General features: G+C 31.1%; 2 protein-coding genes, 2 long non-coding RNA genes and 1 pseudogene across 7 annotated transcripts; 4 read left to right on the top strand and 1 right to left on the bottom strand.

Annotated features, from left to right (window-relative positions):
• The first annotated feature begins 12,444 nt into the window (after positions 1–12,444).
• On the top strand, positions 12,445–14,474 carry LOC111317804 (3-ketoacyl-CoA synthase 6 pseudogene; annotated as a pseudogene). The gene has a single exon (XR_016331689.1). The product of XR_016331689.1 is annotated as a 3-ketoacyl-CoA synthase 6 pseudogene (transcript).
• An 8,133-nt stretch (positions 14,475–22,607) lies between these two features.
• On the bottom strand, positions 22,608–24,524 carry LOC111317387 (uncharacterized). 3 transcript variants are annotated; one of them, XR_016331690.1, is made up of 3 exons: positions 23,312–24,524; positions 22,998–23,228; positions 22,608–22,883 (listed from the first exon to the last, which is right to left on the bottom strand). It is a non-coding gene; the product is annotated as an uncharacterized LOC111317387 (long non-coding RNA). The 3 variants fall into 3 exon arrangements; XR_016331692.1 differs by having other exon boundaries at positions 24,301–24,524; XR_002693493.2 differs by having other exon boundaries at positions 22,998–23,232; positions 24,301–24,523.
• Positions 24,525–35,460: 10,936 nt separating this feature from the next.
• LOC149520113 (uncharacterized) lies at positions 35,461–40,877 on the top strand. The gene is made up of 2 exons (XR_016331688.1): positions 35,461–35,862; positions 35,986–40,877. It is a non-coding gene; the product is annotated as an uncharacterized LOC149520113 (long non-coding RNA).
• Positions 40,878–44,450: 3,573 nt separating this feature from the next.
• On the top strand, positions 44,451–48,008 carry HMT-1 (Homocysteine S-methyltransferase family protein). Its single transcript, XM_022920242.2, has 7 exons — positions 44,451–44,851; positions 45,008–45,064; positions 45,921–46,126; positions 46,239–46,368; positions 47,142–47,345; positions 47,465–47,536; positions 47,622–48,008. Exons 1-7 carry the CDS (start codon positions 44,681–44,683, stop codon positions 47,793–47,795), a joined length of 1,014 nt encoding a protein of 337 aa, XP_022775977.2. The 5' UTR covers positions 44,451–44,680; the 3' UTR covers positions 47,796–48,008.
• A 1,164-nt stretch (positions 48,009–49,172) lies between these two features.
• Positions 49,173–52,230, top strand: LOC111317801 (zinc finger protein CONSTANS-LIKE 16-like). The gene is made up of 3 exons (XM_022920240.2): positions 49,173–51,114; positions 51,358–51,730; positions 51,899–52,230. Exons 1-2 carry the CDS (start codon positions 50,038–50,040, stop codon positions 51,604–51,606), a joined length of 1,326 nt encoding a protein of 441 aa, XP_022775975.2. The 5' UTR covers positions 49,173–50,037; the 3' UTR covers positions 51,607–51,730; positions 51,899–52,230.
• The last annotated feature ends 19,859 nt before the right edge of the window (positions 52,231–72,089 follow it).

Raw genomic sequence — 72,089 nt, 5'->3', positions numbered from 1 at the left:
CTTACGCATCAAAGTGAAAATGTAAGGAACACTCCTTACCTTTTCCTTTAACTGTTCTCTTCCAATTCTTATCCTTTAAGGAATGTCCTTAGGTTGAAGCTCTACACAAACATTTGGTGCACCAGTTAGGGGAGTTTTTTCATTCATCAACTGAGCTTAGAGTTATGCCTTCTAGGAAGAGAGTTGTAGAGGAAGGAAATACAGCCATCCCATCCAAAATGAAAATGCATAAAGCTAACACATAGACTGACCCACTCTAACTAAGCTGGTTTAACCATGGAGTAATTCCAAGCTCTAACTAAGCAAATACAACCTCTTAAGCAAATACTACAAACCATAATCCACCCCAAGCCTTCAAGGTGCTTGATCTAGTCACCTTCGAATGACAAGCTATAAAAAGGCAATCAAGTTATGAAAAGGTAAAAGCTTCATTTACCTCTAAAGAAGAAGATTATGATGTTTTAACCACTCACCATCACCCTAGCCACAACTTGACACATGTCATGGCCTAAAAATCAAAGCAAACAAACTTGGAACCCCAATCAAACAAAGATTTGAAAGCTTGAATGCAAGCCATGAAAAAAGAGCTAAAATGCAAGGGGGTTGCTTGTGATGATGAGCTCAAGTTCTTAAAGATCTTGCCTTCACTGAAGAAATTGACAAACCTATGCTTCTGAAAGGGTTTTAAATGCTGACCTTAGAAACTTACAATAATACATCTTATCTCTTTGATCAATTAGAGCTTTATAGAACTAATATGATGATGTAAAGTGCAAATGAAGCTCCGACGTGTAAGGGCTTGACTACTACCCTTAAGGGTATAACTCAATCTTAGTATAGCAGTTTAAAGCCAAGGTTAATCACAACATTCAAAGAGCTCAACCGCTCCTTTCTGTCCCAATTTGTAAGTAGCCAAAGAATAAAAAAAATGACTTTGAGCTTGATATCAATTCATCAAGGTATAAATGAATTTTTGAAAAATTATGTTACGTGTTTTAACATGAAAGCTCTGTAAGTGAAAGACTTAGTGTAAACAACCATTGTAGCTGCCCTAACAAGTGGACTTAGTGATAAAAAATACCACTTTAAGCGGACCTTGTTTTTAGAGCCACCCAAGACGTTGGTCGAAGTCATGCTCGTGGCAAAAAAATATATTTAAATGTCAAAGCTACCATGAGAAACAATCAAGGTGAAAGAGGCTCATCCCCTCTCTTTAACGGCTGAGGTGAAGCGGGCTCATCCCTTCTAATCAACCGTAAAAGAGGTAAAAATTTCTATGATCCTCTTCCAAAAGAGAGATAACGTAAAGTTAAGAGCCCCAATGGAGAAAGAAACTACACAATACTAAATACCTCTCAATAAAGGATTCTGATGTAAATTGAAAGAAACTCAAAGCTTATATGGTTGAAGCCACTAAAGTAAAACATAAGGAAGATCCGACCAAAATATATGCCTTTCATAAAGACATAGGTTACAATATCGAAGATAATGTTGACCTGAAAAATAAGATTGAAGCTCTAATTAGAAGAGGTCAACTATGAAGGTTTATGGATAAACAAAAGTAGGGTAGAATAGGCAAAACTACAAAAGAAACTAAAAAGAACATGCAAGGGACAGAAAAAGTAGGCTAAAAGAAAACAAAAGAGGTAAAGTTCAAAAGGATGATCAAAAATAGGATGAACGTAGAGCTATGAATAATAGACCAATTACCAGGGTAATTAAAATGGTCATTAGGGAAAACTCCATTTCGGCCAAAAAAAAATTTGACTAAGGTATAGTCATGGTTATAGGTTCTTCAGCAAAGAAAGAGAAAAATTAAAAGGACAAACCAACCTTATTTAGCTCAAAGGACTTGGAAAGAATCAAATACCTTTATGATGATTCTATAGTGATCATGGCAATGGTGCACAATTACATGATCAAAAAGATCTTGTTAAATAATAGAACCTTAATCGATGTCATGTACCAAGCCACCATGAAAAAGATGGGAATAAAGAAAGACTAGCTGCAGCCAATCACCATGACTTTGATTAAACTTGAAAATAAATAAGTACTAGTTAAAGGGACTATCAAACCATCAATCTTTTTAAGGATGGAATCAAGGACGATCACATCAGTCATAGAATTTATGGCTGTAAACATCTCATCTGCTAATAATATGATACTGGGCTGACCTAGCCAGTCTAGTATATGACTTATTGGCTTAGCTCTCCATCTGAAAGTAAAGTTTCCAATGCCTTATAGGGTTAGAAAAGTAAGGAAAGACCAATCCATAGCATGACAATGCTATGTTACAATAATGAAAATAAGGATTGGGAAATATATTGGCAGCTCGACTGAGGCTGAAAAGGTTGAAAAATAAAAGCACACATTGTACTTATAAGCTCCACTTTAAAATAAGATAATAATTTTTTGCAATCTTTAAATAGATTTTGAAAGTGATCGAGCTCTCTTAAGCTAGCATGAACATTTACATGTTAATAGGACCAAGCAAACACGTCAACTAAAAAAATTGAAATGAAATATACACACATTTTGTTTAGTTTTACATTTTGATTATTTTATCAATATTATACTAACTATCAAATCGGGATCTGTCTCCACAGAAATCAATCCCTACCTAACTAAATAGAAAAAAACAATTGATCAAAAACTCGAGGCAAATGAGAACCAACTTGAGCCAGCAAAAAACCTTGTATCCATTTCATTCCAGGAGAACACCTTTGAAAAATGTATACAGATTAGAATTAAACTTGAACATAAAGAGTAGTTAATCCAACTTTTGAAAAATAATACTAACCTATTTACTTGAACATTATTCGACATGCCTGATATTGATACCGAGGTAATGGTCCATAGGTTACACACTAACACGAACATAAAACCAGTTCGATAAAAAAAAAAAAGATCTTTGTCTTTAAAAGGCAAAACTATTGGTGAGGATGTTAGCAAACTACTACAAGCAGGCTTCATTAGAGAGGTTTACTACCCTAAATGGATAACCAATATGGCCATGGTTAAGAAACACAACAAAAAATAAAGAATGTAAGTTGACTTTATCAACCTCAATAAAGCATGCCCAAAAGATAGTTTTCTTTTCCCTAGCAGAGATCAACTAGTGGATGATAGTACAGAGCATGGCTTTTTCAATTTTATGGATACCTACTCTAGCTATAATCAAATTAAAATGTTAAAGGAAAATGAGAAAAAAATAGCTTTCATTACTAAGAATGGCCTCTATTGTTACAAGGTAATGCTATTTGGCTTAAAAAATGCAAGAGCGACCTACCAAATACTAGTCAACAAGGTTTTTAAGAGCCAAATTGATCGAAACATGGAAGTATACGTGGACGACATGATAGTAAAAAATAAGAGCCCCACCGAGCACTTGAAAGACCAAGAGAAACCTTTGACACCTTGGGAAAATACAACATAAGGCTTAACCCAAGCAAGTGCGAGAAAGTTCTTCAGTTATATGATTAACAAAAGAGAAATAAATGTGAACCTAAGGAAAGTTTAGGCAATCTTTGATATGAAAGCATTGATCTCAATCAAAAAGTGTAAAAGTTAATCAAAAGAATGGTTGCCCTGAGCAAATTTATGTCCAAGTCATCAAAGCGATGCTTGCCACTTTTTAAAATCTTTGAAAACATCTAACTTCAAATGGACCTCTCAGTGTTTGAAAGCATTTGATAAGCTTAAAGAGTTCTTGGCCTCTCCACCAATTCTTTTCTAGTCGAGGCTCGATGAGATATTGTAATTATATTTGGCCAATATTGACTAAGTGATCAACTTAGTCTTAATTTGAGAATAAAAGGGGAAGTAGAGGTCGGTCTACTTTATGAGCAAAGTATTGACAGTATTAGAGATAAACTATACTAAGATAGAAAAGCTAGCCCATATGGCTATCACATCAGCTAGAAAACTTGAACCATACTTCCAAGCTCACACAATTCATGTATTAACTAACCAACCAACCACTCAGGTAGGTTTCATAAAAGTCAGAGCTATCAAGAAGACTAATCAAATGGGCAATAAAGCTTAATGAATTTGACCTACATATACTGTTTAAGTTGGCCTTTAAATCCCAAGTATTGGTGGACTTAATAGTAGAACTTACATTAGCTCATTTTGACAAAAAACTAAGAAGATAAAATAAGTTAAAAAAGAGAATATGTGAAAACTTTTTGTTGACAGAATGGTCACTAGCTATAACAGTAAAGCCAACCTCATATTGATCAACCCTAAAGGCCTAAGATATCAATACGCCCTAAAATTCAAATTTAAGGCATCAATAATAAGACTGAGTATGAAGCATTGATAGTCAACCTAAGCCTAGCAGTCAAACTACACATTAAAAGCATAACTATATACAGTAATTCTCAATTAGTGATCAATCAAATAAATGATGAGTTCAAAACTTGAAAAGAAAGAATTTGAAAATACTTAGACAAAGCACTAGCCCTTGTCACCATTTTTCACAAAGCTAAAATGAGAAAAATATGAGATAAAAAAACTCACTAGCTAATTCCCTATCCAAGCTGGCCTTAGGAATGATAACGAAAAACTCAAGCCAAGTCCTAGTGGAAAAATTGGCATAAAAGAGTATCAATGAGAAATTAGTTGGACAAATCAAGGAAAAAAAACTTGGATGATCCTGATCAAGGTATACCTGACCACCAGAGTAATATCTAAGACAAGGTCCAAGCTAAGGCATTGATGAAGAAGATTTTTCGATATGTTATGATCAATAAAAGTTATACAAGAGATCTTTTAATCTATTCTACATGAGATGTGTAGATGAAGAAGAAATAACTATTTCTATAGGGAAATCCATGAAAAGATCTATGAAAATCACTTTGGACCTTAGTCGCTTACTTATAAAATACTTGGGCAAGGTTACTATTGACCCACCATCTAATGGGATACAACCAATCTAGTGAAAAGATGCAATAAATGCTAGAGATTTACCCATATACAAACCCTTTCATCAACTGAGCTCACTCTTATCATTAGCCCTTGATCTTTCATGCAATAGACGATGGCTGTCCTCGAACTATTCACCTTAGCCACTAGGCATAGAAGATTTTTTTATAGCAATAAACTATTTCACAAAATGGCTTAAAGTCAAGGCCTTCGCTACTACACCAAAGGCCAAGTCAAGAAATTTGTGTGAAAAAATATAGCCTGTAGGTTTGGCTTACTTCGGTCTATAATAACAAATAATGGTAAATAATTTAAAATTTTAAAGTTTAAAGAATGGTGTCTGAACCTCTACCTTGATCTAAGATTCTCATTAGTTACCCACACTTAATCTAATGGACAAGCAGAGGCTACAAATAAGATAATATTAGAGGTCCTAAAAAAAAGGTTAGACAAGGCTAAGGGAAATTGGGCTGACGAACTCCTTAGGGTAGTATGGGCCTTAGGGATAACCACAAAGGTCCCTACAAAAGAAACCTTTTTTCACCTAACATTTGGAACAAAAGTTGTGGTGCCCATTTAGATTGGCCTGCCAAGCTTGAGAGTCGAGCTAAGGTCAGAAGAAAGAAATGAAAAAGCCCTAAAGGCCGACCTAGATTTAGTTAAAGAATAAAGAGACGTGACCCTAACCTGAATAGTAGCTTACCAGTAGAAGGTATCCAACTATTATAATAAGAGGGTCTGATGTAAAAATATTAAAAATGATGACCTAATACTTAAAAAGATTAAACCCTTAAGAATTGATAGCTAAGATAGCAAACTAGCTACAACCTAAGAAAGGACTGATATGGTTAAAGAGGTCATCCATGATGTGACTTAATAATTAAGGACATGAACAATAGTATTATCACAAGGATATAGAACACAGATAACTTAAAAATATACTATCAATAGCTTGAACTTAGCCAAGTTCATACTTGTAATCTAAAAATCAATTAACTCATAATGATTTTGTTCACTTGACAATGATCATGTTCATTATCAATCCTAAAATAGTGTCTTTGACCTGATATGTCCAACCTAAAACTTAAAGTCAAAATATAATAATGTTTATTTTAATCCCTAAGCTCAAAATTTAATTAACCTAAGACTTGTATCAAGATGGATTCTCAAGTTAATTTGAGATATTCTTGAACATTTAGGTGAATTTTAAGCTCACTTAAACTAAGCTAAAACTGTAGACTATTTTAGATCAAATTAACTATTGGCTAAGTTATTTGGAATTTTTTGAGCTAAGTCCACCAAACTTAAGTCACGAGGTCATCTTGTGAACAACTATCTAAGCTTAAATTTGAAATTTAAATTAAATAAGCAAAGAGAGAGCAAAATCGATCTAAAATTTGAAATAAACAATTTAACCTTTCATTAGTGTCAATAAGTCAGTACAAAAATTATCAATTGATAGAAGTTTTGTAAAGTGATTTAAACTGAGGTCACAATAAAAAAATCTAACCTCATTCTTAAGTAAAAATTTACAAAATTAACAAAAAGAAAGAAAAAAAAAGGTTTCAAGCATTAATAGTAGCAGTAACATCCTAGTTAGCCTCAACAATAGCAACAACAGTAGTAAGTCTCTTCTTAGCCTAGGGGGCAAGGGCAGCCTTGAACTCAATGTCCATAGCTACATCTTCGTCTTCTTTCTCTTCCTCATAAGGTGATGTAGAGCAAGCTTTTACCTAATGTTGTTCAGGCTAATGTTAAAAAAGTTGAAGTCAAAGAACTTGAATAGCACTTTATCTTTCATGAGCTCGAAGGCACCAAAAAATATTCTCCTTCGAGAACTTTACCTAAAGCTGAGTGAATTCTCTGAAGGCCTTAAAGTCCTAGATGACCTCGTCCTTATAGGCTTTTTTAACCTTCTACTTAATTTTTTCTTTCTTCCTCACCTTAGCCTCTAGTTAAAACTTCAACTGCACTATTTTAACCTAAGTTTACTAAGCTTTAGCTTGGCCTAATCTTTCATAAACTCTGTTGAAGCTTTCTCTATATGTATGCTTTCCTATTTTATCATTAGCTATCTATTTTTTTTTCTTTGCTCAACCTTTTTTTAATGGGAAGCATTAAGATTGGACCTCAAATTGCCTAGGGCTTCTATGTTTTTTTTATGCTTTTCACCTTAGGTAGTCAAGTTCTTCTCAACCTTGAGCACGTAGGCCATAGTCTAATAAATATGGTGTAAAGCTTGACTAGCATTATTAGAAGGTTGAGGAGAGAGTTTCTAGTAAACTATAAAAAATGAGCTTAGACTTAGCAAAATAATAAAGCAAATATTAAGGGAAGAGTTGAGCTAAAGTGAAATAATACTTGCTATTATAAGGGACTATGACCTTGCAAAACCTCTTTATTCCATTGGAGTTCTCCAATGGATTCTCACTAAAAGTGTATTTCAGTCTTATATAAACCTTTTTTGAGCCAGGTGTTAGAACCCTGGACTTAGGATTTTTTAGGGTGAAGGAAGAGGCCTCGGTCCTTGATTTTTTTGTAGGAATAAAAGCTACTGAAGAGAACTCTTAGTGTACCATCATTTTATGTTTTTTAGTGGCAAGAAATGGTTGAGCTGAGGAGCTCGATTACTTATTAACCATGGGATTTATAACATTATTCCTACATCGATAGGGGGCACTGAGATAGATCTTCTTATTTTGGCTCTTCTTAGGCCTTAGCTTATGTTAGAAAAGGGAAAAGTTGAACTACTTGTTAAAAGACATCTCTATAAAATTAAGCTAAGAGTTAAAGAAAAATAAATTAAAATAAAGATCCTACGAGGTTACATCACACCTACCATAGTATTTTGATTTGTTTCTCACTTCAGGGAAGGTTAACTTGTAGGCATCTATGACGAGCTCCCCCTTTCAGGCGTATTCTATTATTTTGTCCCACTCTATTAAGTCTAGAATAGAAAGACCAACGAAAACATCAACAAAATTATTAGACTCATTTATTATCCCTAAGACCTCAATCTCAGGCTTATTGTATTTTTTTTCCTTTTATAGGCAGAAGAAAAATAGCTTTTAATTCTTAATAAAGCTTAGGTAGTCAACATATAGCTTTTTATTAAGCCGAGCTATTACATAGAACCACCTTTTGTCATTAGTATATTTTTCTATAGAAAAGAATTCTTTGAATAGATGGAGGTCTAGAAGAATATCTAAATGTTGATAAAAAATTATAAATCCTACTATGTATCGTATAAAGTTAGGGGTGAGCTAAGTGATTTTCAAATTATAAGAATTAAAAATTAAAACAAATAAAGAATGAAGAGAAAACTTCAGATCGACCACTAGTGAATCCCAGTAAACCCAAAGCCAATAAGGCTTTAACTTATCTATGACCCAATTTAAGGAGTTCGACATTAATATGTGATACCCCTCCTCTAGAAAGCAAAAGTTTACTTCCAAAGAACGGACGTGATGAGCTGAAACATATTTGGGCAATCTTCAAGATTAGCTTTGCCTTGAAGTATCATCACATCCTTGAGGATCATACCTAAAAAGAAAAGGGGATATAAAAAAACCTTAACCAACTCATCTGGTTCTAAAGAGCTCTCATCTTGACTATCGTCTTTCCCAACTGAGGCATTCATTTTCTCTTGTTCCTCTTCAGAACCCTTCTCATAGTTAGAGTCTTTACCATAAAAAGATTCACACTCCTAAGTAAGAGCAAGATTCAGAGTTAAAGCAATAAAAAAGAATACCACGACCTAAGGGGAAGAAAAATGACGAAGAGACTCTTAGAAGAAAAAGAGACATCAATAAGATTTGGTCGAGAAAGAATAGAAGAAATAATAAGAGCATTTATAGGATGGAGAGTAAAAGAAGAATAAGGCTAAAGAGACTAGTCCCCAAAAAGAGAAAAAGGGAAAGATAAATGAAAATTGATCATAGAAGATAGATTGACTTGAAAGATAGAAAAAAAGATGTGGATTTTTCGAGTTAAAATTTATCTGAGCACACAACTTGTTCATACACAAGACTCATTCTTCTCTTACCTAAGCATTCTTATCAATCTATCGTTACCCTTCCTTAGACATAAAGTTGAGCTAGTAGAACATCTTACTATAGTCTTAACCTCCAATGATTGGTGGGAATAGATAATCATCATTTTGCTCGAGCCAACCCTCCCTTAGCTCTACCCTGAAACTCCCCGCTTCCTTAGAACTAACACTAGAAAACATGATGGAAAAAATACGTATTGAGATTGAGTGGAAAAAATGGTTGAAAGAAAGAAGACTGTAAGGTCGGGAAAGACTAGAAAGCTTTTTAAGATCGAAAAGCTTAGGTCAAATAGAGAGCAAGAAAGCAGAAAGGTGAAAAATGAAAGCCTCAATAGCCATTTATATAGCCGTGTCTCAAATCAAATGAACAGCCCAGATTGCACTGTGTGTCAGAACGCCATTGGAGAGCATCTTTTCCTCTTCCCCACTATGAAATTTATCTCCCAAACAACCTTTTTCCTTATTTAATGTAACCTCAACCACCTAGATCGATCAAATCGGTTAGATTGAATAGGTCCCTATGTTGAACCAAACTGGTGAATCGACGATCGAACCACCACTAGAGTTTAAACAATGATTCAATTCCTAAAAAATGTCTAAGTCTCACATTGGCTAGACAAACTCCTCAACCCCTCCAAACCTTTCATCCCCACCTCGAATCACCTCATATAAGAGACATTTCGACAACTTTCAAATGAGCCATACATTTAACTTAAGGCACAAGTGCAAAATCACTCATGTAAAGTCAACACACACTAGGACAGCCTAGATCAAAGTAAACAACAAATACTACCCTTTGATGCTAGCCTCTACATCAACCCCACTGATTTACAACCTTAACCCAAAGGAGATCAGACCCTTGGTGATCCTTTTTTGAGCTAACTAGCGTAGGCAGAGTAAATTAACCACACACCCAATAGTCTGATACTCAGACTACTCATCGAAAAGATAGAATGTTGGGAGCATTTAGTGGTCAAAAGGATATTGTGGTTTTTTTTTCCTATTAAAGGCTGTAAACAAACAACCATTGGCATTTTAAACATTTTAGCCAACCTGACATGTCAGGTTGGCTTGACATATTTAGTGCCACATCAACTCGGCCACATCATTCTTGTCTTTGCCTCTCACCTATAAATATAGACATTTAGGTATTATCATTCCAGGTTTCATCTTATCCAAAGACCCTTAATATTTCTCTTCTTCTGACCTCCTTTATTCTGATTTATGACTTTGCGTTAGAGTGCAAACGCAAGGAATACTCTTTACATTTACATCTAATCGCTTTATTCCCTCTCTTATCCTTCAAGAATACCTTCAGATCGAAACTCAACACAAACAAATGTGAATAATTTTTAAAGCCAATTTAATTTTTAATTTAAATTTTAAATAATGTAGATTTGAATAACCCATGTTAAAACTAAAAAATGATTCAAATTCTCGTTAAGTTGGAGTTTAGAGATTGGAAAAGAAGAATGATGAAATTTTTCTGTCAAATTAAAAAATTAATTTAATAATTAAAATTCATAATAAAATAAATTATTTTGTAAATCAGTAGTTAGATCAAAACTTTATTTTTCTATCAAAAGGAAACGCTAGAAAATTCTCTCTACCCTTTCTGCCTCTCCCTCTCCTAATTCCTAAGAAAATAAAATATTTCAGATTAATTACTTTGACTTTTGTTTCTCCGTTTCAAGTCATTAATGGATTCCCCAAAGTTGTTAAGAAGCAGTTGTGAAAGTCAAATACATCTATTTTCTGCCATTGATTTAGGCTGCAAGTTTTACTTCTTAATTTAATTTTTAGTTAATAGAATTCCTGTCTGTCGGTCACGGGTCAAGTTATTGTATTTCCATGCCTTCCGATGGAGGATTGGAACATAAGTGCTACTTAGAACATACAAGACAATTAAAAAACCATAGTAAAAACTGAAAAGATTTAAGAAAAAAAAAAAAAAAGAGCCCTTACACTTTTTAAATACGTGACTTAATTTAGATTTATTGTGAATATGCACATTTTAAAATCTTCTTTTAATAAATACACTTGATGAAATCTATATAGATGGTATTCATATACATTTACCTTGATTTCAAAATCTATACAAGTACATTTATAAGTTTGTGATATGTTCTTCAACTATTAAATATTTCTGGTTTTTATAATTTCATGCTACCCTTTCAATCCATCCCGCTTTCTTTGTTCATTTGCACTAATTCTAAATTTTATCATCGCTGATTGTATATCTACCATATTCAATCATATTATATAAAATTTATATATCATACATCAAGATGTCTTCAAAAACATATCTTAACAGTTTAAGAATGTAAAACTCCAATTTAAGTTAAAATTTGAAATATATTATAAGAATAAAGATTATGAAAAAATCAATTTTCATTTTGAAATTGGAAATCATATAAAAAGATAATATTATAATGAAAATATTAATCGCTATCTATAAACATCAGTTATGATGGTGTATGTATGTATATATAATGAAAAAAATAATTAATATATATATTTGAATTTAGTGAGAAAAATATATTAAGGTAGTATGTGGCATGGAGTGATCATTCAAAAAATCATAATAATTTATGCATGATGATTAAATTATCATGTATGGTACTACTTAGTGATACTACATGACAATAATCTTAAATCACCGAAGGTGATTGGATCACTACATTGGAGAGTGATTTAATTCCTATCTAAAGGATGAAAAACTTTTATTATCAGGATAAAGTGATATATAAAATTAATAATAATCAATATTACTAATTTAATATATGAATTGAAAATTTTTTTGTTCTTAAAATTATTTTTTTATTTTATTATTATAATTTTAATATTTTCAAACTAATATTTATTATAATAAGTTTAAAAACATTTTGTGTGATTTTTTTTAAATTTATTTATAATATAATCTTTTGATTTTAATATATTAGTTTTATTTTTTAATTCAAATATTTTTTTACATAATTTATATTATAAAAACTAATTTATTATCAATAATTTTTTTATAATTTAATTATATTTATTATGAAGTACATAAAATATTAGTATTATATTTATTATGAAGTACATAAAATATTACTAATATTTTATATATAAATTATTATATTTAACTACATTGAAATCATTAACTTATGTAACAATTATAATGTACATGGTTATTTTGATAATTTTAAATATAATAATGTCTAATTTTTAGTAATATCAAATATAATGATCTTTAATTATTAAGAATTAATGATTCTTAACTAAATAAATAATTTTAAATCATAAATGATAAATTATCTTAATAGTAAAATTACTTTAATAATTAAATTATTATAATAATTTTAAAAACAATACCTAACGTTACTTAAATGAAAAACATTTTCTTAAAATAAAGTTTTAATCAACTAATGGTAACCTATGGTTATAAGTACAAGTCCATATAATAATTAATGGAGATGGAGTGTAAAGGAGCAAAGGGGGGATCCATCATTACTTAATTAATGAAAAAAGAGCTACGCACGAAATTGAAGGCGATGGATACACCGAAAGAGAGCTTATTGGTGAAACGAAGGATTTTGTTACAACTCGGATATAGAAAAATTAATCGGAGTTCAGTGGGCGTTGAGTCCTTCATTTAATCCTCTTATCTGCCCCCTTCATTGCTATTGGTACCGTTGCCTTTAAATCCCCCCCTCCCACCTAATATACCCTACTTCCTCTCCTCTCTCGCTCGCTCACCCACAAACGACAGTTTTTCTCTTTTTAATTCATTTCGCGTCTCTTTTCTTCCTCTGCTTCCCAAATATGCCTCCGGTCTTGCCAGATTTCTCCAACTCAGTTAAGCTTAAGTATGTTAAGCTTGGCTACCAATACCTTGTTAATCACGTTCTTATGCTTATGCTAATCCCTGTGATGGCTGCAATTCTTATTGAAGTTCTTCGTTTAGGCCCCGAAGAGATTAACTTATTGAATTCGCTCCACTTTGATCTTGTTCAAATCTTGTGCTCTTGTTTCTTTATCATCTTCATCGCCACTGTTTACTTCATGTCCAAGCCAAGAAGCATCTACCTTGTGGATTATGCATGCTACAAGCCTCCGGTCACTTGCCGGGTTCCTTTCGCTACCTTCATGGAGCACTCCAGGCTGAACTTGAGCAGTAATCCTAGGAGTGTCGAGTTTCAGATGAGGATTCTAGAAAGGTCTGGTCTCGGAGAGGAGACTTGTTTGCCTCCTGCTATTCATTACATCCCTCCAACTCAAACCATGGAGACAGCAAGAGTTGAGGCTGAGATTGTTATTTTCTCAGCTATGGATTCTTTGTTCAAGAAAACGGGACTGAAACCTACGGACATAGATATCCTTATTGTCAATTGCAGTCTCTTTTCTCCAACTCCATCTTTGTCTGCGATGGTGATCAACAAATACAAGCTGAGGAGTAACGTAAAGAGCTTTAATCTTTCCGGAATGGGGTGCAGTGCAGGGCTTATCTCCATTGATTTAGCTCGTGATCTTCTCCAAGTACACCCAAATTCTAATGCAGTTGTTGTCAGTACGGAAATCATCACTCCAAATTACTATAAAGGAAATGAAAGAGCCATGCTCCTTTCCAACTGTCTCTTCCGCATGGGTGGTGCAGCAATCCTCTTGTCTAACCACCGTTCTGAGAGGTGGCGTGCCAAGTACCACCTTGTGCACGTTGTTCGAACCCACAAAGGCGCTGATGACAAGGCCTACCGATGCGTGTTTGAAGAAGAGGACAAAGAGGGCAAAGTTGGGATATCTTTATCTAAAGATCTCATGGCTATTGCTGGGGAGGCTTTAAAATCTAACATTACCACTATTGGGCCTTTGGTTCTTCCAGCATCTGAGCAACTCCTATTTCTTCTCACTCTGATTGGCCGTAAAATCTTTAACCCCAAGTGGAAGCCTTATATTCCAGACTTTAAGCAGGCGTTTGAGCACTTTTGCATCCATGCTGGTGGGCGAGCAGTCATAGACGAATTGCAAAAGAACCTGCAGCTTTCTGCAGAGCACGTTGAGGCTTCGAGGATGACATTGCATAGATTCGGAAACACCTCGTCGTCATCTTTGTGGTACGAGATGAGCTACATTGAGGCAAAGGGGAGGATGAAAAGGGGAGATAGGATTTGGCAGATAGCTTTTGGGAGTGGATTCAAGTGCAACAGTGCAGTATGGAAGTGCAACAGAACCATCAAAACACCAACAGACGGGCCTTGGGCAGATTGCATTGATAGATACCCAGTTCATATCCCTGAAATTGTCAAGCTCTAGGCTACAAGAAGTGGGGTTGATTGAAGGGTTTGCTTCTTTGGTTTCAGTAATTTGCTAAAATCATGGAGTTCTGATCCTTCCGGATCTCTGCATTTATATTTCTCCTGTGTATTTTTCATAAGCTCTACTCATTTGTTTCTGCCATACTGTATCCTTTACCATTTTCTTTTCTTCTCTTCTCTTTTCAAATTATGAATTTGCATTGATACCCGATGTGATGCTATTTTATGCGTTAGTTAGTGTACCCCTAGCAAGGGAAAAAAACAGTTTGGAAAAAACAGGTTGGATTAGCCCTGGAAATAAACCTGGAATATTAACAGAGAATGCTATACATGTTCTGAATGTACACGCGAAAAAAGACATTGGTACAGCTAAATTCATTACTTATCATAACGCAATTTGGTCTGATTTCCAGGGTTTTCAATTTTCAATCCTTTTTATTGTTTTGTGTTTGTCCCTGTAGGGTCTCTTTATCAATGCCTGTTATACTATATGTTTAGTTGTCAACCAGTCCATCGTCCGACTCTTAATTTCTGAGAGCATCTAGCTGTAAGTTGATCCCACTGAAATTCATCAATGGAAGAGGACAATTGGCATCAAAGCAAAGCATGAAAAAAAAAAAAAAAAAAAAAAAACTAATGTCAACATAAAACACACAGAAAAATCACCTATTACAAGCTTTAGACAACGAGCTTCTAAGAGATAATGAAGCGATGTGTTTGGTGTTCTTGTAGCTAGAGCACCTAACTTTTTAATCTTTGTGAGATAATTATTTACCCGAAATGTTAGGTGAAAATGGCAATCTGATGCACTTGTTAATTTTTTAGAGTGCATTTTCCATGATCAACAGAAAAGGAAAGGATTCAATTCAAGTCAACCACTGTTTTTGCTGACAAAAGCCTGATACAGTTTTGAATAGACACTGCCATTTTTTAACTACACATAGAGTTGTATGTGTTGAGGATTCAACTCAAATCTTGTACGAAATCTTTTTAAAAAAGTGAGTGAATTGTATGAATTAAACCGTTCAAGTTTCTATTGATCACCAAATTTTTTATTTTATGATTTCGTGCGTTCATCGACAAACCATGTGTCATAATATTTGCATGATAAATAAATTTTTTTCTTTAATAGCGAAGAAGCGTTAAAATCAATATAAGCGAAAATGAGTACGATACGTATTTATCTCACTGTTATTAGTTAGAATTTGTTACGGATGACAAATATCATGGTGACTAGTATATCAGAATCAGAAAGTACATATCATAATGACCATGAATGACTAAAACTTGTTAAATTAGATCAACTTATGTTTGTGCGCTTTGAGAAAGTCCTGAGAACTACCAAATTCGTGCAACAATTTAAAAGGGTAGGCTTACATAATGAGAGTAACCGTAGCAAATTTCAACAATTAAAGAGGAACCTCATTAAAATTTTGTGGTTGCATCCATCCCAAGCGTGAACCCAACTTTTGAACCTAGGAGCCGTTTAGAGTAATATTTTGCACTAGAAAATGCTTGTCCAATTTTATTTTTTTTTTGGTCTTTGATAAAAAAACATCTTAAAATCCTAATGTTTTACGTTTAAATTTGATGGGTTTAGTTCAATTTCATATTGAATCTTTATAGTTATGATCTAATTAATTAGTTGATTTATTTATTTAATTATTCCGTATTTTTATGTAATATTTTATTATGATTGTAAATTATTCTTGTAGGTTCATTGTCTTTAAAATCGATTTTTACTGACGTCTCAAGTGCAAGCATAGTCACAGTGGTGTCGGGCTTCAAGGGTTCAACAGCCAATGATTTCTGTAATTTTGCACATGAACTACGTAAATAGAGCGAAACTTCTTTGATCTCATCACCAGCTTGTTGTTTAAGTGACTACTTTTATTTGTTTAACACGATAAGAGGACAAAACGATGTGATATTATTTATAGATCGAAGCCGTAGTTACAAAAGAGGATAGATTTAGAAAGTCACTATTACATTCACCAAAAGATAACAAAGGTGAGAGAGAAAGTCTGGGCCTAAAGTGTAGAGCTTTGTGGACTCGTTAGTCGCTGCTCTCACTGCAAGGCAATCAGCTGATTGGTTAGCTTCACGGTACACAAACTGCAAACTGATTTTAGTAAATCCTGTAGGCGTGTGTTATAGGCAAGTGCAAATATAAGTTTTCTATATCCACTTACCTAATCTCTTGCGTTTCCTTTACGTTACAGGAGAATAAATGGACCAGCCAGTGTCTGCTTCAATTTGTAGAAAATTTTATTTATTTGTAAAAATAGAAGTTGGGCATTTGTCTCTCAAAATTTTTAAAATTTTAATCTATACGAAAAGCAGTTTTCAGTTTTTAATAGAAATTATAAATGAAAACTTTTTTAAGAAATGATAATTTTAATAACAAATATTTAATTTAATTTTTTACATTTTTACTTTACTTTTCAATAATTTGTAAAATTATAAAAAATATATTATTTCAAATTATTTTTTTATTTTGTTCATTTTTCTAATGAATTCATTTTTTATTTTAATTAATAAAAATATCACTTTATTTTATTTATTTTTATCTAAAAAATTATGATTTAATTTAATAAAATTAATTATTTTATTTTTATTTATTACAAATATACAAAAATATTATTAAACAATTTTTTCAACATTTTACTATATTTTTGTATTAAATTTGCCAAATATTTTTTTAGTTTTTTTTTTTACCGCACCCTTAAAACAGTTCTACTCCAACAGTTCTTTTTGTAAAAATTCCGATTGCATCAATAGTCTCATCTTCCTTTATTAAATAATTATCTTATTTACATATTTAGGATTAGTTGTTATCAAATTATGTTTATCTAGGATGATTATTTAGTTTTATTATTTATTTTTTTTAATTTGTTGTTTATTAGGTACATATTATCTTGTTTTATTTTTAGAAACCGGTTGCCTCTATAAAATGTCAACTTTTAATTTAGAAAAAAATTTATATTTGATACACTAATAACTTTATATATTATCGGTGAATTACATATATTAATGAACAAATTTAAAAGTTGAGAAGTACTTAAAAATAAATTGAAGTTAACTTTTATTATTTATGCTTTTGGACCTTTGATTTTTTAAAATTTGCTTCTTAGTGATATAGCAATATATAATTTAATGATAATATATAGGGTTTATATATTGTCGGTACATCAAATGTAACATTTTAAATGTATGTTGAATGTTTTAAGAAATGAAGAAGTAAAAGGTAGAGTTTTCCTTTTAAAAACAACTAAATACTCAAATGAGGATCAAACGTTTCAATGATTACTTAATTCAAGATCAAACATTTTAATTCGTATAAAAACGCTTTCAATAATTTTCTCATAAATTTTATGACGTAATTACTCAATGCTTTTTTCATCAAAAACGCCTTGAATAATCTTGAAAAAAAATTTTAATGGGGTTATTAAAGGTATTTTTAACCAAAAATACATTCAATGATCACCTTCAATAATCCCCTCATAAACTTTTATGACGTAATTACTCAATGCATTTTTTGTCAAAAATATCTTTAATAATCTCGAAAAAAAATTAATGAGTTATTGAAGGCATTTTCTGGTCAAAAATGCCTTCAATAAACTCTTCATAAAATTTTATAACATGATTAGTCAAAGCATTTTTTGTCAAAAATGCCTTAAATAATTTCAAAAAAAAAATTTAATGGAGTTATTAAAAACGTTTCTAACCAAAAACCAAACGCCCCCTAAACTATATTTTCACAACTAATAACATAAAGCAACAAAATTCACAAAGCAAAATACTCATTGATATAAAAAAAAGTTTTAACAAATATTTACAGACCCTTCATAACAATCCTAACCTACTATCAAGCATATAAGTTAAATTTTTAAAATTTTTTTGGGATTAAAAAATATTAAACAAAATACAAGTATAAAAAAGAACAAGATAAGCCAAATTACTTTTCAGTTGTCATCTCTATCATGTCTATCATCAACAATTTTATTGCTTTCTTTCAATTTCAACATAAAAAAACTAACTTCTCTCCTCAATTGCATATTCTTTATAATAACATTAGCTTCACCAACATTTTTCTTCCACTTTGAAAATATTTCAAACTTTGAACATGATTATATACAATTTTTTCTCTTTTTTTTAGCTCTAAAATAATCTCTTTTGCTCTTTCAAAAATTTTAGGATCATGCCATAAATAAAACCCACAAACAGTGCTATACAATCACACCAAAAAAATATCAGTAAATAAATTTCAGCAAAAACACCCAAGAAATACCAGTAAATTTATCAGCCTAAAATCACACCAATAAAATATTAGAAAACAAATACCAATAAAAACACCAAAGAAATATCAATAAATTTACTGGATAATATAGGCATCCATAAAATTTTCTACCAGGATTGCTATTCGTTCATAAAGTCTATCTAGTTACCTTCATATTGCAGTAACAAAAAATGAGTTCTCTTTCAAAGTCTCATTCTACGAGATAACTAGCTAAAATTAACTAATACATGTTTATATCAAAAGACCCTCCTTTAGAAACCCTGCAATTTTAATATTTTAAAAAATAAATTCATAGTAAATTAGAGTACGAGAAAAACCCAAAATTTATATCAACCTTGAATTTACATTGTTAGATGAACTGATATATGAAAAAGACATTGTATTTAGATGTTATTTCAATGGAAAATTTTTCTCAATTTAGCTGTCTCACAGATAGAAACGATAAAAAAAAAGCCAAAAAAATAAAATAAACTTAAAAAACAACCATAATAAGCTAAAGCTATCATTACACATGAATAAATTAATTTCTTGTCATATTCCACATCATATTTTGTTGGTCATGACTTTTACATCCGGGTAATTTAATGACACGTAAGATGCACATTCCTTTTAACGTTAAAATAAATCCTACATTGTTACAAATCGATAACATTTTATTTTTATTTGTACGAATTAAAATATTTAATCTTGAATTGAGCAATCACCCAAACATTTGATCCTGATTTGAGCATTTAGCCTTTGAAAACTCTTTTCCACTTTTTTTTTGTCATATACATGTCCTTTGATATAATAGTAAGGTTGAGATGTTAATTTACTGATTGATCAAGTTAAAAAGTACTATCAATAAGGTCAATGAATTATGTGCTTTTTAGGATATTGTTTATAGATCAAATGGTCTCTCACAAATTTGATCACAATGATCAACTAAAAAGGTGAAAATTTCAAAGTTGCAATAGATTTTTTGTCAAATCAAGCAACCCTAGAAGGTCATCCCAAATCAAAACCAACCCACATCTTCAAGGACATATGGTAGAAAATTTGACCCTCTTGCCACCATTTCAATTGTAAGACCATCAAAATTTTTTCAATTAAGAAGTTGATTTTTTTTATCAATAAAATTTTAAAAAGATTAGAGTTGATCAAACCAATATAATTTTTTTTTAGAATGATTCAGTTACACAGCACATTTGTTTCAATTTTGGTTTGTTTAGAAAAATCCATCAACAATTCAAGCAATGAGGGAGGATATGAAAAAAAGGCAAGTGTTGGTTTAAATCTCAAGGACAAGGGTGTTCTAGTGAGAGTAACGTTACCTACCTCAAGAGAATAAATTGATTGTTCCATTTTTAAACAATTATCTTATCTATTTATTTATGATTCATTGTTACAAGTTATGTTAATTTAGGAGATTATTTAGTTTTTATCTTTGTTGTTTGTTTTGTTTTTGTATATATTATTTTCTTTTATTGGTGATAAATATCTTTAAAATAAGTTACCTTTATAAAAGCCCAACTCTTGATTTAGGAAATGTAAGTTAATTTTATAAATATACAAAAATATCGTGTTTTCCTTTGAAAAACTCGTTTCCACCTTTTGATACACATCACAGTCCTTCAAGGCTTTCATAGCCATCTAAACATATTTGTTGGCTTATAAGATTGGTATCAGCACTTGGCTGTTAGGTGTTATTAAAACAAAAACTTATTAAATTTATTTTTTCTAAAATTTCTTTTAATAAAATAAACGATTATTTTAAAATATTATATTACTTTTAAAATTATTTTTTAAATTTTATTTGTTATCAAAAATATTTTCACTTTTTTCTTTTTATTTTCTTTCTTTTTTTATCTATTTTCTTTATTTTATAATTTAAATTTATAAATAATTTATATGATTGGGAGTTAAACTTAAAAAAAAAAAAAAAAAGGCTTTTCCAAAAAATTAGTTTTTTTTAATATTTAAAAATATAATTTTATCTATTTTTTATTTTTTTTCTCTAATTTTCTGTTATTCTCCCTCTTGGAAAGAGGGCAAAATAAAAAAAAAATAGAAAAGAGAGAAGAAAAAAAAAGAAAAGTACTATCTAAATTTAATAAGTCAAAATTTATTAACTACAAATATTTAATTTAAAATAATTTTTATGGTTAAGATTCAATTTTTTTTAAAAAAAGTTAATTTAAAAATTGATTATTTTCAAAAAAGTAAATTAATTTTTTAAAAAAGTAAAAATAGTTTTTATTGCAACTATATTTTTTATTAAAAACGAAAAATAAAGAAAGAAAAAGAAAGAAGGAAAGAAAAGGAAGAAAAAAAAAAAAAAGAAGACAAAAACAGGAGAAAAAGAAAAAAAGAAAAAGAGTGAATAAAGAAAAATAAAGACAAAAAAGAAACGAACGGAAAATCGTAATCTATACTCGTGTATATATTTATGTGCATCTAGACCTATTTGACTGAGCTTGACCTTAACTATATATTTTATTACCCAGGCCTAATTAAAGTTTAAACGAAATTTTTTTTATTATTCAAACCCTCCCAACAAATTTAAATTATATGTTCAAACTTTCTTAAATATTAAGTAAGTTTACAAGCTTGGAAAGGTAGTCTAATCCATGGATAATTTTACAAGGGATAATGTGAAAATTTTAGGAGAGAGAAAGATGGGGAGATAAAAAACATTGTTATTTCTTACCATATGTATGCTTTTTCATACATATATATATATATATGCTTGGTAAGAAAGATAAAAATTAAATTAAAAATATATTGTTCTTATTATTTGGTAGAGTTAAAGAGATTTTTATCATTATATCATTTAAAAATTAAAATACAAAATATAAAGTATAAATATAATGGACAATCTTGTGTATATACAATATTTAATTCGCATCTCTCATTTTTTTTCTCTTCTTCTCTTCCCAATTTGGAATAATTTATTTTTGTGAATAAGTGAAAAAGAATGGTTATCTTTTTTGTTTCCTTTCCTCACTTTTAACTCCTATCAAGCATACTCAAAACTCATTTTCTTTTATCCTTTTTCCGTCTTTTCCTATCTATTCTTTCACTTTTCCACTTCACCAAGCATCCTAGGCTTTGCCTGTTAGGGTGAATAAAAAAATTGAAAGATGAAAATTTGAAAATGAAAAAAAGTAAAAAGATGACAAATATATTTTATTTGTCATTGATGTTCTTGATTGAAAAGATGAAAAAAATTAAAATATATATATAATTTTCTTTCCATCCATTACTTGACAAAATAAAAAAGAAAAAAGAAAATTAAAATTATATGATTTTACTATTATAATCTATTTTAAATTAAGCTGAAAAATAAAAATCTAAATATGATGAACAATCTTTATAAATATACAACACCTTCTCGAACTTATCTCATTTCTCTACTCTTATGTTTTCAATTTGAAATAATTTATATTTACAAAAATGCGAATAATGATAAATATTCCTATCGTCTTTCCTCCCATTTTGTTTCCTACAAAACACATTCAAAATTTATTTCCTTTACTTTCTTCCCCCGTTTCATCCTACAAATATTTTACGCTGCATCAAGCACGCAGCGTTAAGCTATTGAAGCTGGCATCGCTAGATGATTTTAAGTCTTCTTTCAATTTTACATTGCGACTGAAAATTGCAACATATAAGTGCAAGGCCATACAAGAGATTAAGAAACAAAATGGAAAACTAAGGTCTGTTAGAATAATTAAGCATCGTAGTTCATCAACCCTTCTATTAGAATTAAACTAGATGATTGTACATCAATCACTCATCTCTATCATCAAACCAGCTAACTCATTCCTAAATTGTTCAAACATTCATTATATCCAATAAAAACTGCCAGAACAATTAACCAGATCACAACACAGCAAACAACTTTCTTCGCTCATTAACCAGTGTCAAAGAAGCTATTCAAAGCGTGAGACACATTCCACCTCATTTAGCAATAGGAACTTTGTATTTGCTAACAGCTCTCAAACTTTGGACAAACTGTCCCACGGTTTTAAGACAATATAATGACGCTCATAACACATCAAAAACAGAAATTTTCTCAAATTCCAACCTTCATAAACAATTTATTGCTCACAAGCACCACAATAACAGTAATGAGTCTTTTTCAAATGAAATCACAAACTTTGAAATTTGCAACCAAGTACAATGAAGTGGAGTCAAACCTTAAGAGGTCGAAGAAAGTGGTGCTTCATTCTTGACACTTGCATTTGCAGCAGTATCCACCAATAGGGGCATATAGATTCTAGCTTTCTTGAGAATTTCAGCAACAACCCAGTGCTTACGGTTGCTCAACGGCCTAGAAGGATCCAATTTAACCCAAAAAAAGCACATGATGAAGTATTGGGCATATTACTATGGCCCTCAAGTACAAGACATACATACATTGAACCAAAAAAAAAACAAGACATACCCTGTCGCCGATGTTGCATTGATCTTTTTCGTCGTGGGCCATGAACTTGGAGGTGCGTTTGACGTAACGCTTGTAAAGTTTGTTATGGAAGAGCCTGTCCACTGCTACTACCACTGATTTCTGCATCTTATTTGATACAACAACAGCCACAACCGATTTCATCTTCTTTCTTTTTCTTTTTTTTTTTGTTTTCTGTTTTCCCTTTGATTGGCTTATAACATGCCAAAAACACTGTCTAGAAAAACAGTCAAATTCCCAAATCAATGTTTTCAAAAAAAAAAAAAAAAAGAAAAACAGAGGTAAAAAGATCATACGATTTACTCGAGATGGTTGCAGTGCAGGCTCGATGAGAATAAATGGAAGGAAAAGGACATAGGAAAGCGTGGCGAGATAGAGAATATATTGAGGCGTCAGGAAAATGGATGGGAAGAGATAGGGTATCCACTATTTTTGAGGTACCATATCATTAACAAGTTTATATTTTAGACTACAACCTCATAAATACTCTAATAACTTTGACAATACCTGTTTACTAGCCAAACCTGTTTAAATACCGTATTATTGAGTCATAGTCTCTCAAACTAATTTAATGAGGAACCGATTACTAGACCCGAACCCGAACACAAGCAAGAATTTGCAAAAGTGATAATTATAAATATATAAAATCAGATAAAACTTAAAATTATAGTTCAAACACAATAAATAATAAACAAGTTCAAATTTCAAATACTACAACATACAACTTAAATAATAAAAATTCATTATCATCCAAAGAAAAAAAAATCATTGTTTGAAAAAATAGTCATAGTCGATATCAACTCATAAAAAATTATTCATGATCTTCCTGTAGAATCTACATTTGAACATGATCCTACGAATAAAAAAAAAAGAAATAATTTAACTTTTTAGATGAGGAACAATGAATTTGTTTTTTTTTTTTAAAAGACTACAATAATATAACAATTATATTATTTATTCTTATAATTCTCCACAACGATCTCAACATTTTCACTAGTAAACATTTTTCAGTAAATCTGCAAACAAATTAGATAGAAATATAAAATAATAAGATATAATTAAATCATCCGTAGCAGCAGATATAGCAATGGTAGATTCACAGAAAAGATATAATTCATAGTATACAAATTTAAGAGGAAGTGATTACATTTACTACTGTCAAAGCTCCCTACACAATTCACTTCGACGAATCAATAACTGCACTAATTGATCAATTTCTCATCCCTTAATTCCACCAAGCTAGCTCTGAAAATTTAGTAATACTATCAGATAATCATGCAACTACCTTTTCCGATGAGGGATTGGAGGCGTCGTTGGCTCCAGCGCAGGCGTGTGGAAGCTGCGTGCGGGCGTTGCGGCTTTGGGGAGGCAGGGCAGGGAGATTGCTGAGGCAGTGAGGCTGTCGGCTGAGTGGTGACGACGGCTGCTGAGAGAAATAGTAAATGAAAAGAGTTAATCGTATTTCTAATACTTACATTTTGAGTAAAATTTTATTTTGATTTTTAGTTTTTAAAATGTTTTTATTGACTCTTAAAGTGTTCCAAATTATCTTTATTTGATTTTTTATGTAATTGTTTAAATTGATGATAAACATTAATTAATGTTCTTTGGATGATGTCAGTTTACATCCCACGTATTAAACGAACGAGTTAAAATAAAATTTTGTTTGAAGTTAGTTACCAATGAAGTTACTATATCAATTTTTTATATATATATTTTAAATATATTTTTATAAAATCTTAAATTTAAAATAATTTTTTTATTTTTCATTGTAATATAATTTATTAGTTAAATATTTTTGTTTTCATAAAAAATGATTTTCAAAAATGAAAATTAAGTTAAAATTTTTAAAATATTTTTGAAAAAATTTAACATCATTATAAAAACATAAAAAAAACTATTTTGTATTTAAAATATTGTCTTACTAATAAATCATAAAACTGAATATTATTTTCTAACAAAAAATTTATTTCCTCTTAAAAATATTAAATATCCTTTTTTCCTATTTGTAATTTATTTTAATAAAGAAGAAAAAATAAAATTAATAAAATTAATTATATAAATATTGATTTTTTATATTTCAAATATATTTTATAAAAAATTTTAATTTAAAATATTTTTTATTTTATTACAATATTATTTATTAGTAAAATAATATTTTACTAGAAAATAAATTTTTAAAAAATTAAAATTCAATTAAAAATTTTAAATTCCTTTTAAAAAAATTCCATGTCATTTTAAAAAATTAAATAAAAGCTCTTTATCATTTTAAAATAGTTAGTGAAAATATTCGTATTATTTCAAACAATAAATTTATTAATCTATTCAAAAATCTATTTTCTATCCAAAACATCTATTTTGAATATATTTTTATTAAAAATTTTACATTTTATGTAAAATAAAAAAATTTATTTTCAATGTAAAATAAAAAAAAATTATTTTCAATAACTCAATTTCTTCCCATCAAAGGATAAAAACCATTTTGATTGTCTTTTTTTATTTTTTATAAAAATAAAATGTTAATAAAGCATATATTCAAAATAATTATAGGAAAAATATTATGAATATATTAATAAATTGATTTTTTAAAATGATTTGAAAACTTTTACTTAATATTTTAAAAAGTTATGAAGTTTTTTATTTAATTTTTATATCAATATAAAAATTTTACATATTTTTTAAAATGATATGAAATTTTTTCATAAGGATTTTGAAAGTTTTAATTTAATTATAATTTTTGAAAATATATTTTATATGAAAAACAAAAATATTTAATGAATAAACTATATATAAATAAAAAATATAAATATATTAGTTTAAATTTAATATTTTATAAAATATATGTGAAATATAAAAAATTTGAAATAATAGCATTCTTAGTACTAAACTTTGAGTGAAATTTATTTCAATCCCTTTACATGCCACATGAGATGCCAACTGATGCCATTTACATAGTGCCAGCTAGCATTTATTGTCATTTTAAAGGGTTTATAAATGTAAGGATAAAAATAAGATAAATTTAAGTAATTAGGGATCCAATTAAATTTTTTTAAAAATTAGAGACTAAAATAGAATTTGTTTCAAAATTTAGGAATTATGAGTGATATTTAACTAAATGAAAAAGAAATTATTAGGTTTAGGAAATATATAGATTGTTATAGATTATATAATAAGCTTGGTGGGATTTATCTTGGTAAAAAAAACAAATAATAGGGTTTTGATTGCATATTACATTATTAATCTTTGAAATTAATTGTCTAAAATTATTGTTAAAAGGTTAAAATAGTTTTTTAAATATGTTATATCCTAACTAAACCCCAAAAAATTAAATTACATTTCTTAATTGTGATGAGTATATCATATACGTATCATAATAAATAATATAATTTGTTATCATTGTAAATGTTATTTAAAATAAATATATTGTATTTAGTTTCAAACATATAATATGTTATCATGTTATTTAAAATAAATATAATTTCATTATCGTTATCCATATTATTTAGAATAAAAGTGTTGTTTTTAACAAATGTGATTTAATATTACCTTCTCCAAAGACCAATATTGGATATTTCTTATTACTAAGTTGATATTGTCTTTCTAATCCTCATAAAAAAAAAAGAACCTTAAGTTACAAAATAGTACAATATACATATTGGCACTTGGGTTGGATAGTTGGATTTATTAGAAAAATTATAAAATTTAGAAAATTTTACTAAAATTATAAATCTAAAGTAAATAATTAAAAATATTATATAAATTTATTAGAAAGATAAAATAAAAATTATTGAATAAGATACACACATCTTTTAAAGAAAAACACAAATAATTTATATTTTTTTATAATAAAAGAAATATGTGCCTCAAAAGTCCAAACATGCATTACATGAGTTTAGATTTTTAGTAGCACTTTTTTTAATTTTTAACAATGTTTATAAATGGCACTAAAAGATTTGCAGCGTTTTACAAAAAAGCTAGTTAGAAAGTCAACTATATACGCATCAGGGAAAATAACGGCATTTTCTATAAAATGTCACTATATTGTGACGTTTGTATCTAAAAAATGCTACTATTTTAGCAATATTTATATCTTTGAAATGCTACTAATTTAGTAACGTTTTTATCAAAAAAATATCATTAATATAGTGGCATTTATATGATAAGACGCCGCTAAATTAATAGCATTTGTATAAAAAAAAATCACTAATTTAACGATATTTTTTTATAACAATGCCGCTACTTTTAGTGGCATTTTATGGTACAAACGTCACTAAATTATTCATTTAGGGCATTCTTGAACGCAAACGCTGTGAAATTAAAAAATTTAATTTTTTAATAAAAATTTTTTGTTAATATTTATTATTTTCATTAACAATAAATGTTAGAAGAAATAAAAACGAACTTAAATTCAAAAATTGAAATTAATAAATATTTAATTCACGTTCAAATATGCATCTAATTAATAAAAAGTTTAATTATTAGTATAATAACATTCAAATTTTTTTAATACATTAATAAAAAAAAATTAAAATGTATGAAATTAATGCCTACATAGATTTGGAATACTATCAATTGATGAAGGAATTTTTTACCTTGGTCACAAGCGTACTCAAGAACCTATTGAATAATACCATACAATTTTTAACAATTCATAGTAAGCTTTTTTATATTTAAAAATATAAATATTTACTAAATATAATACCTAAGTTGGTAGACCATCGATATCAGTTCCTAAAAATTATTGTTGCACAAAATTCATAAGATGATCGAATCGATCATGCAACTACTAAAATTTTGCATGCTCTTGCTCCATTCTAACATGTTCTTTCTCAATTTTGGAATGCTGTTGTTCTCTTTTTGCTTCCATTTGCTTGAAACATTGTTGCATAGTTTGCAACTCCTTTCTCAATATCGAAATATCTCACAAACACTAACTTGCTGAAAATGTAAATTACTAAGAGTTATATCCATAATAGGTAGATGGTGTTGGACCCAATCCAAGGCCTCAAACCCGTTTATGCCTTTCTTTTCTAGCAACTTCTATGAATATTTGATTTTTCAATTTTTGCATATTGACAGAATCGTTAGATGTTACTTCAATCTCAATAGCCATTTTTTTTTTCGTTTTCTCTTGTAAATTAGTTATATACAACTATCAAGTTTAATGATTAATTGATAATACGTTAAAAAGAGTAAATATTTAGTTTTTGTTAAAATAGATGTTACAAATTACCACAATTTCTTGTGTTTCAACATTTATGTAAGATTTATCTTTTTTTTTGTATGTTAAGTGATAAAGTTCTACTCGTCCAATTTTACCACCCATTTCAATCTCTTATACAAAAACATATGTTATTGTTAAATACATATCAATCGTAACTTATTCATGCATATCAAGCCTGTCAATCAAGTTCAAAAATTTTAAATAATTTTAATATCATGTATTTAATCTATTTAAATTATTAAAATATAAATATAACTGTAAATTTATATTTTGGTCTCTTAACAACACAATGGTCTTAAACAGACGCAAATAATAAAAGCATTTTGGCCTTTCACACATATCGATCATGAAAACCAAATTCAATTATTTGGATAAGTTTAATATCATAGATTGAAGTCATACAAACTGTTCAAAACCATCCAAAAGTTTATTTTGTATTTTTGCCTTTTAAAGGCAAAAATAGTTTCAAATAGACATAAACGATAACTTTTTCACACATATCAACTATAGAAACCAAGTTCAATCAATTGGACAAGTTTAATATCAAGATTGAAGCTATCTAAACTGTTAAAATATAATAATAACAACAAATTTGTATTTTTACCTAAATAGATGTAAACAATAACCTTTTCATACATATCAACTGTGGCAACTAAGTTCAATACTTTCGATAAGTTTAATATCATGTATTGAAACTATCAAAACTATTAAAATAGAATAATAACTGTTAATTTGCATATTTACCTTTTAATGGCATAAAAAGTTCACTCATTGGAATAAGTTTAAAATCATAAACTTACTATTGTTTTTTTGCTTTCTTGCAAAACTTTTTGATCCACTTGTGTGGCTATATTTTTGTTGCTTTCTACTACCAATCCTAATCTGTTCTCTTTCCTATCATAAAAAATAATTGCGTATATGATAGAAATCTAAATATTACCAACTTAAAGCATAAAACACTTTCATTATTTCATACTACTATACAAAGTTATAAATTAGTATCTCTTCTTTTCTTGAGAACTAAAATCTAACTAATTGTTCATATTACCACCTAATCACATTACGGTGTAGATTTTCCATTGTCACCTCTATAGTAATATTTTGATCAAAATACTTATTCTTCAAATTATGCTTATGGCCTTTCCATTTTTTTTTCAATAACTTAAGCACAAATGAAGTTAGTATTTCAAGTACAAATCTTGACTGTAATAATTCAATAAGAAAAGTTTGAATAAGTAAATTAAATGCATAATAATTATATTTTTATACGTAATTAATTATACTAATACCTCAATAAAGTTTAAAGCATCATCTTTAACTTTTACTAGAACTTTATGCCATGTTTCATAATGAATAGGCAATTTCATTCCATTACGAGCAAGCATGCCTAGAAATCCAACCAACAGTTGAGCCTTTTCACCAATTGGTTACCTATCAAAGTTTGCAAATACTACAATACGCTCGTTCAGAGGTAGTGCAAATAATTGCTTCAAAGTTGTCTGACCTCTGATCTTCCGTTGACCATTATTATCAATTGTAAAAAATAAAAAATCAATTTGTAAAATGTCAATGCTTTAATCATTATAATTGAATTCTAAATATGGGGTATATGATACCTGCATTCAAATTTAAAGCATAATCAATTGATGAGATACTATCTAAACCTGACCTTTCATAATACCAGATCCAATAGCAGTTAAAAGGTTAGAAGTGATTGAGTTATAATGGACAGTACATTCATTCTCCTCTAAATGATTCAATCCTAGCCCATATCAACAGGTGTCATAGACAGTTCTGAACTAATATCTCTAAATGTATTCCTTTTAATCTATTTTTCTGCATTATAGCTTACCTACATCATAAAAGTGAATATATAAAAGATATTAGTTTTGAACTTATATAAAGACATTGAGAAGTTAAGAAATCATAACCTATGATATATAAAGAACATATCGATTTAATTAAATCAAAAGATAATGTATGATTTAGAATACAATAAATATACAATAGTAAATGCAACATTAATTACATACAAGCATTTACTACATTATATCTTAAACATTCGAATTACAAAATATAGAAGATCCATCATAGTTCACAAAATGTCTTTATTAACATCTTTGCAGACCCACTGAACATAGGACTAGAGATATTTTCATCCAAGTTTTGTTTAGCAAAAAGATAACATTCAATTCTATGTTTAGCATCATCTCTGGTATTTAACCCCATATCAAATAAGTCTTTAAGTGTATTTCGAAGAACAACAAACCAACCTAATTCTTTAGGATCTTCAGAATAAAAAATTTGTTTGACTTGAGATGAAAAAACATAAGGTTCATCGATGAGTTATTGTCCAGTGTGAATTAATTAAGAAAAATTTACAAGTGTAAATCTATAAGGATCTTTCTTAATACTTTTAGCACTATTCATATCAGTCTAATCACATCGAAATAAGATAACTTTTTACTTGCCATAATAATCTAACTCAATGATGTAATTAATCATGCCATAATAGTCAACATTTTCCTCTAAAAGTTTGTGTCCCTAGCAGTAGCATAACTAATAGTTGATGAAGTAACAACAACTCTTGAATTTTATGTACTTCTAAATCTCTCACAAGATTTAGTGTAAAATTTAAATTCACTAATGATGAACCCTTTGTATCATTTCACAATCCTGTTCAGACCTTGTGAAAGACACTTCCCCTCTTCACTAACAAGCCTTCCACTTCAAACTTATAAAAGTAGAATAAATACATATATATGTTATTAATATTAGTTATACCGTAAGAATTCTATATAGATTTCTCATAATAGGAAGTATGACATTACTTACAGTTACTCTTAACCATTCATGAAAGTTTTCAACAAATAACTTATCAAGCTCTCGAAGGTTTAATCGTCGATAATGTACATGAGCTCTCAAATTATTTCTATACTCACTACAAAACATCATGATAAAGTATCAACAATAAGAAAAATACAATAATCTATGATTAATGGAATGAATTATTTTATTGTAAGAAAACCTATGTACGAAATGATTCAATTGAGTCATGATGAAAAAAAACATATTGATATGCTTATGTCCAAGATTTATCATCTAACTCCACCATGCTAGCTTTGCCTATTGGTTGTCTAAAACTTTCAAAAAGATAACTGTAGGCAAAATCAATATGTTGCATACCAACATTTCTCAATGATCTATTAAATCTCATTTTAACATTATATAAATAACGAGAACAAAATGTCATACATTTTTCTGCTAAATATCCTTCAGCAATAAAATTTTTTGGATAGCGTTTGTTACAACAATAAGACTTTAACCTCCTCAAAAACCTATCATATAAAACATTAGTCATATATCTTTTTAACTATAGTGGTATGATCATCAATAAAAACCCAATCAATCTATTAACAAATAATACCTTTCGATATGATACATCCATCAATAATAAATCAACCTACAGACTTTTGCTTTATATGAAAGGTGGATAACCAAATGCATCATAATAGTAACGAAGTTTGAAGAAAAAATCTTCTCTAAATGGTATAAAGTAATCGCGGCTTGATCTTAAAATTTGTCAAGCTCTTCCATATTCATACATTTCCCACATAAAGATTTAAATATGTTACTCAATTCAATTACCACAAAAGTGACTTGCTTTGACATTGATGAACGTAAAGCAATTGAAAATAAGTCTTGCATCAAAATGTGATAATTATGTAACTTCAATGAAAATTTTTTTCACTTTTTTAGATTCACACTTCTTGATATATTTTATGCATAGCCATCTAAAATTTTGAAATTTTTTAAAACCTTGCAAAACACATCTTTTTTAGTTTTAGAAATCCCAAAATAAGTAGGAGGCAATTGATATTTGCCATTAGAAAGCAACTTCAAATGAAGGTTAGGGCGAATCCTCATATCAACTAGGTCAAGCTGACTCTTTAAGTCATCATTTGATCTCCTATTCATATTGAAAATTGTCCCAATAAAATTTTTGTAACATTCTTCTCTATATGCATCAAATTAAGATTATGACGTAATAAATTATATTTCTAATAAGGCAACTCAAAAAAGATATATATATTTTTTCACAACTCAGACTCATTAGGGTCATTTTCTTTATCGTCTTCTTCATCACTTTGAATATCAAGATCACTAACTTAAGTATCAGCATCACCAACTTGCATAATATAAGGCCAAACACCTTCAAACATGTCCTTCATTCTTTTTCTTGATAGAGTTATTTTTTCATAAGTGAAATTAATATCTTTTAACTTTGACAAGATATTAGATCCACTAATTGGTAAAGACAATCTTTTTAACTTTTTAGTTCCATCAAAGAGATATTTTGGAATCTAAATCGATGATTATCATCTAACCATTAACGATATCCCATATAACAAAATTTTCTACCATTAGGTAATCACTTCGAACATATCTGTGCAGCACAAAATAGACAAGCATAACGATTTTTTATACTCTAACCAGATAAATTCACATAAGCAAGAAAATTATTGATCGTTCATAATAAAGTAGCACGTATATTGAATTTTTTTTATGCATCATAAGTCTTAACTCCTTCCCATAGTTGTTTTAACTCTTTAATAAAATATTGTAAGTAGATGTCTATATCATTACCCAGACTTTTTTTGTCAAAAATTATCATAGACAAGATAAATTATTGTTACTTCATAGTAATCCATGATGGTAAATTGTAAGGAATCAATATAATTGGCCAAAAACTATAATAAGTACTCATCATTTTGAACGGGTTGAATCCATCACATACTAGTCCAAACATAACATTTTGAGGATCAGATGCAAAGTCTAAAAACTTAGAATGAAATGATTTTCATGTCAAAAAATCTATAGGATGTTTTAATGATCTATCATCCGTTTGCTTTTCATGATGCCACCTTATTGAATCTATAGTGTTGAAAGACATGAAGAGTTGTTGAAGTCTTAGTATTAATGAAAAATAGCTTAAAATCTTAACTGATTTTTTTTTTACGTAAACCTTTCATCCTCATTTAACCTTTCATCAGGGTTTTTATCCACCCAACAAGAAATACCACACAAATGACAAGATTTTTTATTTTTTTTATCATCCCAATCCAACATAAAATCATTAGGATAACTATGAATTTTTTCATATTCGAGACCTAAATCCTTGATCATCTTTTTTGATTCCTTACAAGATTCAAGGATTTTTGTAAAAAAAAATATTTCTCTCATAAACTCTGATAATAAAGTCAAAAAGTTTTCGTCCATCCACATAAGCATTTCAAGTGAAAAAAATGAACATAAAAAGATAACCTTAACTGCTTCGATCCCTCATAAAGTTCTTCATTCATATCCTCAAGTAACCGATAAAACTTTGATGCTTCTCCTCTAGGTTATTAGTCAGCTACACCTATCCCAGGTTTATCAAACTCATTCATTTCAATATTGGAATGATTAAATCCATCATTTTGGAAAGACAGATTACGAAAATATTGGTTATGAATGTTAAAAACATCTCACAACATGCTTTCAATGTCATCTGCTATAAAAAGATCTTGTTGGTGTTGGAAAGCCTTTGAAGTTGAAGAAACTTTAGTGAAAGACCTCGATGGTACATACTCTTTATAAAAATACCAATTAATATATCTCGAGATAAATCCAATACAAATTAAATGTTCAAAAATAACTTCACGCATTTACCAATCGATATTAGCACACTTCACACATGGACATAATATCATATTATCTTTACTTGTATTCTCAAATGCAAAATAAAAAAAAAAATTTCACTTCATCCTGTACTCTTGATTTAATCTTGACTTTTGCATCTAACTCTTATTCATTTAGTACTTGCTACATTATCAGACTAAATGTATATAAACAATATATATATATATATATAAATGAACTTGTAAAATACTTAAGTTTACTGTGTTTTAAATAAAAGATAATAACAAAATCAATACTTACAGAAAATCAAAATTCCTTATTGTGAAGTATTTTCTCAGTTACCTGGTATAAAGCATTTGAAACTCTGTTGCTAACCTAGATAGTACCCTAGAGTATTTGTAGTTAAGCTTGAAATAAGGTAAAATAGGTTCAAAGGAAACCCAGAAAAAAGAAAAAAATGAAAGAGAAAGGGAAGTGGATGATGGGTCCCAAATGGGCATTTAAGGAATGTAGGTTTTGGAGAAAATTTTTAAACAAAAAAAAATATCACGAGTTGCAAAAGCTAAAGGAATAGTAAAAAAAGTAAAAACTAAAGCAAAAAACTAATGAATAGTCAAAATAAGGTTCTAAAAGATAAAGCTCGAATACTAAAAGTTGAAAGAAAGGGAAAGTAAATTATAGTTGGTTTGAAAAGAGAAATAGTAGAATAATAAAGATGAAACTTGAAGTTGATGATTAGATGCGCTAAGTTTTGAGACAATTTAATTGGATCAAACTATTGAAGGCGTTTACTGAGTAAAACACCTTCAATAATTTTCTCTTAAATATTTTTTTGGTATATTATAGGCCCCTACAATATTCTCATAATAAAATTTTAAAGGGATTATTAAAGGCGAATGCCTTCACTATTTTTTTTTTAATTTTTATGGTGTATTTATTGAAGACGTTTTTTTTTTTTTTTGCATAATACGCCTTTAATAATTTTTTTCATTTTTATTAGTGAATATCAATGAAGGTGATTTTTTACTAAAAATACCTTCAATAATTCACTCCAATTTATAAGAGAAAATTATTAAAGGCGTTTTTTGCATTATATGCCTTCAATAATTTATTTATAGAATTATTAAAGGTATTTTTTTTAGATAAAATACCTTTAATAATACCTTTTTTTAAAAATTATTTGGTATTATTAAAGGCATCTTTTAGTATAAAATGTCTTCAATATTATATTACTAAAATTTTAAAAGGGTTATTGAAGGCTTTTATCAAGAAAAAATGCCTTCATTAATTTGTTTTAATTTTCGAAAGAATTTATTGAAGATATTTTTTACATTATACATCTTTAATAATTTTTGTACAAAATTACTGATGACGTTTTTTAAGAAAAAATGCCATCAATAATTTTTTGTTAAAATTTGTTTGAAATTATTAAAGGTATCTTGTAATAAAAAATGCTTTCAATATTTTATTACTAAAATTTTAAGAGATTTATTGAAGACGTATAATATTATCTAGTAAAATTTTGAAAATACTCTTTTATCCAATGTTTAACAAAAAAATATATAGATACCAGAGTTGACAAAATGGACCAAATGAGCTAGCATGTCAGGATCCTATGTTTAGCATGACATTATAATAAGTCGGGCTAGCCTAACACAAAAAAATATGTTTAAATCAATTTTTAAAATACCGATAAAATTTTCGTCCATATTCCGTCCTCAATTTTAGTAAGGGATTAAATCCTAAGTCTTATCTTATCATTTTATCTCCCCCTATTCATGGTTCTCTCTCCCGGACCCCAAGCCCCCTTTAACTGGACAACCACCACTCTTCTCCATCCTCAGCTACTCTCCTCCGACGGCCTGCGTCCACCTCCACCGTTCATCCAGTTGTGACATCGACTGAGGTCAACATCTCAAAAACCAAGAATTGAATTTGCAGGTGAAACTATGTTTTTTACAAACCTTAAAATTCTCCATTTTTTTCTTCTTCTTCTTCTTCTTCCTCTTTCCCTCTCCCTAGCTGATCCTCTCTTTTATCTTGTATTTCATTTTCCTTTCTTAGCCTGGTTGGGTTAGCGCCGTTTCCTCTAGGGCTTACTGGTGACAGCCCCTTCACGTGTCGGTATCTCTAAACTTCTCTATCTCTCTCTTGCTTCACAAGAAAATTTCTTTCTCAAGAATTAATGTCATTGTGAAATCTTTTGCGGGTTTTTTAATTTTTAATTTTGTTTAAATTTGTAAAAAAGGTTTAATCTTTGTTGTCTGATTTTATTTTTTATTTTTTTTGTTTTTAATGGATTTGAGCTTTGGAATGTTTGGATTCATATGTCTTTGGGTTTTGAATTCTGAGTTTTTATTTATTTTTCTTTTAAAAAAAGAATGAAGCTCGACTTTGGTTTTTATGATTAGAATTTTACCATTTTATCATTTTGTTGCTTTTTTTTTTAAATGAGTTTCGATGAAAGATGGTTTTGAGCATTTTGTTTTATTTAATTGATGAATTGTATACCATTTGAGTGATTTACTGTTTATATTAGAGCTGGTTTATGATTTATGATGATAGGAAATTTGTTCATGAATATGTCTGGTTTAATTTGGTAATTGGGAGGTTGTTACTTTGTTTCTGATGGTATTTACATTTTACCTTCTGACGATAAAAAAGGATGATCTAGAGGAGATCCCAGAATTAGGGTGTGAAACATATGGGGCAGTTTATCATGGCAAATAGAAAGGGAATTAAAGCCAACTGCTTTGCAGGAGGCCTTCTGAAAGAAAACGTTTGGTAATGACTATTAGCATTTATTCTTTTCATAAAGTTTTGTTGCTTATCCTTGTAATACAAGGTTGCTTGATGGTTGAAAGGGTGAAAAAATGCTTCACCAAATATGTCCTATATGTCATAGATGTTATGGTATTTATTTATCCCTGTAGTGAAGTTTTAAAAGGATATTCCATAGTAGAAAAAACGCGAGTGAGAGTAGGTTAGACGTTAAAAGGGAAGAAGCAAAGTTTATATTCTTTTACAACTTTTGTTTTTCAATTATCACAATGATTAACAGATAAGTGAGAATAGAACCTGAAGAATGAACTGCTATGTTGTTTAACATAGAACAAAGCAGTAAGTGCAAAATAGAAGAAACTATGTAGCTTATGATTGCCTTTTTTTTTTTTATGCCTGCACTCAAGGCATACAATGGCTTATAAAGCTTTGATCATTAGCAAAAGGGATATAAGATCACCGATCGCATAAGTATGAAACTAATATCCTCTGATATAGGAACTCAATATCCAAACTATCAATTCATTGCTGAGCCTAATGTGGTTGATAGATTTTCTAGTTTGGATATAGAATCTCATTCTATTTTTACTAGTTTTAAAAACAAACGTCAATTCTTTTTTTTATTTAGTTTTATTAAGGACATTTGGAAGCATATATAACATAGCATGTGAAACCAATATTCTAGGGTAACCTGGTCTTGTGACTAAATGATTTAAACTTAGCTTTATGGCATTTGAAGTGCTAAAAGTAGTATTAAATATTCTGTTTTTGCATTTTAAGTGCGACTAAATGGTCTAAACTTAGCATTATAACTAAACTATCGTGAATCATTAGTTTTATCTTTTACTTCATGTTTAATTTTATAATTCTTAGTACTAATCATTGAATTAGTTTAATTTAATTTAGTTTACTTTCAAATTTGCATATATTTTTGTTAATCAATTGCTGGACTTGGGCAATTGTATCATTTTACTCCTGCAGAATATTATGGTCCAAGTTGTAACTTTTAATTGGTTTAGGGAGGGTTACCCTATCTCTTCATTTATTTTTAGGAATGAATGGTCCGTTGCTAATATCCTAGAGATTAATGTCATTTAAAATTATTTTTCCTCACATTGTGAGGTGAGGATCCATGTGAGGTTTGGATGGATTGGTCCATCGTGAATGGTTGAGATTTCATAATTGTATTTGATCTAAGTTGTTGATATAATAACCTTGTAGGAAATGTGTGCTTTTAAGGATGGAATTGTGGGCTTTAGTTCCAGTGCACTCAAATAATTTTTATATACCTTTTGATTATATGCTTTAATTTCATGATGTGAATGTCAAAACCTTTTTGGTGTTCTATGCAATGTTATTAATTTTGTTACGGTATCGGTTATACTGGTCGGTACGCTTCAATTATACCAAAAAATATACACTTAAAGGTGGTTTTTCATATCGAACCTGAGTGATATTGGTTGGCTTTGGCTGGTTTTGGTAGATTAGCTTGTGATTAGTGAATGTGAAACATGTTTTGTAATTTTTAACTTATTTTTAATTATTTGATTATTTTTAACTTAATAAAAATAAAACTAATGGACAAAATAATGTTTGAAAGTTGGGTTTTTTTATTTTTTACTATAACTTGTTTTCTTTTACACTTTATTTTTTCAAACCATATTTCAATTTCTTTTAAGAAAATATTTGTGATTCCTCTCTAAAGTTTAATATTCTTGGAGCCAAAGTTAGTTTTTTTTTTTTTTTTTTTTCATTATTTGTTTTTATCTTAATAAAATTTAAATGAAAAAAAATACTCATTTAAATGTCATATGAAATATCATGATAAATTGATAATATTATTTGTTTATTTATTTGATTTTTAAAAATATTGTATATTTATTTTGAAAATTATTAGTAATATTATTATGTACAAGTTTATGTATATTTATAAATATATGTGTATTAAACTAAAAATTTTAAAATAATATGTTGAAGCAACTAGTATCGATATGTATGGGCTTTTTAAAGAAAATCAAAATGTTGTTTGATATGGAATTAATAACCTTGGTTCTATGACCTAACATGGGTTCACGTGTCTTTGTTTTCTAGCTGTGCATGCATTGTTATAGGTTATTGTGAAAGAGATATTTAAGTTTACTTTCTTGTTAATGATATGGTTAAAGGATAAAAAAAGCTTTCAAATAAAATTAAATAATCATTTAAGTTCTTATTATTTTTATTGCAATAAATTAAACTTTTAAATATGTATTTTCATCAATTGAGTTCTTATTAGATGAAAATTATTTTTGTTAAGTCAAGGGACTAATTGTGGGTTAAAATAGACGTTTCTGTGTTTTATATGCTTTTAACTAATTAGAATTCATAAATGATTTGGTAAAATTTTATTATATTATTTTATAAATGAAATGGTGTAATAAACATAGATGTTTAATGTAATTGTAATGGTAAATACCGGAAGAAATAATTATTTCAAATATTAAAATTTTAACTATATTAACAAATATATAAAAAAAAAAATAGAAGTAAAAAATTAGTTGCGGTTTTTGAGAACTCATCGCTATATGTATTTAGTAACGTTCGCACCTACAAGTGTTGCTAGTAAATTTAAAAAAAAAAGATTTAGGTTATATCAACTAAATGCTGTTAAACTTATTGGTATAATGGCATTTTTTTAATCAAAACATCGTTATATTTATTAGGTTAGCAGCGATTATGAAACATAAATAGTATCAAATAAAAAATCTCACCTTAAAATTATGTTTCAAGTTATTTAAGAAATGCTGCTAAATGTACTGAAAATGCCGGAAGATGTTTTATAAAAGAGAAAAAAACACCATTAAATTTTTCAATACGAAAATAATCAATACTAATCGTTTTATAAAAGAGAAAAAGAAACACCGTTAAATTTTTCAATACGAAAATAATTTAGTGATGATTTGGTAAGTGCCGATGACCTTATAATAACATTTATAAATGTTGCTAAACCTAAAAAACAAAAAAAATTGGAGAAAAAATAAATTTCCTGTAGTGAATCACTTCTGTTGGCAATTGATCGGCATTTAATAAAATAGTCAAATGATGGTGGGGGGAAAAACAAATTTAAAAATCTACGTCGGTGGAGCATATTTAAGATTTTCCTTTGACTATGGCACCGCGACCGTGTGTGCGCCACATCTGCTGGCTACAAAACGTGAAAGAGAGAATGCTGTAGTAGAGAAAACCGTGTTGCCAGCTTCACGGTCTAAATTACAGACTTTTTTTTTTTTTTGGGAATAAATTGCCGACTAATAAAACATAATAAAATTATATATTTTAAAAACAAGATATAACAAAGAGAGAGAGAGAGAGAGAAGCCCTTTGACGGTGGGGTATGTTTTAAATTTTCTTTTTCCTTTAAATTATACTAGCCCTAAAAGGTATGAAATTTTCATGCATCCGACTATGTCTGCTCCTCAAGCAATGGTTTTGGGACTGATTTTCAATTTTCACGAATGGAAGGCAAATATTTCAAAATAGGGTAAGCCAGTGGTAGGTGTCTCGTTGAAATCCTTTTCATGGCAGTTTGTTGCTCTTACTTTTCCGCACTCAAATATTTATTTCAAAGTACTAATTAAAGGAAAATGTTAATCAGTATTATATATTTAAATAAATACAATTAATGCATTATTTTATTTTGAATTTGATAAAAATTAATGCAATAAATGTGAAAACTTTCATAAAATAATAATTAAATAATTTAATTCACATTTACTCATAATTAAAATATTAAATGGAGATGAGTTTATTTGTGTAAGAAGATCCGGTCTTCCCTTTCATATATTTCTATCTATATTGCTTACCGATTATCATATTCAATTCAATGCAAGCACAAGTCAATACCAGTCCTGTCACCAACCGCTATTAATCCAAATGCCACCAACAATTGGGCGTTATGTCTGTCTTTTAAGACCCGACCAACTTTTGTGTTGGTTCCCTTTTTTTTTCTTCATGTCATGTAATGCCATATCCTTAGATTTGGACATGTTTGCATTCTGTTGTGTTACACATGGATATTGTGCTTTTACAATTTAATCAATGAATAAAATGGCTACTATAATATATTTTAATTTTCTCATTGTAATTCAATTTTATTGAAAATTGTCATTATAATTTAATTTTATTGAATTTTGTCATTATATTTTTAATTTTGATGATTTTTGAATGAATTAAGCACTGATCAACATGAAGGATTTTCTTTACATCTTTTTCCCATATGGTCCAGTGAAAATAAATTGATATGACATCCATATTAGTTGAATAATTTTTATTACACTACTTTCTATTTCATTGAAAAAGACTGAAGCTTATAAAAAAGCGCGTAAGAAATTTTATTCAAAAGGGTTAAAGGGTAAATTTACTGTCATGCTATTGTAATTAATCTGATTCGATTGATTACTTTATTTTGATGAATTTTTTTTTTATTTCATCTAATGAAAATAGAATGTTTCGTTAAATATTCTGTTAGTATATTTAAATTTAATTTTAAATAAAATAAAAATATATGTGAATATTCAACATGTAAAATGTACGCATGATGTGTTATACTAAAAAATTCTTATTTTTTTAATGAAATTTATACTAAAACATACTTTTCAAAAATTAAATTTAAAATATGTTTTCAAAAAAAATTATTTCTTTATCAAATGTAAAGAAGTTTGGTAAAAAATTAAAAAAATTGAAATCAAATGAAAAGAAAAAAAAGAGAAAAAGTTATCAAGAACTAATTACAATAGAAATTAGGGTTAACTTCATAAAATATATCATGTGATTAATATTGAAATGAAAGTATCCCTTGAGATTTAAAATATGACATATAATTATTCTATGATTTATTTTATTATTTTTTTACCAAAATCATTACTTTTTTTGTTTTTTTCTTTTTTTTCATCTAAATTTATATTCTTTCTCTAAAAGTTCATACTTTCTCTAAAATTTTATTTTCTCTTTCTAAAGTCTAACTAATTCTCTTTTTAAATTCAGACTAATATATAAACAGTAACTTCAAATCACCAAATCTCTGCATCACTACCACCATTAAGTCAATTCTGATAGATAAATACTGTCTATATCCCCACATCCTAATTTTTTTTTAACCCTAAAGTGCTTAAAGTCCAAGTTTCCCTTCCAAGATTTGACAACTTGAATTGCTTCCCATCTTATATCTTTTGCTTTGTGGGGTTTGTAAATGGCACTACTTAAACAACTAGAGCTGTTTTCATCATTAACATCATTGTTAGTGTTCCCTCTATAGATACTTGTCTTTCGACTTATTTGAACACTTTTCACTAGATTTTTCGACACTGTTTGCACATTCACTAACTTTTTTATTGGTGAAATTTTGTTTGGCTTCACCATAAAACCGTGCTAATGCATATACTATTTAAAAGACTAAGACAAACGTTTGGTTCAATTTTTCAAATTCCAATAAAAACACTTGAATTATAACTCATGTGGTCATCAAAGGGATGTTTGATAGAAGGTTTGCTTTTTACTATCAAAAATTTTTTTTTGGCTAAAAATAAGAATCCCATTCTTTCCCACTAGTTCAGATTTCTCTTTACTAGATGCCATAGTAGGCAATTCTTCTGGTTGTATGTTGTCATAGACTATTTTGTATGAATGTTTTTGATAGCCTATAGATCCATTAAGATGTCGAATAATCCTTATGCAATGATTAAGAGTAGCTACATAAATGTAGAAGAAGGCCCTTAAATTTTGGATTGTTTGGGTTATAGAGGTTAAGAAAGCTTAGGAGTCCCAGATGTTGAAAGAAGGTTCTTATTACTTATGGCAGAACCATGATTTTGACTTTTTGATGAAGAAAGTTAAAAGATAAAAGTCTAGTGATGGTGTGAACTTGTAATGATAGTGGTGGTGGTGGTGGTGATGTGGAGATTTTGGTGATTTGAAGGTTGCTATTTGTAGATTGACTTAGGTTTAAAGAGAGAATTGGTTTGGTTTTAGAGAGAGATAATGAATTTTTAGAGAGAGAATATAAATTCAAATGAAAAATAAAGAAAAAAAAAACAAAAAAGTAACGATTTTAGGTGAAAAAAATAATAAAACAAATTATAGAGTATTTAAATGTCACGTTTTGAACTCAAGAGGCACCTTTTTTTCTAACTTAACCACATGATATATTTCTGAAATTTACTCTAGAAATTAAAGTAGTATTTGATTTTAGAAAACAGAATCATTTTCTATTTTCATTTTCTTAGAAAATGAAAAATATAAGTGAAAACATATTTGATAATCGAAAATGAAAAAAAGTTTTAAAAACAAAAATGAAAATGAATTGAAATATGAAAACAAAGAATATATATTTTTAATTGTGAAAATAAGGGATGTACATTACTTTTTTCTTTATACTTTACAAGTTATCATATTTGAACACTTTTTAATGTCATTCATTAATAAATATATATTATATTTATAATTAGATGACATTAATAGTAATATCATTGAACATTTTATTTATTTATTTATTTATTTTTACATTTTCAAAAAGCAATTTTAATTTTTGTTTAGCAAATACATTTTTAAAAAAACAAAAAATAGAAAATAAAAACTATTTGCAAAAAAATTAAAAATATTTTCTCAAGGAGCCTAAAATTTGCTAGCACCAAAATATTTACAAAGTCAAGTGTTAATAAGATATAACTTAATAAAAATATAACTTATATTTGAAGTTGGTGCATGACAAATATGAGTTCAAAATAATTTATGTACGTAATAAGCTCTTAAACTATATAAGTAATAGGATAAAAAGATTTAAAGGTAGGTTAAAAGTTAAAAAAAAAAAAACTTATACAATGAATCATTAATTGTCTGCAAAATATAATAAGAAATATAACCTCAATAACAAAATATTTTTATTTTAATCTCCATCTTATTTCCTTCTTAATTGCTTTTTCTCCCTACCTCTTACCATACTTCTTTTTATTTGATAAATTAAAATTTATTTCTTAAAAAAATTATTTTAAATTTAATATTTGGAAAATATTTGTTTTAGTATAAATTTCATAAAAAAAAAAAAACTCATGGTATATACATTTTTACATGTTGAATATATATTATAATTTTATTTTATTTAAAATTAATTTTAAATATACTAAGGGAATATTTAACGAAACATTTTATTTTCATTAAATGTGGTCTAAAAATTATAAAAAAAAAAGATAGTGACAAATTTCAATCAAAGCAAAATAAAATGGTAAATTTCAATAACCGTCCATGGTGGTAAATTTACCCTTTAATTCTATTCAAAATTTGTCCAACTTTAGTGAATCATGTTTTCATCAATGATTAAATAAAAAAAGTTTAGAAAAACAGGATCATAATAATTATGTAGTTTGGTTATCGAGGAAAAAACATTAAATCAAAATGGTTTGAATTTGTTTTCATTTTTCCAAAGAGAGAAAGCTTTTTGTTTAATGTATCTAGATGGAATATCGAGCAAGATAGCATGGGAAATGAGAAAACTCTTGTAATAATATGATAATAAAAATTGATTCGAATCATATCGAATGTATTTATTTTAAGTTGTTAAGTATGATATATTTTATTTTGATATAAAAATTGAATTACTTATTTATTCATGAATTTTTTTTTTTTTTTTAAAAATTATTTGGTGGTATGTATTGTAACAACTAAAATAGGTAAAGTCCTGGATAAAGAAAAATGAGAAAGAAGAGATCTTAACCTTTATAACCAAACTCTACTAAAAAAAAAAAAAAAAAACCAAGGCCAAACTGGCCGACCTAATTGTCTGTTCCTAAAGAACCCTAGTCTTAAACTTTAATTCGTCCGCGTTCAGAAACGTACTACACAAGCAACGAACAAACCAACCTTTGTCTTTTTCGCCGATAAGGCTTTTGCAAGATCTCCAAGGACAGAGAACTCTGCAGGAGAGGCATACATAAACATAAAAGAAAAGATGGGTTTTGAAAAGGGAACGTCATTGTTGGAAGGTTTGATAGACAAAGCTGGAGGTTGTGCTGTGATCGATGGGGGTTTTGCTACTCAGCTTGAGAATCATGGTGCTATGATTAATGACCCGCTTTGGAGCGCTCTTTGCTTGATCAAAGACCCTGACCTTATCAAACAGGTTCCCTTCTGTCATTTTTTCTTTCTCTTTTTCTCTCTGAGCTTTGAGAGAAATATGAGGTTGTTCGGATTTCTGACAATACGTTATAAAACAGGGTCTATCATTTAAAATCTGGTTTTAGAATTTTGATCAATGTGGACTCTTTCAAATTTGCAGGTTCATCTTGAGTATCTGGAGGCTGGTGCAGATATCTTGGTTACTTCATCTTACCAGGTTTGTTAATTAGTGTTTTTTTTTTTTTTTTCTTTTTGTATTTGTTAATTTTTGTTTTCAGATTGAGCCAAAGAAATTGATTTGTTAGGCTAAATGGCGAATGAATGATCTGCCTTTTATCTATTCCTGGTAATGATCTGGTGAAAAAAGTTGCCTTTGATTTTAATAGATAATAGGGTCCTAGTGCCAAGACTGGTCCTGAGGAATTTCTAGCTAGCCATAGATGGGTTATTGCACAGCTTGGTTGCGGCAAGCTTCATAAAAGTGATTAGGAAATATCTTAACTGTATGCTTCCTTTTCCAATGCAATAAGTCAGCCTCTTTCTCAGATGCCTCTTGATGAAAGTGAACCATTCTTATTTTTCTTCATTTTTTAGTCTGAGGGAATGTGGAGAATATTTTAATGTGAAATTTGATGAAAAATTTCCGGTTATTTTATTTTCCCTTAAGTTGGCTTATTAATGAGCCAAACAGAAAATTCTGCAGTTATCATGTATTTGAGTTCTTTGGCAATGACTGATTCCCTGGACACAATAAACATATCTTTGTGCGAACTTGCCTTCTTTCACAGTAGGAAGAATAATTTATATGAGCTGATTGTAAATGATATACCTCTTTTTAATTGTAATTTTTCAGCCTTTCCATATTTGATTACCTTTTCTTCTTAAGAATTGAGAATGAAGGCTGAAGAAAAAGAACAATTACTATAGTTTTGCTTTTGCATGTTAGTAATTAATCTTCCTGAAGCTGATTATTCCTTGCTACCAAAAACAAGAGCTGGAGTTCATCTTACTTTAAAATTTTGATTTTCCTCCCAGTCCTTTACTCTAATAGTTGTCTCTATTTATATTCACAGGCCACCATTCCTGGATTCCTGTCTCGAGGACTGTCCCTTGAAGAAGGGGAGTCATTACTAGAAAAGAGTGTCAAATTGGCTGTGGAAGCCCGTGATAAGTTCTGGGATGCTAGAGGGAGTATTCCGGGAAATAGCTACAACCGAGCTTTGGTTGCAGCCTCAATTGGAAGTTATGGAGCATATCTGGCTGATGGTTCAGAATACAGGTTCCAAAAACTTTTATAACTTAAACATTTTCAAAATCTTTAAGATATCAGACATCTTTCATTAGCTTAACATGATGATGTTATCCTGCTTTTGTTCTGTCATTTCTGTCAGTGGATACTATGGACCAGAAGTAAATCTGGATAAGCTCAAAGATTTTCACCGGCACAGATTGCAAGTTCTTGTTGAAGCAGGTCCAGATTTGCTAGCCTTTGAGACCATTCCCAATAAACTTGAAACTCAGGTTTGTTCATCTAGTTATTTAATTTATTATGTATCATATATACTGATCGAGAATGTAGCAGAATGTTAATTTGTTTAATGACCATAGGTTGGTTGCAAACTATGGTTAGTGAATGTACTGTAATGATTGTGTATCAATTCTATTTTAAGACTATCATGTTCATCAATTGCAAGTACTAATTCTTATGATCCTACAAGTTGGCAGGACAAATAGGACCTTTAGTTTTATGGAGTGAAATATTTAGCTTTTCTTTATGTTTCCAATTCTTCCTTATTTAAAGAACAGGAAAATAAGAGCATTTCAAGTTCAGTGATTCCTCTTGCAATTTTAGGAAATAGCAAATGAATTCTTCTTTTAAGATTACTATGCTTTACTTGTCAAAAGTTACTCATATTCTTCATTTGCTTTTCAAGTTTCTGGTGTATCATTGATATATTCTGCAATGTTTTCTAAAATCAAAGCCATCCAGCAATAAGTTGTGCATGTTTAATGCACAGTGATTCCAAAGTTTAACAATCAAATTACACTTTATGACTAAAATGTTGCACATATTTTCTTTGAAAATTTTTATTCTTATGAAACGATTCTCCAGAATCATTAAAAATGCAACCAGAATACTATTCATAGCCGTTTACATCTTACCTCTTTTTAAGCTACTGCAGAGTGTTGTCTTGGTGTTGTGATGCTCTAAGTAATATTCTTTTATATTCATTTTCCTCTTCACTGGATTTTCCCTTCAAAGGATGACGACGTTTTTCTATCTCCACTTGCAGGCCTGTGTTGAGTTGCTTGAGGAAGAAAACATTCAAATTCCATCATGGATCTGCTTCAGTTCTGTTGATGGTGAGAATGCTCCATCAGGAGAAAGTTTTAAGGAGTTGATGGACATATTAAACAAGAGTGAGAAAGTAAATGCAGTTGGTATAAATTGTGCACCTCCCCATTTTATTGAAAGCCTCGTCTGCAAATTTAAGGAGGTAAATTCCTTCAAGCAATGGGCGGATAATCTAGAGTCTGTTTTTCAGATAAAATTCAGTTCTTTTTCAATGAAAAGGAATAAATGAATGATTCTAACCGTAACCTCTCATTGTTCCAGTTGACAACCAAGGCAATTGTCGTATATCCAAATAGCGGAGAGATATGGGATGCTAGGGCTAAGAAATGGATGGTAAGTCGATTACTCTACTATTAGTTAAGACAAAAACATGTTGCGTTGTGTCCACTGTAATGGACTGACTTTCTTTGATTAACAGCCATCAAAGTGCTTTGGTGATGACAAATTTGAGTTCTTTGCAATGAGATGGCGTGACTTAGGAGCTAAACTAATTGGGGGTTGTTGTCGGACAACACCAGCCACCATTCGAGCCATATCGAAGGCTTTGAAAGAAGGGATCTTATCAAGTGAAGATAGGTCAGTGAATTCATAGCTTCAGCTGTAGCCGCAGTTTATACATTAAGCTGCTGCTCTTTATAATTTAAACGTTGTTGCCTGCAATAGCAATTTTTCTAAATCTAAGTTTCTTTTTCTTTTTCCCAACTATTCTTCATTTTCGTTGTACGTGTAAGAATATTAGTAGATTTAGTATTATCTATTTCAATGTTAATCTGAATTCCTGATATTGATTTAGTGTTTTGGATCATTTGATTTTCTTTTATGTGTATGTGCGTGCACGCACGTGTGTGTATATATATATATATATATATATTTTTTTTTATTGATCTTATTAGTATTTGATTATTTATTAAAAATAATAAAATAAACAAATAAAAAAAAGGTCAATAACAAAGATAGCAAAAAAAAAAAAAAAAAAAACTCACTAATCGGAACATTGGACTGGGCCAAGTTTCAGTCAGGTCATGTTCCTTTGGATTGGATAACTTATGAGTTTCGACACATTTGCATGATAGCAACGCAATACACCGGGAGGATACCTAGCCTTGGTTCTACTTCTACGTACTTGGTTTCTTCTTAATTTGTCAAACATCCCAATCTCAATATTTCAATGGAAATTTAGTTCTTTCAAGTGCTTTTCAAGCACTATTGATGACAATGGTTTATTATATGGATTTATATTTAATACACTATCAATATATATTTTTGATATACTGTTAGTATATAAATTTTATACACTATCAATGAGTTAAATCTCATCTCATTAATGAAATGAATTAGATGATGTCATTTTATTAATGAACAAGTTTTTTTTTAAAAATTTAATTTTGATATATTTATTTTAAGGATTGATTTACATTCATTAATAAAATGATATTATCTAATTTATTGATAATGTATAGAGTTTATATATTAACAGTGTATCAAATATAAACTTTAGTTTTATCTCCTTTTAACTGTAATTTTTAATTGTTATTATCTATTATGTGATCATAAAATGTAAATATACATGAAATTTCCGCAAAAGCACTGCAGGAAAAGGCACCATACAAGCGAGTCATTTTCAAGCCGACGAATAATCAAAGCTGATATTTCCGCGTTAGATCGCCTTATCCTTTAGCAGAAATTTTATATTCTGAGTTTGATTTTGAGGCACTTAGGATTAGATCTCCACATCACCTTTATCCAATTTCCTTTTGATCCCTTCAGCTTACATGCTAAAAACCTAAAACCATAGCTAAACTAAATTCTTATCTTTTTCATCGTTTAATTTGCCAAGCCATCGACTCCTTTTTCCACATATATTCCAACAATGGTCTTTTTCATTTACTACTTAAAAAAGTCTAAATTACACGTCTAAATTGTGTATCAATTTATGCACTAAAATGGAGATTAATTATAATTTGTGAATGTATCTATTTCATGTGTCATCTTGTTATTTTATTATTATTTTTTTTCTAAGAGTAACAGGATTCAATTTATAATCCGACTCTTTCAGCAAAAAATGTATTTATTTGCTGTTGAATCAATACTTATGTACACAAAACTTGCTTTGACAAAAAAAAAAAAGTGCACAAAACGTGTCTATTTTGATGAATATCAAACAATAGTACTTGGGTTTCTTTGGTTTTAGTGAAAAGAACATAATGGCTATGGTGAAGAGTGGACGAGAGTTACTAAAGTATGAAGATTGTATTGGTTTTGCATGACCCTGTTGCAGTGAGATATACTGAGAGAGGAGCCAAAGCTTGAGAAAGAGAGAAATGGATAAGGCAAGTCCGAAGGGGACCGCGAAAAGGGATCTGAACTGAGTAAAATGCAGCAGGAGGAAGACGTAGCAACGAAGGGGTCTCATTCAAATTTCGAGCAAGAGGGAAAAAGAATGACAGAAATGAGTAGATGGGATCAAATGACTCATTCTCATCGTGGGCACTTGGGACCCACAAGAAATCCCTAGATTAGAGAGTTTGCCAATGGGAAGACAAAGATCAGGATGAACTTTCCAGTCTCAACCAATGAAAATCCAGATAAGGCCTTCTTGTTGTGGACCCAAAAAGCGCAACACATCATTGCTAAAAGAACCCAAAAGTGCATCCAAAGGCCGTTGAAAATGATGTAAAAGAGCGTTTGTTGGTCACACTCCCCACCGTATACAAAATAATTGTACCACTTTAAGGAGTCTCTCATTTTTATTTTTTAGATTAATTTCTATGCCTGTTCTTTGCTTTTAAAATCCCAGCTTTTGTTTAATTTGGACCAGTCGGGATATTCGCTCCATGATTTCTACCAAAAATGTGGCGAACGCCGTCTGTGGCAAAACGGCAAGAGCTTGTGATAGCTGTATAAAGAAACGGGCTCGTTGGTACTGTGCTGCCGATGATGCTTTTCTTTGTCAAGCCTGCGATTCTTCTGTTCATTCGGCGAATCCACTAGCTCGTAGACATGAAAGAGTTCGCCTGAAAACTTCTTCTGTTAAGTCCTCAATTACTGAAGCTCCTTTGGAGAGCTTTTCACCATCATGGGATAAAGGGTTTACCAGAAAGGCAAGGACAAGGCGACCCGCGAAGCCTTCTATTCATCAAAAGCTACTTATAGCTGAGCTTACGATAAAGAAAAACAATCCAATTCCTCTTGTGCCTGAAGTTGGTGCTGACGAGATATCGCATGAAGAAAACGAAGAGGAGCAGCTTCTTTATAGGGTACCAATATTTGATCCCTTGGCTGCTGAACTATGCACTTCTACAACGTCAAATGAGGCTGTTGTGAGCGCTGAAGGAAACGATGTTGAAACAACTGATGCCGCTGCGAGTGAATCTAAAGCTTTCCTGGCTTGTAAGGGAGAAAACGTGGATGGTTCACATGGGCTTTTCCCGTCTGAGATGGATCTTGCAGAGTTTGCAGCTGATGTTGAGAGTTTGCTTGGTAAGGGCCTGGAAAATGAGTCCTTTGCCATGGAGCAGCTGGGGCTGATGGACTCTAAAGAGAAGGACTTCAGGGATTGTTCCTTATCAAATGGTGAAGTGAAGATTGAAGACGAAGAGTGTTTTGAAGCTGGTAAAGAGTGCCATGTCGATTCTGAAATCGATATGGCTAGAGAACCCTTTGAGTTGAGTTTGAACTATGATTCTCCAGCAAGTTGTGGAGAGGGGGATGAATTAGTAAAGGAGGTGGTAACAGTGAAGAGTAATAGGGATGGGGAATTTGAGGAGGATACTGCAAAAAAGAAGAAGAGGAAGATACTTTTGAGCCTGGATTATGAAGCGGTAATCACTGCCTGGGCAACCCAAGGGTCTCCATGGACTTCTGGTGGCCGACCAGATTTTGACCCAGACGAATGCTGGCCTGATTGCACGGTAGCTTTCTACTTAATGTTCCCATATCAATAATAAACGACGCATATAGATGTTGTGTATCCTGCATAATTAATGCCTCACTGCATAGTTTATCACAAAAAGGAAAAATTGAGAACTTAAACTTAACCTCAAACAATACTACAGCAGCTAATTTCTAGTTTCTCATTATTTTTCTTGCTTCATATGAATAACTTTCTAACCGTAAAACTGTTGCTGATTACAAGATGTTGTTTTAATTTCCAGGGAACTGGTGGAACAGAAGTTCAGCACAGCTATAGTGATTTGAATATTGGAATGGGAGGCCACCAGGCAGTGAGGGATGGAGGTAGAGAAGCACGAGTAACAAGGTACAGAGAAAAGCGGAGAACAAGGTTGTTCTCGAAGAAAATAAGGTACGAGGTTCGCAAACTGAATGCGGAGAAGAGGCCTCGAATGAAAGGGAGGTTCGTGAAGAGGGCATCCTTTCTTGCTGCGGGACCTGCTTTTCCTTAGCTCAACAAATAGCTGTTTAAACAATTCAATTTGTTTGTACTACTAATCACCGGTGAACTAATGGGAATTACTGTTTAGGCCTTTAATATTGTCCTTACACTCCAAATAATTTTAAAAATAAAAGGTGAGTTGTTTAGGTTTTTTTTCTTTTTTGTGTTTTCTCTGATATTCTCTTCTTTTCTTTCCTAAAATCGGAATTCTAAAAATGAATTGATCAGTGCTTTCACGTCTTGATTCGATTTGATTTGTGTTTTTCAGTTCCTAGTAATAACTAACAGGTTCAAATTGACAGTATAAATTGCAGGTGCTACTGATAAGCAGACCCAAGTGGGGAAAACATTTGTCGCTCGCCGTGTCACCACTTCGACTTGAAGAGATCAAGTTTACCCATGTTACGGGTGAATTAATGATGGATTGATATTGGAGTTAGAGAGTTGGGCCTCTTGCGTATCAGTCCAAGAAGCAAATATTTTAAGTCTGTTAATTAGTATCATGTCCTTAGCTAGAGGGATTAGTTATGTGTTGAGTCAGTACCTGTGATGGATATTTAGCTAGAGGTAACTGTTGTAATGGAGTTTTCTGGAATAAAATACAGTCACAAGATGTGCCTTTCTCTTTCTTCTACCTTTCTTCCTCTATTTCCTCTACTCTCTCTCTCTGTTTCTAGCATGCTGCAGAAGCTAATTTTTCTTCTCTGTTACATTCGGTTTGAATCAATTGGTATCAAAGCTTAAGATCTTGACTATGGTAAATGATAAATTTCGTAAGGAAATCAATGCTATTTTGTTCGATAGGTGGAAAAAAAATTGAAGTAATGGAAGAAACATTGGAAGAAATGAAGCAGGGATTTAATAAGGTGCTGTTGGATATCACGACCATTGTTTTGGAAGAGTTTGGCTCCTCAATAAACCATGACTTACCAACAGACCAACCTATGGAGCTTGAGTCATCTGAGAAGCACAAGAATTTGGTGGGCAGATCTGGGGTCTTGAATAGCTTCGGTAACCAAGAACAACAACGGGTGGCTCTAGAGCTTAATATCAAAGTATTCACTATATCGGGAGCTCTGATGATATCCTTCTTCTTAGGCAATCATAAAAACTTAGAAAATATGTATGGAGTTATTAAATGAATGAAATTTTGAATATTTTTAATTGGCAAATCGTTAAAAGCGTTATTTTTCTCCTCAACCTCAGTATGTCCAATTTTCTTCATCTGAAAATCCGAAACATTCCCAGAAACCCTTTCTCTTTTCTCTTTACTTCTTCTATCCCTTACCTTACTTCTTTCTCTTTTGCTTTTCATTTCAGTCTTTACTCCAATCATGGCCGATTTGGGTTCTTCACTAGTCATGCCCAAGATTTGGTCCAAATCTCTACATTACTTAATTACAATTTGCGATTTGGCTTTGCTATTGCAATCATAGCTGCAACTGGTAATTAAGTTATTAATCAATTGTTTATGAAGTTAGTAGTTGATGAGTTGGTTCTACAAGTTTGAGTTGACAGCCTACAGCAGGTGTTTGAAGTGTATATGATGTTATATCGGTTTAATTAACCTTTGATGATAATCATGTTGTTGCTTTTCAAGATTATGGATATGGGCAACATTTTGCGAAAGTTAGAATTGCAAAAGCTCTCATGGAATCACTTCCTGCAGGGCTTTGAACTTGGTGAAGATGAGGCCAAATAGGTTCATGTCTTGAGGAAGGTTCAAATTTCTTACCAAGAGGTGGCTATGCATGAGAACATCCGGGATTACTTCCTTCTCCTAGGAGAGGATGAGCAACTGGCTACTATTGTCCAAAGGGTATTGGACGAGGAAAAAGGTTGGAATGGGGCCTTTGCCAAAGAGAATGAAGATGTGGCTCTCCAAGGCAAAGGATGTAAATATTCCATTTTCTTGTTGAGTGGCATGCTACCATTAGTGTAAATTGTGGTACTGTTATGTTGCTATTTTGTATGACTTATGTTGTTCACTTGCAATTCTTTTGTTGTTATTATAGTTAAGAGGGTGGCTATGAAGGCCAAGAAACCTAAGGCCTGTCGAAAAAGTCTTTCTGTTGAAGGCATGTAGCCAGTGTGTCATGGTTAGGCCTTGGTGTGCCTTGGTCCTATCATGACTAGCCTTGAGTTGTGCAACAAATGAGGTCTTGTTATCGGGACAGTGGTCTTGGAGTTGTGTGTGAGCATTTCAAGCATGAAAACATGTTGTTGATATTGTGTGCGGGTAGTATGAGCCTCAGGCCCCAAAATACTTGGGCAAGTGCGAGGCAGTGGATGGGTGTCTTGGAGTCGGTTAGCTAGTCAGGTGCTATCGGTCGAAGCCATGTGCTAGTACCCTCGAGTGGGTTGATGGAGCAATGAGTGAAATGCTAGAATTATGGTGACCAAGAGGAAGGTTACTGGGCCTTGAGTTAGGTGAAGTAAGGCCCTAAGATGGCTGGAGAGAAAAGTGTCCCCATTTCAGACATTCTTATGATTTCTAGTAGGAGGCCTGGAAAAGCTCTTACACTCTTTATAAGGTGATGATTGGTGTCAGCTCTCCATCACCTATTTGGCTAGTCAGTAGGGGGTCTAGGTACATATGATGTCTAGGTAGGCGGGCATCATTAGGTCATGAGTATGGCACGTTGTCTTTTTGGATCATGGTAAACCCAATGATGGTTGGGGTTGGTGAGCCTCATATCACACCTCCGCATTGAACTATGGGGTTAGGTGGTAGCATTCGTTATGCCCATCGATTTCCTTTCCTTGAGTCAGAAGGATCATTATATGGTGTTTGCATAGGAAGGGCACCATCGAGCTTGAGAGATAAGCAAACTAGCAGGCATGCACATTGTTAGACCCTTGTGGCTAATTCGTAGAGGGGTGCTGTAGTTGGGGAACACACCCGAGTCCCCTAAGTGGGATGGACATGATGTTGAGTGTCCATCATGCATGCGTGCAGTCTAAAATGAGGCTAAAGGTTGAGGCCTAAAAAATTGAGTTTTATGGGATGAGATGAGCCTAAAGGCTCCAAGTTAACTGTTAACCAACATCTGTATTGTGTTTGTAGGATTTTGGCATGAGAGCTTGCATACGATGAGGGCAAGCATGCTGTTGGGTTCTCACCATGCTAGAAAGTAATAATATTATGAAAATTGAAACTGTAGGACCTTATGAAAATTTGAAGGTCGGTGCTTAGAACCTTGATGCCTGCGGGTAGAGATGGATGCTCGGGGCTACCATAAGAATCATAGGCTGATGAGTTGATGAGAGTTAGGTTCCTCTTTAATGAGTTTGGGAATGTATGACCTTACAAGGTTAGAGTCAGGAAAGGTTCATGAGCATGCGGCTTGAAGGATCAATATTGAGCTGTCAATAGGAAAATGAACTTGCGAAAGGCTAACATCAACTATAAGTAGTCTTAGTGTTGCACGAACATGTGGTTTTGATCTAAAGAATGCATGGCCCATGACATTTTGATATTATATCCATGTTTAGCTCAGTCGTGGGACTAAAGTAACCCTTGGTGCGGGCATAGCAGCGATAAACCAAAATGGTGCTAAGCTCAAAGAAAGCCAGCGAGACACAAATATGGCTCTGTGGCTATGAGAGCTCAAGAATGAGCCAACGATGCATATTGTGAAAAAAATTGACCTAGGTGAAAGGCCCTCGAGTAAGCTCTTGGATGCCAAATGAAAGGGTATGGGAGTCTAGCCTCATCTAGTAAAAGGTGTTGGCTTATGTGGCATGCAATGTCCTTCGAGTGGTGGACAATAATTGAGACCATAAAGCTAAATGGGCATACACCATGAAATGGTGTTGTGAGAGGCCATGCGGGCCGAATGAGTTTTGTCCTAATGGACATGAGTTAAGCTTATTGAGATTAGTTACTAACACATGCATTTTTTATGTGGTATAGGTGCCTTAGTAGGGTACGAGTTAAGTATTTGGGTCCAAGCATAGAGCCACTCTGCAGAGGCAGAAGAGTTTGAGTTGGTTGAGAATTGAAGCCACGAGTTGGGGTGGTTAGCAGACCCTGAGTTCTTATGGGTAAAGGATCATAAAATTATGTCAGTCAATGGACCGTGCTTTGTGTTGGCCTAAAGAGAAGGCTTTATGAGATGTGGTGGTTAGTGGACCACGACAATGTGCATTTTAGTGAAATGAGCAAATGAGAATTGGCCAGTTAACAAGGCCTTATGAGTTGTGTTGGTCAGAGGACCAATCGATTGAGTAAGCCGATGGTATAGGCATTTGAGTTATGCATTTGGTTAACAGACTGGATAAGTTTGAGTAATGCAAAGGATAAGCCGACGGTGATTGAGACATATATGGAATAGTTTGAGTAGATGCTTCCTAATGAGATGGCCTTGAGTCCAAGTAGGTTAGTGGACCTTAAGTACTGAATGGGTTGGTGAACCTTGAGTTTAAACCGATCAAGAGACCTTATGTTTAAGTTGGATCAATGGATCCCCGAGATGAGTAGGCTTTGAAGTGCCTTATGAGCTAAGTGAGAGTCAAGCCAAACGAGTTGTGGAACCTTTGTGGAGACATGGTTGTGTGTAGTGTTGACCTAAATTTGAGTAAAAGTAGGGGAGAAGACTGATTCCTTGTGGAACTGAACCAAGGCAGTGCAACTTACGTGTTTATTAAGCACTGTGTTTGAGTCTAAAATTGAGTTTGAGGTAGCATGCATTAAGGCACCACCATGAGGGTGGTTGGCTAGAGGGCCACAATTGGAGAAGTGAACTTGGAGAGGCTGAAAGGACCCAAGTTGTGAGATGATTAAAGTGCTTAAATGCCATCATGCTAAGGTCTATTGTGGGTGGTGCCGTATGAGTGTAGTTGACCTAAACACCACATCCAGAAAGGTATATCGAAAAGTTGGTACCGTAGGTGTGTGGTTGGTGTGATAGGTCTTGTCCAGCAAGGCACACCATTGTGTGGCAAAACAAGTTGTCATTCATTTGACTAAGGGCCATGATTAATGAGGGTGTCTTGAGGTCGCAACATATTATAAGATTATGGAAAAAATCGTGTAGTGGCACATATTGAGTAACTGAGATAAAAGTTTGATGGTTTGAGGTGGAAACTGCTCAGAGGTGCAGTGGAGCTTGGATGAGACTTATTTACATCAACAATGAACGAGTACTATGGGCAATGTCTCATGTGACAAGATATTGACCCAGTTTTTAAGGGCACAAGTGAGAGACATATGAGAAAATATCAACTATGTACAACAAGAGAGTTAGTTGTGGTCTTGGTGTCGATGAGGGCATTGACATAGTAAGTAGGGAAGAGTGCTATGGTCAAGCCCTGATGTGCCTCAATCTTGCCATGACTGGTCCTGTACTATACAACGAACGGGGCCTTGTTGTAGAGACAGTGATCTTGGAGTTGTGTGTGGGCATTTCAAGCATAGAAACATGTTATTCATATTGTGTGTGGGTAGTGCGAGCCCTAAGCTCTAAGATGTGTCGTAACGGTTTTGTGTCCGCTTGATGAATTTGGAAATGAAATAAAAATAACGACGTCGCCACCAATCTTCTTTTGGCTATGTGCGATTGGCCACCTATTAAAACATATCATTTTAATAAAGTTTTAAAATTAATTAAAATTTATTAAAAAGATAATTTTACGGTCTGTGAAACAGTCTGAGTTCGGGAGTCGGTTACGCGTGGGGAAGGATTAGCACCCCCACAATGCCCGTAAAAAAATGATACCAATTAACTACGTGTTATCCTTTGATTTTGATAAAAATAGTCTAATTTTCGGTATTTAAAAATAATTTTTCTTGATTTTTTTATTAAAATTTTTTTTTATTCTCGAGAAAAATAAATTAAAATCTTTTTATTGAAATAATTCTTAAAATGTTCCAGTACGTTGGTAACATTAGAAGAACTTTTTCTCACCTAGAAATTTTTTAGGTATCGCTTCTTGGAATACCTAAGAATTTCATCCTCGGAGGCTCGAATTTACTTTTCGTAAAAAAATGTCATGCATACAATGCAAAACGTTACCATATTTATGCACACATTTTATTCTCCTTTGTTAGAAATTTTATTAATATTTATTTTTAATTGAAATTTTGAAGAAAAAAAATTTAATTATATTGAAGATTTTCTATAAATATTTTAATATACTGGTAATATTTTACAAAAAATTTTTTCACCTAGGGATTTCTTAAAGCATCTCTACTCAGAATACTCTTAGAATCCAATTATCGGATAAAATTTCTTTTCTTCTCATTTTTATTATTTATATTTTTAATTTATTAATCAATTTTTATTTATTATTTAAAAACAAAAGAAAATTTTTATTGTATTAAAATTTTTTTTATAAATACTCCAATACACTGATAGTGTTTTAAAAAAAATCTTCACACCTAGAGATTTCGTAGGCATCACTAATCGAAATAACTTTGAATCTTATCGTCGGATAAAATTTCTTTTTCTTATTTTTTTATCAATTTTATATTATTAATTAATATTATAAAACAATAAAAATTTATTTGATAAAGTTAAACATTTTTACATGCATAAATATCAATAATAATAATTAAAATAACAAAAATAATATATATAAAATTTTTAAAAAAATATTTTTTTTACTTGAACCGAACCGGTCGATACGGGTCTGGACTGGTTTGATCGGTTCGACGTCAGCAGTTTGGTCTAGGTTGGTTCAGCGGTTCGGGCGCGGTTCAATTCAGATGGACCAGTCAGGGTCAAAGGGGAGCACGGGTCATTGGGTCAGTTGTACGGATCTCGAGTCGAGTTACAGGTTGATGCGCAGATCCTCAGGTCTCAAAATGGTGTCGTTTTGGGCATTATTGAAATGACATCGTTTTGGGTTTAGTCTTCTATATAAAAGTCAAAATTTTTTTTTTCATTCATTCTTTTCCTTCAGCAGAAAAAATTTTTTTTTTTTACTCAACTAGAAAAAGAAAAAAAATTATCGGTCGGTCCATCTTCGCTGTCGTCGTCACCTTTGTCGATCACTAGTCACCGTCACCAGTGGTCGAAAAATTCCACAATCTTTCAAAAGCTTTCTTTTTTCGTCTTCATTCCAGATTCGACCTTATTTTCGCCAGAAACAACCATGATAAGTGTAGATCGGGGCTCAAACTTTCGATTTTTTTAACTAAAATTAATTTTTTTGTAGGTAGCTTCTCTGGCGCTAGGTTCCCCGTTCTAGGTGACTGTTTCTGCAAAATGGCTTTGTTTTTTTCTTTTTATAGAAAGCTCTTTTTTGAATTTTTTTCCTTTTTTTTTCGATTCTCCCCTTTTTTCACAGATTACAAGCTCTATAAATAGAGCTTGCTGGGATTTAAATCTCAGATCTTCAGACATTCAAGTCTCATTTTTTCAATTGACGTGATAAGTTGATATTCATGCCTTGGCTAGTGTCGACGACTGTCGATGGTGGTTTTGGATTTTAGGGAGAGTGCATTTAATGCACTCATGCTTAGTCAACTTGAATCGGGTAAGGAAGAAGAAGAAGGAAAAAGAAAGAAAGAAAAAAAGAAGAAAGAAAAAAATGAAAAAAAATAAAAAATGAAAATTTTTTTTTTTAAAATAATGTTTACAGTTGCCCCTCTTTACCTATTTTTGAGAATCAGGAATAAGACAAAAATAGACAAACAACCATTTTGTTCTGAAAGAAGAAACATTGAGCATAAATTTTTTTTTTAAGGCTCTAAAAGTTCAACTACATCTTTGAAAATTTAAAAGGTTCCTTTAACCAGAGGCTTAATAATTTTTGAAAATTTAAAAGGTTCCTTTAACCAGAGGCTCAATAATTTTTGAAAATTTAAAAAAGCTCATTTAAGTAGAGGCTCAATAACTTTGAAATTCTCTTGAAAAAGCTCATCCCAGTAGAGGCTCAACAACTTTAAAATTCTCTTGAAAAAACTCCTCTTAGTAGAGGCTCAACAACTTTAAAAAATCTCATCTTGAAAAGCTCCTTTCAGTAGAGGCTTAATAACTTTAAAAAAATCTTATCTTGGAAAAGCTTCTCTCGACAGAGGCTCAACAACTTTTAAAATTCTCATTTTGAAAAAGCTCCTTTCAGCAGAGGCTCAACAACTTTAAAATTTTTTTAAAAAAGCTCCTCTCAACAGAGGCTCAATAACTTTAAAATTCTCTTAAAAAAAGCTCATCTCAGTAGAGGCTCAACAACTTTAAAATTCTCTTGAAAAAGCTCCTCTCAGTAGAGGCTCAATAACTTTAAAATTCTCTTGAAAAAGCTCCTCTCAACAAAGGCTCAACAACTTTAAAATTCTCATTTTAGAAAAGCTCCTCTTAGCAGAGGCTTCACAACTTTAAAATTCTCATCTTGGAAAAAGCTCATCTCAGCAGAGGCTCAACAACTTTAAAAAATCTCATTTGTTCTCGAAACTAAGTTCTCATCTTTGAATAAGTAAATTTTTCTCTTTTGAAATCTTTTATTTCTTCATCCGAATATCAAAATCTTGTTTTTCATTAGAAAATGGAAAGTCTCTGTCTTTATTAAAATTGTTCATGGACACATGCATTGAGTGCTCTAAATGCAATGCATGTAATGCAATCAAAATTATCCATTATAGTAAAAAAGTTCTCAAAATCTCTCATTTTTTACTTCAAAATTCTCAACAATTGCTATATGACCAATCTGTTATTAACTTCTAACCATTGTATTCTTCATTTTTCTTCTTCTAAAGTTTACAACATCAATGTCTTGTCATGTTTTTCTCATCCTTTTTCATTTGCCTTTGTCAACTTTAAAAGTAATACTGAGATCTTTCATGTTTGTTTTTCTTTTCATCATTTTAAGATCAAGACAAATAAAATGCAATCACACATTTCTCTTATTCACTTGTACAATGAACAAAAATATCAAATATGGATAAAGGAAAGGATAGGTGTATTTCATTAGGCTGATAACAAGTGCATGGCAAAGTGTTTGAGTTCAAACAAAGGTGCCCAAATAATGATTACAAGATAATCATGAACAAAATATTCTTAGATTCTTTCTCTAAAACTAAATTAGATGACTTCCTTGATTCTTCAAAGTTTGTCAAACTATACTTACCCCTGTGTTATGGGATCTTCTTCTGATGATGCTTCTGCTTCACATCCAAGCTGCCTTTTCAGATTTTTAGCTTAGATAAATTAACATTTTTTTTAAGCAAAATATTTTTTTACAGCATCTGAATTTATTGGAGTAGGTAAATCACCTCCATTCATTTATGTCAAAATCAATGCCTCACCAGAAAAGACTTTTTTTACCACATACGAGCCTTCTCAATTTGGTGTCCATTTTTTTCGATTATCATGTTGATTTGGAAGGATTCTTTTTAGCACTAAGTCTCTTTCCCTAAAGCAATGGGGAGGAATTTTCTTGTCATGTGCTCTTATCATCCTCTTTTGATATAATTGATCATGACAAAAAGTTGACAGTCTTTTCTCTTCAATGAGGTTTAACTACTCGTAGCGATTTCGAACCCATTCTGCTTTCTCTAACTTTACCTCTATCATAACTCTCAGTAAGGGAATTTTTACTTCGACCGATAGCACAACTTCCATTTTATATACCAAAGAGAATGGGGTGGCCCCAGTAGATGTTCGGACTGATGTTCTATAAGCATGCAAAGCAAAAGGTAACTTCTCATACCAATCTTTGTAAGTTTTAGTCATTTTCTTCAGAATTCTTTTGATATTCTTATTCGCAGCCTCCATTGCCCCATTCATTTTTGGACGATACGGTGTCGAATTATGATAATCGATCTTAAACTGAGTGTATACTTCATTCATCATTTTGTTGTTCAAGTTTTTGGCATTATCAGAAATAATTGCCTCTGAAAGCTCATATCTACATATTATCTCTCTTTTTATGAACCTATATACCACAGATTAGGTCACGCTAGCATATGATACAGCTTCTACCCATTTGGTGAAGTAATCAATCATCACAAAAATGAATCTATGCCCATTCAAAGCTTTTGGAGTGATGGGATTAATGACATCCATGCCCTACATAGAGAATGGCCACGGAGGAGCCAAAACATGTAATGTTGATGGCAGAGCATGAATCTTGTCAGCATAAATCTGACACTTATGACATCTTCTAGCATAATTAATACAGTCACCTTCTATTGTCAACTAATAATAGTCAGCCCTCATAATTGGTCTAGCCATCATATGACCATTTGTATGTGCCCCACAAATTTCATCATGCACTTCTTCAATAATCTTTTTGCTTCAGCTGCATTTACACATCTTAAAAGCACTTAATCTCGACCTCTTTTGTAAAAGATATCTCCATCAATGAAGAAACTCATAGCCAATCTTCTAATAGTCCTCTTATCATTTTTTGTTGCATGTTCTGGGTATTGCTAGCTTTAATTTATTGCATGATATCATGATACCATGGCCTCCCATCAACTTCTTTTTTGACACCTAAGCAATATGCTAGTATATCCTTCACATCCAACTTGATGGGTTGGATTTTAGTATTTGTATCTATTTTAATCATTGCAGCTAGAGTAGCTAGTGTATCAGCAATTTTATTTTTCTTTCTGGGTAGATGCTCAAATTGAACTTCTTTAAATTGCTTGACCAACTCAGAGATGTATTTATGATACTAGATCAACTTAGAGTCTCTTGTCTTCCATTCACCTCGTAACTGATAAATAACTAAAGTTAAATCTCCAAACACATCTAACACTTTGATCTTCTTTTCAATTGCTACTTGTAGACCCATAACATAGGCTTTATATTCAGCCATATTGTTTGTGCAATTGAAATTTAACTTGGTTGAGATGGGATAATAATGCCCATCAAGAGATATCAAAATTGTCCCAATACCATGACCCAAAGCATTAGCAGCTCTATCAAAATACATCCTCCATGATTTTTCAATAGTTCATTTTCTTCAATGGCCATCACATTCTCATTAGGAAAATCTAATTTCATTGGCTCATAATCTTCGACTGCACGATCAACAAGAAATTCAACTATTGCACTCCCTTTAATAGCCTTTTAAGTCACATAAATGATATCATATTCTGAAAGCATAACTTGTCATCGTGCTATTTTTTCTGTTAATGAGGGCTTTTCAAATATATACTTAATAGGATTTAGTTTTGCTATGAGCCAAGTAGTGTGATAAAGCATGTATTGTCTAAGCCTTCGAGCTATCCAGGTTAATGCACAATACATCTTCTCTAATGGTGAATTCTTGGACTCATAATCAGTAAATTTTTTGCTTAAGTAGTAAATTGCTCATTCTTTCTTATCAGTTTCATCTCTTTGCCCCAGCACACATCTCATTGAATTTTCATGCACTGTCAAGTACAAAATCAAAGGTTTTTTGGGCATTGGTGGCACAAACACAAGTGGATTTGACAAGTATTCTTTGATCTTATCAAAAGCTTCTTGACATTTGTCATTCCATTCTCTAGGATCATGTTTTTTGAGAAGCTTGAAAATAGGATCACACTTATAAGTGAGTTGAGAGATGAAGTGAGCAATATAGTTTAATCTCCCTAAGAAACCTCATACTTCTTTTAAGGTATGAGGAGGAGATAAGTTTTGGATAGCTTGTATCTTATCTGGATCAACTTCGATTCCTTTTTCATTGACCACAAAGCCTAATAGTTTTCTTGATTTGGCTTCAAATGTACATTTGGCAAGATTTAACTTCAACTGAATCTTTTCAACCTGTTGAACAGGTTTTTAAGATTGACTACATGATCTTTTTCTTCACGAGATTTTACGATCATATCATCCACATGCACTTCTATCTCTTTATGTATCATATCATGAAAGAGATTCAGCATTGCTTTTTGATAAGTAGCACCATCATTTTTTAACCCAAAAGGCATGACTTTATAATAGAATGTTCCCTACATAGTCACAAATGTGATTTTTTTCATATCATCTTGAGCCATTTTGATCTGATTATAGCCTGAGAAACCATCTATAAAGGAAAATGTGAAGTGCTTAGCAGTATTATCTATTAGAGTATCGATATGGGACAGAGGAAAGTTATCCTTGGGACTTGCCCTATTTAGGTCTCGATAATCGACACACATTCTCACTTTTCTATCTTTCTTGAGAACTAGTACTATGTTAGCTACCCATTCAGGATATTTTGCCACCTCTAAAATCCTGTATCAAATTGTTTTTTATCTTTTCTTTTAATTTTTAGCAGCATATCTGGTTTTATGTGCCTTAGCTTTTGTTGTACTGGTTTAAATTTTGGTTTCAAAGGTAACTTATGTTTTATAATATCAGTACTGAGTCCTGGCATATCCTGGTAAGATCATGCAAATACATCCACATATTCTTGGAGTAGCTCTTCTAGCTTCTGCCTTTCAGTTGATAAAAAAGATGTACCAATTTTGACCTCTTTTTTGTTTTCACCATCTTTTAAATTTACTGGTTCGATAGTTTCTTGGTGGGATTCAATTGGCTTATCTTCATGTTCCATTAATTTTAACAAATCAGGAGACAGTGTGTAATTATCTAAATTTTCCTCATTATCAAGTTTATTAACATGAATTAAGTTTTTAAAATCAAATCCAAGATTATTGCCATGATTATCTTCATGTTCATTATTTGAGACCCTACAAAAGGGTAAGATGAAGAGAATATTGGCATACAAAAATGGAATGGCAAAAAAAATGATGGAAAAAGCAAATGGAAAGCACAATAAAGATGAAAACAATAGAAAAAATGCAGATGCATCTTCTAAGTTTTTTATTAAAATGACAAACATAAAGACACCATAAAAGATCACCCAATGCTTATAAAAGCAATTAGAGATTTAAAGTTTCACATTACTTTTCAGAAGTTTTAAAGACAACAGACAGCTCTACTACTCTCCAGTTATTTAGCTTGAAATTTGTAGGACAAGGGTGCATGAGCAACTCTTCATTTCGACTCTTTTTTTTTCGTCATTTACCATTTGAATGACTAGCTCAGAAAACTCTTCCACGAATCTTACATTTGGGGCTGTAAGTAGATCTGGGTAAATATATCATCCCGAATGAAAAGAATCATAGAGGTATGAAGTGACCATAGGCTCTGACTCCGACTCATATCCCTTAAGATTAGCCATCATCTTATTTTTCTTTTCATTCACCATTCTCACTTTATCCGTTCTTGTTGGCTTATACCTTAAGCCAAATCTATCTATTTTGTCAGTATGGTTGATGGCTTCGTGATTCCTTGCAGGTTCTTCTTAAGTCCAGCTCCAAGTCGCCATCCCATCTTGGTAAGCTGTTTGACAACCATTTTAGTTGTCATAGACAAGTGTGATGAATATAGTTTAGATCTCTCAGCCACATATGCTATATTAGCAATCTCAAAAGATCTATATGAGCATTCTAAGGTTTTATCTGTTGTTTCTACATAAGGAGTATTTACTGGTTGAGTAACCAATAAATCATCTTCTTCTACTACACAAATCAATTTTTCCTTAACAATGAATTTGACTTTCTGATGTAATGAGGATGAAACAACACCTGTCATATGGATCCATGGTCTACCTAATAAGCAACTGTATGAAAGAGAAATATCCATAACTTGAAATTTTACATTTAAAGTGCACGAGCCAATCTGTAATGGCATTTTTGTGTCTTCCAATACCTCTCTTCGGGTTCCGTCGAAGGCTCGAACTATCATATGACTAAGTTTCATATAAGATTCATCAACATGAAGTTTTGCTAAAGTAGTCATAGGCATAACATTGATGGATGAGCCATTATCAATCAAAATCTTAGCCATTATATGACTTTTATATTTAACAGTAATGTGGAAAGCCTTGGTATTTTCATCACTAAAAGAGATATAGTTTGTAATTGTCAGATTGCCAACAAGCTATTCCACATATTCAACAAAAGCATTGTGAGACACATATGCCTGATTTAACACTTTCAATAGAGCATTACGGTATGACTCTGAGCTGAGAAATAATGACAATAGTAAAATTCTAGCTGACATCTTGTTCAACTGTTTTACCATGCTATACTCGTTATGTTTTATTAACTTTAAAATTTCACAAGCTTCACTCTCAGAGACTAGCTTCTGAAATTTTTTTCTTAGGACTGTGACAGGATTATTCTGACTTTTTTCTTCTTCTTCTATCTTTGCTTTCTCTTTTTTAGCTTTCTCTAAATCTTTTGGAGTATAACATCTCTCACTTTGGGTCATGCCTCATACGTTCGTTATGTTTGCAGTATCTGGATTGACTATGACATCATAATCATACTTTTACGGTACTGCTTTATCATTCTGATATAAAAAAGGATCAAAAACTTTAATTGTCACCACTGGTCAGGAGATGAGCTTTTCTAGCTTCAATGTCAATTTTTCATCATAATAGATAGTTACTGGTCTATGCATGAATTTATTTTTTGAATCAATGGTAGACACTTCAACTTTCGCCAACTCTTCTTTTTCTTGGTAAAACTCTATTCAACCCATATCCATTAACTTTTGCACCTTTTGATGAAATTGGTGACAATTCTCGATAAAATACCTTATAACACCTTTGTGATAATTACAGCTTTCAATTGAGTTAATCACTTTAAAGCAATTTTGAGGTTCTATTAGCTTCAACATGTCAGCTTTGACCAAGGCTTCAAACACTTTAGCCATAGGAGTTTTGAGCTTTTCTATTCTTCTTTTCACATAGCTTGTTTGCACATCAACCAAAGCATTTATTGATGGCCTAGTATGATTCGGTAGAGGGTTCCTATTAACATTTGGAGTCCTTTGTTGGTTGGTATCAAAGTTTAACACCACTTCATTGATTAACCCCTGCATTTTACATTTTAAAGCAGTACAGTTCTCAATGGAATGACCTGGATTCTCATAGTGATAATCACAATGTGAATTGGGGTCATACCATTTGAGAAATTGAGGTTTCAAAGGTTCAACAATAACAGGAGCAAGTAAATGTTTCTCAATAAGTAAGGGATACAAATCTATGTATGTCATGAGAATGGGATTGAAAGTGAGTTTTTCTTGGGTATTTCTTGGAGCTCTTAGACCACTATTGGCTCCATTCTGGTCTTATAGGTACACCAGAATGGTTATAGGAATAGGTGGGTGTCCAAAATGATGGCTAAAAATGGGATGGATAAGCTGGTGGTTGTAATGGTTGGTATAGTTGATATGTATAAGGGATGGATGTAACATTATTTATGAAAGGGGTAATGGGTTTGGTAGATTGGTACAGAGTAAGGCGTGAAACCTTTGAACTGTTACCCCATATAGTTTACTGCTTGGGCTTCATTCTTTTTCTTTTTGGGAGCTCCACTTTTTTTACTCTACTTGTCTCTCCTGTATCGAGCTTGCCATTCTTTATGGCAGTTTTGATGATCTCACCGATATCACCATATTTGTAAAGTTCTTGGTTGTATTACCTATCAATCTCTCATAGTATGGTGCTTTCAGAGTATTCACAAATGAAACGGTTATCTCTTTCTCGGTGATAGGAGGTTGGACTTGTGTAACCATGTCTCTCCACCTTTGTGCATACTCCTTGAAGTTTTCAGTTGCTTTCTTTTCCATACTTTGTAGAGATAGACGATCTAGAACCAAATCTGTGACATGTCGATATTGTGTAAGGAATGCCTTTGTAAGCTTTTGCCAAGAACGAATACGAGTCATATCTAATTGAACATACCATCTAGCTGCAGAACCTGTAAGACTATCTTAAAATATGTGCATTAACAACTTCTCATCGTGAGCATGTGTTGCCATCTTTCGACAATACATGGTGATATGGGTTATTGGACATTTTATGCCATCATATTTTTTAAATTTAGAGACTTTGAATTTAGGCAGAATGACCACATCAGGGACTAAACAAAGCTCGGTTGCATTTATGGAACCATAAAAATTCATTCTTTCCATTGCTCTAAGCCTTTCTTCTAATAACTTTATCTTTTCTTGGGCACTATTATCTTTCACTTTCTTAGATATCTTTATCCCTAGCTTTTCTTTTTCTTTGGGATCATCCAAATTAGGAACTAGGATTGACTTAGGTGGTTTTTCCATCATAACAGGATTAACAAAATTTTAAAATTGTCCCAGAATAGATGTAGATGTCATTCCTGGATAAGGATTGGGATATCCATTGGGAATAAGAATGTGTACTCTAGTTCCTTGAGAAGGTTGAGTTAGTTGTGGCATAAATCCTGGAGGGTAAACAGGATCCACCATGTCTGGCGATTGCTCTTGAAAGCTAAGATTTTCTTCTACTACTTTTTCCTTATCAAGTTTTCTGAGCATATCTATTATTATACTGAGATCTCCTCTTAGTTCTTCTTGAGCTTTCTCGATTCTCTCAAATCGACTGATCTATTCTTATTCCATAATTCTTGTTTAAGTCCTGGTGTTGTATAAATGGTGAATGGGTTGAGTTAAAATTTTTGAAGGGCAAACTATTCTTGAACCTTTATTACCATAAAATTTTTAGAAAAATCAGAATGCCATGTATCAAAAATTTTATTTTTTTTTGAAAAAAAAAATAAAAATGGTGCAAATGATCATGAATGCAAGTGAAAAATATTTGCTTTTAGACAAATCTCAACACTAGAAATTTCATTGATTCCATACAACTTTGATTACATGAGATTTATCATCCTAGAATTATATCCATAGAAGCGTTTGACTTGCTCATAATGGTCTTTTACCTTGTCTAGAAAGTTTACTAGGCACTGTCTATATCTCCTATGGGATTGACTTCTTTTTTTAATGCATCTACCTTTTCAATCATCTCTCATACCTTTTTTACTGCTTTACAAACTTGATTGGTTATGTGCTCTATGTACTATTGCCTCTCTAAACTTTCTACTTGCCACATCATATGAGCATCTCTTTCTGAATCACATGTGAAGATCCAATCTTTTTTCTTTCTATGCCACTCATCTATCATTGCTGAAATATGGTTTTTGTGATCTTGTAATTGTAGCTTCAATCTTTAGATTATCTGGTGAATTGATTCTTTCTCATTTAGTACTTTAAAGTGCTTTCTTTTCTTTTTTGCCAGCATGGCTTTCAACCTTTCCTTTTCTTTTTGGCATTCCACCAATCTTGCTGAGGTTGTAGAGTATAACCTCTTGCAATTTTGGCATTCTTGAAAAATTCTAGTGGTCTCCTTTTGTTTTTTTTGAGCTTTGCCTTTTTATTGGTTTATTTCTTCTTAAAGTTCATCCACTTCGTGTTGCCAACTAAAGTAAGACTTAGTGACTTTTTCAATTTTGAATTGAATTCGTAACCTCTTGTTTTCATGGTGTAGATCTTTTAAATCACTATTAGCCACATCTCATTCTTTTATGGTTTTTTCTAATTTGCTCCCTTGTATCTCTGCTTCATACTTTAGTTGTCCCACCTTTTCACGAAGTCTTAAATTTTCTCTTTTTATCTTTTCTTTTTCAGCTTCTAATTCTTTCTTCACTAGCTCAACTTTTGATAATTGGACTTTTGTTGAAAGATTGGCTGATTGGTGTAAGCTATCATTAGGAGAGAGTACTATGTCTCTAGGCTATCTTACTTTTCAAATCTGGTAATCAGGAGTGACTTTATCGATGAGAGGCCCTAATCTCATTCTTCATGTTTTTTTTAGGCTTGGATTAACTGTTTCGAGGTTCTTGGTGAATTTAGTTCCCTGTAAATGAATTCCACTTGCACTAAGCCATAAGTGGCAAGAACAAATTGCTTTGCACCAATTGCCTAAACACCATCAACGGAACGTAACTTACAATACCCCATAATCCTAACAACGGTATCCACAGCTCATTTTCGCCACGATACAACAAAGGCACTGAGGCATCCAAGGTGCCATCCATTCAATTTCATCATCGGTAATCTTTCATAAGAAAAAGACCCACTCTTCTTTAATCTTCAATGTTAGCCATTGACTCTTGCAGAACTCTTCAATTGATGCTTTGGTTCGTAGATACGGCTTTGAAAATACACTCTTCCCACATTTAAAATGATTTTTAACCCACACATATAATAGTGGTGCACATCCTATGAGCCGTCCCTTTCCATTTCGTCGACAAAAATTCAATGATCGAATGGTTTTTGCTAAGATTGCTAGTGTGAGATTAATTACTTGGGTTTCAATTTGCTTGAAAAAATCCACCACAGTTATCTCAATGTAACCCAAAGTCTTTGGAAAGATTACCTTGCCATACAATGATAAAGCAAACACAACCATGTCTTTGTCATCATTTAAATGCTCCTGAATGAAGTTTCGAAGAAAGTCCCAATGAATGCCGAGATGTTCACCTTTAGGCTTCACAAATGAATCAATGGTTTTCACTTTAACCCCTATAAGCTTGGCCAATTTTTTACGATAACCTGATTTTGGCTTTAGGGTGAATACTTTATCTGGACATTGTAGTTTTATCTCGAGCAAAATTGAATATTCTTCAATAGTTGACATCAAATCTTCTCGATTAAAAGTGAAGCATCTATAGGATAGATCCCAAAATTGTATAGTTATCTTGACCAGTTGTTCATCGATCACTACTGAAATGAGGGATGTAACCTGCCCGTACTTTTTACAAAAGCTTTCTTTTCTTTCTTTATTAATTATCCCCAGATAATAGCTAAATTTTTTAAATTATTCTATGTGAGATCCAAATGCACCTTCTCGGGTAACTTTGACACATAGCTGATAGGCAAGCAATAGTCATTATTTTGTTGGGTTTCTTTTGACCAAACATATACTTCATTATACGGCTCACATGGGACATTGACTGATAATGAGCAAATCTGAAGTTCTACGAGATCCATGAAAACTTCTTGGGGAGAAATATGTCTTAGAACAAATATCTTGATACAGAACTGTATGATATGAATTATGTAAAAAATAAAATAAAATTGAGTTAGTGTGAGGATGGGGTTTGAAAGCAATTTTCTTTTGAGATTTTTTTGTTTTGTTTTGTATTACACACAACTTTTATTCTTAGGTATTTCCTATAAGAAGGTAGATGAGGCTGTACCTAAGGTTAGTTTCCTAGGCTTTTTACATGCTGGGTTTGGATTGACACGTGTCTAAATGTTCCTAAATTATTCCTCACTGTCATCCATGCTAGACTAGTAAGGGATCCTGATCCTCACCCATTACAAGTTACGAACGGAAAGGGTTCAATTTGAGTGGAAGTATTTCGCTTGCCATTGCGAAGGTTATCACCTCACGAGGGTATAGGTAGTTTACTTCATCCTATATGGGACAGAGCTCGGGTATAGAGCTCATGCATGAGATGCAGCATGTCATTGTGTGCGCAAATGTATCCTAATTTATTGAAAGTAATATATAAAATAAAGTAAAAAAAAAACATAGTAAAAGAAACGTGTGTGAAATTTTTTTTTTATTTTTGATTTATTTTTTTTTTACTTTTTTTTTGGTTGAAAATGAAAATAAAAATCTAAGAAATCAATTAGGATTGTTTAAATCAAAATTTTAGGATAACGCGTAGTTAATTTTGGCCTGACTCTTAAAAACAAATGTCTCATCAGCGAAGTCACCAAGCTGTCGTAACGATTTTGTGTCCGTCTGATGAATTTGAAAATGAAATAAAAAATAACGGAGCCGCCACCAATCTTTTTTTCGCTAGGTGCAATTGGTCACCTATTAAAACATATCCTTTTAATAAAGTTTTAAAATTAATTAAAATTTATTAAAAAGATAATTTTACGGTCTGCGAAACAGTCTGGGTTCGAGAGTCGATTACGCATAGGGAAGGATTAACACCCCCACAACGCCCGTAAAAAAATGGTACCAATTAACTATGTATTATCCTTTGATTTTGATAAAAGTAGTCTAATTTTCGGTATTTAAAAATAATTTTCCTTGATTTTTTTATTAGAAAAATTTTTTTATTCTCGAGAAAAATAAATTAAAAACTTTTTATTGAAATAATTCTTAAAATGTTTTAGTACGTTGGTAACATTAGAAGAACTTTTTCTCACCTAGAGATTTTTTAGGCATCACTTTTCGAAATACCTAAGAATCTCATTCTAGAAGGCTCAAATTTACTTTTCGTAAAACAATATCATGCATGTAATGCAAAATGTTACTATGTTTATGCACACATTTTATTCTTTTTTGTTAGAAATTTTATTAATTATTTTATTAATATTTATTTTTAATTGAAATTTTGAAAAAAAAGGAATTTAATTATATTGAAGATTTTCTATAAATATTCCAATACACTGGTAATATTTTACAAAAAATCTTCTCACCTGGGGATTTTTTAAAGCATCTCTACTCGAGATACTCTTAGAATCCCATCATCGAAAAAAAATTTTTTCTTCTCATTTTTATTACTTATATTTTTAATTTATTAATCAAAATTTATTTATTACTTAAAAAAAAATAAAATTTTTATTGTATTGAAAAATTTTTTTATAAATACTCCAATACACTGATAGTATTTTTAAAACAAATCTTCACGCCTAGAGATTTCGTAGGCATCACTACTCAGAA

This window comes from Durio zibethinus, chromosome 2 (genome assembly GCF_047325235.1).
Source record: "Durio zibethinus cultivar Kanyao isolate XHJ-2024 chromosome 2, ASM4732523v1, whole genome shotgun sequence".
NCBI classification, from domain to species: domain Eukaryota; kingdom Viridiplantae; phylum Streptophyta; class Magnoliopsida; order Malvales; family Malvaceae; genus Durio; species Durio zibethinus.
Note: the sequence above shows the minus strand (reverse complement) of the source record. Positions and strands in the feature narration are given on the sequence as shown.

What these genes read in the sequence shown, in the direction of transcription:
- HMT-1 (XM_022920242.2), top strand. Translation starts at nt 44,681, where the DNA reads ATGGGTTTTGAAAAGGGAACGTCATTGTTGGAAGGTTTGATAGACAAA. An exon ending in TCGTCTGCAAATTTAAGGAG is followed by an intron (nt 47,346 to 47,464) that starts GTAAATTCCTTC and finishes TCATTGTTCCAG; the next exon opens with TTGACAACCAAGGCAATTGT. An exon ending in CTAGGGCTAAGAAATGGATG is followed by an intron (nt 47,537 to 47,621) that starts GTAAGTCGATTA and finishes TTTGATTAACAG; the next exon opens with CCATCAAAGTGCTTTGGTGA.
- LOC111317801 (XM_022920240.2), top strand. Translation starts at nt 50,038, where the DNA reads ATGATTTCTACCAAAAATGTGGCGAACGCCGTCTGTGGCAAAACGGCA. An exon ending in AATGCTGGCCTGATTGCACG is followed by an intron (nt 51,115 to 51,357) that starts GTAGCTTTCTAC and finishes TTTAATTTCCAG; the next exon opens with GGAACTGGTGGAACAGAAGT.